We start from the raw sequence: 72,089 nt of genomic DNA on the forward strand, positions 1-72,089 counted from the left end.
TGATGGGGAAGTTTTCTCACCTGAAATATGAAATGAAAGTGCAAGTCCGGTCTTTTTTCTTTTTGTCAGTAGCTTTTGCTTGCATTTTTATCTTTCCAAAAATTAAAATAGATTTATGAATGCTAACCATACAATAATCCCCTAACTATTCTAGACATGTATAAATAAAAAACACCCTCAAATATGGAAGGAAGTAGCTATACTGAATGGATTATTGGATAGGAGGTTTTATGTTCTAAACAAAAGAATCAGCTTACACACCTAATGCAACTTTCCCAAATTTGTACTTGTACTATAGCTAATAATGACAACTAGCATTTACAAAGCACTTTAAGGTTTCCAAATTGCAAATATCTTATTTTACCCTCACAACAACCCTAGGAGGTAGATGATATTATTTATTAATCCCATTTTATAGGTGAGGAAACTGAGGCAAACAGCATTTAAGTAACTACCAGAATAACATAATAAATGTCTGAGACAGGATTAAAAATCAGGTTTTCCTAACTCCAGGTCCAGCCCTATTTCCACCTAAGCTGCCTCTGATGACAAAATAACTCCTCAGAGTGGGCTTTCTATATGTCATCACTAGAAAAGTGTTCTGGAGTAGGAGCTAAGAGAAGCAGGTTTTACAACTCTTTTTACCACTAACTTCCTGGGTAATGTTAGACAAGTCATTTCATCTTTTCCACCCTTAGTTTACTCACTTGTAAAATGGGAAATTTGGATAAGATGAACTATAATATTCCTTCAGCTCTAAATCTTTTTATTTGACTTTCTCATCTATGAAATGAAGAATATGAACAAAACAATCTCTATTATCCTAACTAGCTCTAGGATGTGTGTATGTACTTGTGTGTGGGTATGGGTATGGGTGTGTGTGTGTATATAGATATATATACACATAAATATGTTTACACACATATGTATACATACATATATGTGCAACATGCCTATATGTATGTTTCTATATACATGTGTTGCACACATACAATTTTTTCTGCCATTGTAAATCTGTACTTCTCTGATATTTAGTGAGTTACCTGAGGCATTGTGGATTAGTGCCTTTCCCAGAGTCACCCAGCTATTATATATAGAAAACAAAACTGAGACCAAAGCCTTCTTGAATATAAGACCAGCTTTTTATATACCAAATCAAAAAGAAACAGATTCCATATTGACTTAGAAAACCACAGATTAACATTATCTATGTCGTATTATGTTTTTATTTATTTTGTTAAATATTTCCCAGTTACCTTTTGATCTGATTATGGCCATAATATGCATTTTGCATCCAGCAGGACCATGAGTTTTACACTTCTGCACTGCAACACACTTCCTCTCATGCTTTGATTTTTATAATTGCAAAAATTGAACTATGCTGAAAAAAAATCTTTTCATCTTTGCTATAAAAGCCTGGGGAGTCGATGAAATAGAACCACAGGTAATTTGGCTTAACTTTATTAGATCATTTGGTCTAATGCAAGAGATTTCTCTAAGCAAGAGATGTGAAATATATGTGAAGTCTCTCACATTTCAAATTATCTCCATGGACTTTAGTCAAGAAAATTTTGCTTTATATCACATTCTTTTCTGTAATAGTTAAAAATATTTTTTATTAATTCAGTCTTCTATAGAGATTGTCATCCTTTTAACAGTTTTTGCAAACTTGAGACCAGTTTTAAGTAACCTTCTTCACTTAGTCAAGCACCAGCCCTTTCACCTCCTCCCATTTCTCAACACTTTTTTTAGCACATCTCATCTCATAGACACATTTATCAGGGTTATTTTTCCCCTTCTAGTTGCACCTTTATCTCTGTGCTAATGTCTCAGGGTTTTTTTCATCATAGTTCCCACTCACCTTTGGACATTTGGCTAGTTCTCTATGAGTGGGAACAAACTGAGAAGAACATCTTCTTGATTCTTTTACCTTCAGGAGGGAGAAAATGTACCTAATGGTCTTAGATAGCCAGCCTTGATCATCTTTTAACTGAATTACTGGTTAAACACAATCATTGAGTGATTTCAGAAGGGCAATGGATATTCCCTATGAAGTAAGACTGACTTGGTGGCTTCTGTGCAGCCCCATGACCTGAGGCAAGGAACTCTTCTAGTCTTATGCAACCTAATTTGAGGGATAGTAGTGTGGGAAGAGAAAGTATTAGGCTTCACTTACAGAAGCAGTTTGAATTGCTTGCTAAAATGTTCTAGCAGGAAGTCACCTCAGAATCCACTTAATCTAACCTATATACACTCAGCTTGTTCCTGAAGATTTTCAGTTAGGCAAAATTTACTAACTCCTGGTATAGCCTGTTCCATTTTAGGTAGTTTAATCTTGAGCAAATTTTTCCACATATTAAGATTACTGTAGGCTATGCATAAATTTGATTTAATCCAGAAGGTTCAAAGTTTTTGCCTTGAAGGGAAAAAATGCAACCGGAACTCATGAATCATAAAATCCAACAAAACTTTAAAAGCTAGAGATTAAAAGCATGTAATGCAAAAATAAAATAATATGTGAAATACAACTTCCATTCTTTAGTCATTAAATTGGGAATCACAGAAAGCAATTTACAGGTAGTTAAAAAGTTAGTAGAGTTTGAGGTTTAAAAAAAATCCAATGACATTTCCAATTCTTAAGCTATTTCTTTTGTAGTTCCATCATCAAGTGGATAAAGCACTTAGCATGGGCCAGCCTATGTAAGAGGAAGGCTGAAAGCTAGACTGTGGCTAGACTATGTTACAACAGCAAAAACAACAGCTAAAAATCCAGGATCCCATTCGAAATCCCACGAGTAAATCCAACTCTGCCCTGTGTTTCTAGTTCTGTAATGTACAACCGAGCAGGAAAAGACAAATCGCTCTTATTTATATGCTTGGAATTAGTAGTCATCTTTTCCTGAAATCTTTTTTTCTCCAGGCTAAATATTTTCATTTTTAAGTGACTTCTCAGATATCAAGATCTACTGTCTCTTCACCATTCTGGGTGCCTCAGATGATTCCCAGTTCATCAATACCCTTCCTAAAATATGATGCCCAGAATGGATGACAATATTTCAAATGAGGTCTGATCAGAACAAAAGAGTTTTCTCCTTTCATCTCCATAACCACAGAAACTATATTTTTCCTAACAGCCTCAGTTTGAAATTGCAGCTGCTGTCATACTGTTAATTCCTATTGAGACCTTGTAAGCCTCCTCCATGCCTCCTCCAACTTATCCTTGTAAAGCTGATTTTTTCAATCAACAATCAACCTAAAGACATTTGTTAAATGATTCCACATACTAGTCTGAGAGTTAGGGAAACAAATCTTAATAATAACTAATATTTATATGGTATTTACTACATATCAGATATTGTACTAAGTGCTTTGCAATTATTATCTCATTTGATTCTCATAACAACCCTAGAGGTTTAAGTGCTATCCCCATTTTCCAGATGTGAAAACAAGCAAGCAGAAGTTATGTGACTTTCCCAGAGCCACACAGCTAGTCAGTGTCTGAAGCAGCTTTTGAACTTGTGTCTTTCTGACTCCAAACCTGATGCTCTATCCACTATGCCCCTTAACTACCTCAGCCACATAAATGAAATAGTCTCACCCCTCAAAAACTCAAATTGTCTAGAGGGAAGATTATATATCTGTTTGTATATCTATGCAGCTACACACATGCATACATATATATATATATATACATATATATATATATACACATAGGTATGTATGTTTTATATACTGGGTATCTATATGCATATATGTATTACTATATGTGACTATATAAAATTCAGGGTAATTAGAGTAAGGAGCACTAGAAGCTATAAGGAAATCAGGAACAACCTCAAATATAAAATAGTGTTTATGTTGAACTTTGAAGAAAATTAGGAATTCAAAGAGAAAAAGGTGAGGTCAAAAATGATGCAGACTTGAAGCAAAGCCTGTGTCAAAGTACAAAGGTGGGAGATAAGATGTCATGTGTGAAGAACAGCAAGATCATTTAGTCTGGACGATAAAGCATGTGAAAAAGAAGTTGAAATCAGGTTATAAAGGGCTTTAGATGCTAAACACAAGAGTTTGTATTTGATCTTAAAGGTAATAGGGTACAACTGGCATTTACCAAGCAGACTGGAAACACATTTAGACCTGTGTTTCAGAAATATAAATCAGGTTGGATTGGAAAGGAAAAAGGCAGGGAGACCAATTAGGAGGTTATCACAAACATTCAGGCAAAAGGTGATCTCAGCCTGCACTGTGGTGGTGGTCAAGAGAATGTAGAGAAAGGAAAGGGACTTGACAAGTGATTCAGGATGAAGGGGAGGAAGAGAGAGGAATTGAGAAAGAAGGATGGCATGAGTGTCAACAGAAATGGGTTAAGTTTAGAAGGAAGTTTCCAAGAGAGAGGTGGTGAGGGAGAGGAGGAAGAGGACAAAATAATGAATTCTCTTAAGGACATATACATAGAATTTAAGATGCTTGTGGGAAATATGTGTCTTGAAACTAGATGTTTACATTTTCATTTATCCCAATTACATGTTATCTTATTAGATTCAGCCCTTTTCCCTTGCCTGCCAAGCTTGTTTGGATTCTAATTCTGACATCTAGCATGTTCAGTTTTGTGTCATCTGCAAATCTGACTAGCCTACCGTCTCTGCCTTTATCCAAGTCACGGACAAAAATGTTACACAGCACGGGGGCAAACCCGGATCCCTGGGACATTCCACTAGAAAACTCTCGGAGCAGACATTGAATTGACTGGTAATTACTCCTCATTTTATCCAATCATTCAATCAGCTCTGAGTCCACCAAAATGAAATATAGTATAGTCCGTGGCTTCTTAAACATTTACCACTCATGACCCTCTTTCACCTGAGAAATTTTTATGTGATTTCAGATTTCTAATGTACAAAATAGGCATACAAATCAAAATTTACTCATTATAAATCATAATTTTGTGATCTCCACATTCAATTACAAGACTCTATATGGGGTTGTGAACCACAGTTTAAGAACCTAGGGTCTAGCCCACATTTCTCCATCTTTTCTCACAACAATAGAATGAGATATTTTGTCAATTTTAATTAATTGACTGAATGATATTAGCTGATTTGTATATGATATTTTAAATATTGCAACGTTTATATACATTATCTCATTTGCTAAAATCTAGATAAATTATACCTACAATATTCTCCAATCCATCTAGTAACCCCAACAAAACAGAGATAAAGTTAATCAATTTGACTGTAAATTCCCTGAGAACAGACTGTCTTTTATTTCTTTTTTTCATCTCTGGCTCTTAGCATATAGTAAGTGCTTAATAATTGTTTCTTTATTGATTGATTTGGGAATAAACTTTTCTTGATAAAGCCCTGCTTTTGGGATAATCACTTCCTTTTCTAGATGTTCCTAAGAATTCTTTTAATAATAAATACTAAACATTTTCTAAGAATCAGACAAAATCATTGGCCTAAAATTTGTAAGTTCTAGTATTTTCCCACTTTTTTTAAAATAAAGGTTTACTCTTGTCTTTCCCATTATAATATATCTCTCATTCCCATCTAGGAGGCACCGTAGTGCATAGTGCTGTACTTGAAATCAGGAAGACCTGAGCATAAATTCCAAAAACACTTAAATTGTCTCAGTTTGCTTGTTTCCTCATCTAAAATGGGTATTATAACTAAACCCATTTTCAGGACTGTTATGAAAATCAAATGAGATAATTTTAAAGTGTTTAGCGCAGTGTCTGACACATAGTAAGTACAATATAAATGTTAGTTATTATCATCCTCACCATCATTATTATTATTATAGATAATCCTTCAGAGATCACCAGCTGGGGCACCACACTCACATCTGCCACTTCTTTGAGAACTCCTATAGTATAGCTGATCTAAGAAGAATCAAATTCATCAAGGGCAAACAGCTGGTCCCATGCTACCTCCCTCCTTAGTTTGAATATTGATTCCATATTACCCCTTTTATTCTGTCCTTTTTCCATTTGAAGATTTCAGCAGAGGGGGGATGGGGAAGGATCCAAATAAAAGCTGGGTGATTTTGCCTTCTGATCTTCATTGATGATTATCCTCTCATTCTCCCCAAGCAGGAATCATTTCTTTGATCCTTCTCTTTTCTCAAAATTCTCTTTCTTTTTTTTTTAATTTTTCATTTTCCTCACTATTGTTACAGGATCAGGCCAAGCTACCTCTCCTTTCCTACATCTAGGCTTTTGTAAAATCTAAGTACATCATCAAGTTCCTGGTGTAAGCCTTTTATCAGTCCCTTGAGACACATCTAACCTTTTCCCCACCCTTAGAATTATTTCTCTTTATGTCTCCAGAATTTCTTTCTTGAAAGCTTCCTATTTCTCATGAAATGATTTCTCCAAGAGATATTTAGTCCATGGAATCCTGCCTACATTTTCTTGGAATTCTATGAAATCTTCCTAAAAAAATTAGTACTAATGAGTGATACATATGCATATATAGAGTGATTTAAGGTTTACAAAGCACTTTATACATGGTATTTCATTGGGGCATCTAGATGGCATACTGGATAGAATGATTGGGATCAAGAAAACCTGAGTTCAAATCTTGCCTTAGATATTTACTAGTTAACTAAGCAAATCACTAAGCTTGTCTTTATTATTCTCATTTGTAAAATAAAGATAATAAGAGTATCTACTTCAGGATTGTTGTAAGATAATATATCTAAAGTGCTTTGCAAACTTTAAAGCACTATATAATTATATTATATAATATAGTTATATAATAACTACATAGTTATTATAATTAATCTTAAAACTTCCTTGTGAAGTAGGTGCTATTATTATCCTGACATTACAGATGAGGAAACTGAAACTTGAGAGAAGATTAAGTGACAAGATTATATCTACAGTTGGTAAGTACTTGGGGCCAGATTTTAATTCATTTTTTCCTCCCAGGACATTCATACCTTTTTTCCCAAACTGGATCCTATTGTAGCCACAGAAAACAGCATCAAATTGAAGAGCCAGGTTGTCAAGGTTAGACAAGTGTTTCTGGGCTGACACACAATGCATATGTAAACTTACACCTGCCAAGTGAAAAGAAACCATAAACAATTTGATGGCTTTTCTAATACCTATTACGGACTTGCTTCTGAAAGCATGACGTGGGCTTTTTATTTTCAAATTTGATCAAAAGTGCACATAATTCTGTGGGGGTCAGGAGGTGGATGCTATATTGCTCTATAAAAGCCTATTTTAAGCTTTCCCTTTCATTGTGCTATTATGTTACTAGAATCAACCAAATTGCAAATAGGGCATGGCAAAATATATCTAGAAATAGAAAAATAAAAAATAATCCTGAAGTCCATAGTAAAAACATAAAACTTGAATAAAACATCCATCAAAAAAATTTGCCTTCCGATTGATGATAAATGCCTCACTCATCACTTTTATTGCCAGAGTCAAATGAATACCAGATGGTTTTAGCTATTAATTTGCATTCAGCACTGAAAGATTGAACATTTGACATGCATTCAGTGCAGTTTTCATTGGTACTTTCTCAACAAAATGAATGTGAGTTTAAATAATCCATGTTCTGTTATTCTTCCCAAAGATCATACCATTACAATTCCTCTTTCCATTAAAATCTTTCTATGTTTCCTGTTAATCGTCTGTTGTAATTTTGTTTCCTATGTTTAGGACCAAAGGAAAATCTTTAGCTTGCACATTCAGGTAGTTTGTCCCCCCGATATCATGAATATTATTATTATCATATTATTATTATTATTATGGATAAATGTTTTCAGGTGAAATCAATTAGATAATACATGAAATGTTTTGTAAATCTGCAAGGGAAAGAAGAAAGAAAGAAAGAGAGAAAGAAAGAGAGAAAGAAAGAGAGAAAGAAAGAGAGAAGAAAGAAGAAGAGAGAGAAAGAAAGAGAGAAAGAAAGAGAGAAAGAAAGAGAGAGAGAGAAAGAGAGAGAGAGATAAGAGAGAGAGAGAAAGAGAGAGAAAGAAGAGAGAGAAGAGAAAGAGAGAGAAGAGAAGAAGAGAAGAGGAGAGAAGAGAGAGAGAGAGAAAGAAGAGAGAGAGAGAAGAAAGTAGAGAGAGAAGAGAGAGAGAGAGAGAAGAGAGAGAGAAGAGAAGAAGAGAGAGAGAGAGAAAGAAAGAGAGAAAGAGAGACATTTTTTAGCTTCATGACCTCAAGCACTTCACCTAATCTCTCTGAGCTTCAGTTTGCTCATCTGTGAAATGGGTAAAATAATATCTACATAATTAGGTTGTTGAATCAACTACAATATATGACAACATATATAAAGTTACTTTACAAACCTTAAAGAACTTTTAAAAGTTTAGCTATTATCTTTAATTACAGCTCATTTTATGATCAGAAGAGCATTTGCATAGTTTCAGGTAAGTTTCACTATCTCCCTTTGAGATAGTATTAATATTATTATCTTTATTATATATATGCATATATAATACATATCTTTGAGAAAAAAAGGACAAAAATAACCTCGGTGCCTTATACTTTTAATATAAATTATCATATAACTCTTAGTTATTACTAATCAAAAATATATTTTATGAGTTGCATTAAATGTAAAAGAAATATGAAAAATATGTCAGAGGCAATATGACATAGTGGAGAGGGAGCTGGACCAGGAGTTTAAAAAACCTGGGCTCAAATCTCACTTCAGACATTTATTAATTCTGCAACCTGAGGCAAGGAAAGGAAAAAAGGAAATTAATATTTATTAAACACCTGCTCTATAGCAGGCTCTATGCTAAGCACTTCATAGTTACTAACTCATTTGATCCTCACTACAACCCTGTAAAGAGATGCTATTATTGCCATTTTACAATTGAGGCAGACAGAGGTTAAGTATGACTTGCCTAGCGTTACATAGCTAGTAAATGTCTGAGACCGGATTTTAATTCAGGTCTGCCTGATTCCAGTCTCAGCGCTCTGCCCATTGTACCATTCACTTATTCTGACATTGAACAATTGATCCTTGCCTTTCAGTTCTGGCCATTCTACCAGTTTCAAATCCACCTAACTATACTATGACCTAGCCCATATTGTCCACTAGAAGAGCATGAGAGATTTTGTACTGAGCCATTTTCCAAAATCCTATCTTCTCTAGGAGACTAGGCCAGCAGTTGAGCCTCCAAACCCACACAAATCCATTGACCCTACCCATAAAAGAACCCTATGCTCTAGGACAACTAACAACCTTAAGTGGGTTGTAATGACTCTACTGCTCCTAGCCTGTTGATTTGCACCAAGAGAGAAGGATCAGGTTCTTTGCCCTTGCAGGAGTTGCCCCAGAGAGAAGAGGGTCCTCCAGACCTCTCATTCTCTGCTAAACATCCAGAGATATATCTTCTCAAGCCCAGCAGAATGTAAGCTCCTTGAGAGCAGGTTCTGGTTTAGTTTTGTTTTTTATTGTTGTTGATGTTGTTGTTTTTATTCCTAGCACTTAACACAGTACCTGTCAATTAGAAGACATTTAATAAATGTTTGTGATATTGAAGGGGAGTATGTGCTGACAAATATTAGCACCCTAAGGCACAGAGCATAATCAATAGTAGGTGCCATCCTAATTCCAACTGTTTCCAGGAACAGCAAAATCAGTCAGGGTACTCCTCACACGTGCAGATTCCTCTTGCTGTCCATATTCCTCTTTGTTCCCAGCTTGATTTCTATGGTGATTTGCTGAGTCAGAGCCAGCATAATCCAAAAAAATAAATCCCAGGCTCTGGAGACAGATAATTTATATTCAAATTCTGCCTCTAATATTTATTACCTATTTGACCTGAAAAAAAGTAGATTAAATTCCTGATTTCTGTTTCCTCATCCATATATAAAACCCAGACAGGGGAACATCTCTCCACCCTGGTACACCTCTGATACAAGATAGGTGACCTTGCTCACTCCAATCTGCCCTCCGGTCTAGGTTCCCAGAGAATGTCCAATAGCAGGTTGTTATACTCAAACTCTCTTCAAACTCCTCCCACTCACTACTTTAGCTTATAAGCCCCCACTGATGAATTTCCATTCAGACATCCACTCACAATTATGACACTTGAGACAAACAGGTCTCAGAGACCAAGGTCACAGAGAGAGTAAGTGTCTGAAGTCAGATTTGAATTCAAGAAAATGGGTCTTCCCAAATCCAGGTCCAGTATTCCATCTACTGCACCACCTAGCTGCCCATAGTTTAGGGGTACTATCCATAAAAATCCTTTGATGAACATAAGGTCCTTTGTTGAAGAGAAGCTTCTAGAGATATCCTAAATTAATCCATAAATTCTTGAGTAGCTCTTCACTGAGCACATCAGAGATAAAAAGTGAAGAAACATGAACAGTATTTACAAGAAACATAGCCTCTATTCATTTGCCTTCTAACGACTCATGTGTTTACTGGATCCTACCATTTTGGCTCCCTTTTTTGATTTCACTCTGATTAGGAAAGGCTGTGTTTGTGATAAACATTTCTATTTAAAAACTCCAGGACATTCTTCCAACAAATTCAGGAAGTACCAACAGCTGAAAAATTATTCTCTCCTGCATCCAGAGGCCAAAAACAAGCTTTCAGAACTAGCTTTCCTATCATTGACCAAGAGAAAAAAAACATGATAGAGAATAGGGGGCTTTGCTTCCTGACCCATTGAATCAATTTTCTATACATCATTTGAACATTCAATTGTGCTTCATCCTTATCCTTCCCTCCTTCCTCATTGGATATAGAACCCAATTTCTAAATTTGTAAAAGTAAAATTCCCTAATATGGTACCTAGACAGGTGCAGCTATATGGTACAGAGGACAAATAATTAGCTTTGCCATCAAAATACTCTGGTTCAAATCCTTCCAAGGATAATTATTGCCTGTATGAAATTGGATAAGTAAATTATCTCTATGGACCTTTCCCTCAACCAAAAAATGAGGGAATTGGGCTAGACAGTTCCTGAAATTCCTTCCAGTTCTAGATCTGTAATCATATCCCCTTGCTCTCAGAACTTCCGCTTGTTCTCATAAGTGATTCTAGAGAATCAATGTCGGTGAAGACATTTTCTCCCTCTACTTCTTCCTCACACTTTCCCATTTGCTAGGTAGAGATGCTAGGTGCTAGTGCTAGGATGCTTGACATTGTGATTTGTCAATACATTTCCCTTTGAAACAACGCTCACAAAATTTGGTTTTGTCTGGGGAGCAGATCACTGATTTTGTTCATGTAGGGAACTCGCAGAGAGAAAATTCTCTCTACTAGTGCTGTCATCTACTTGACAATTTATAAAATTGCCTAGATATCTAAGAAGTTGTTATTTGTTAGAACCAAACAGATAGGGTAGATATAAGACAAGACTTAAACCCAATTATTCTTGACTTTGATGCCATCTCTTTCTTAAGAAATTAATCTTATTTTTATTTTATATTTTATTTTTATTTTTATTGAGTAAAGATCTATTATTCTATTGGTGTAGGAAATTCTAGTGTGGGAATTCCCTTCACCAAGGCAAATGAGCAACTGACTAATAGTTAAGGAAAGTTGTCCAAGTAATTAAGAAATTGAGTGATTTCTCCAGTCATCATGTTTCAGAAATCAAGACCAGAATTCTATTTACTCTGACATTCAGCTTCTGCTAATAATTCTACTAATGATTAGTAGTAATAATGTTAACAATATTAGTAGTAGTAATAATAGTATTAGTAGTATTAGCATGCTATTACTATTGCTATTAACAGTACTAATAGGGGCAGCTAGGTGGTGCAGTGGATACAGCACCAGCCCTGAAGTCAGGAGTATCTGAGTTTCTGGTCTCAGATACTTAACACTTCCTAGCTGTGTGACCCTGGGCAAGTCAATCCCAATTGCCTCCAGAAAAAAAAAAAAAAAAAAAACAGTACTAATACTACATTAATTACTACTAGTATGACTAGTATACTACTGATCACAGTAGTATTGCTATAATAAGGTGATTAACAATTATTTATATTCTATAAATAGCTTTATAATATTATTATAGAGCAGATACATGTCATAGTGGAGTCAGGAAGACCTGAGTTCAAATCCAGACTCAAGGATTTACTTGCTGTGTGACCCTGGAAAAATCACTTAATCCTGTTTGTCTCAGGTTCCTCAACTGTAAAAATGTCCTAAAGAAGGAAATAGCAGACCACTCCAGTATCTTTGCCAAGAAAACCTCAAATCAACTCCAAAACAATAACAGTACTATTACATTAATAGTACAATAATTTTCTAGATAATTATAATAATATTAAATATCATTAATAATCAATACATTATACAACTTTCTAATTGTAAGATCCTTCTCCAGTAACCAGTGAGGGTCTGTATTTATTACCAGAGGATCTCAGACAAGAACTGTGCTATTTTTTATCTTTGCCTTTTCATTGTTCAGCCTAATTCTTTACAAAAAATAAGAATTTAGCAAATATGAGTTAAATGAATAAATTTATAATAGCAATGTAGTCAACTCTTGATTTTCTACTTCATAGATTATCTATAGTAAATATTTCACTCTGAGAATGTATTTTTCCACCATCCAACATCCACCTCAGTTGGATCTCACTTGAATTGCCACTGAGTATGTACTCAGGAAAGACAAATTAAATTTTATCTTAGCCAAGGCAAAATGTAATTAGGAAGACAAATATATTCCTTCCCCAAATCGCATAATGTATTCCAAACTGTAGTATGAATTTTTTTTTGGATGATCTGTTGTTTGGATTAGAAATTAAATCCAGCTCAACAAACACTTCTTAAAAGCCTACTATGTGCCAGGTACTTGTCCATATTCCAGTTCTGTCAATACTATGGATAAGCAAAATCTAATTGCATTTAAAAAAAAATGTGCCATCAAAATTCCAGTTACTCTGGATTAAATAGCAAGCCGTGATTCAGTGACAATCTATTGAATTTAAGTAAAATAACAGTATCTCAGAGTTTCAATGCAAGAATCCTCTTCCAATATCCTCAACAAAGGAACATCTAATTACTTCCTAAAGATGTCCAGCAAAAGGAAACCCACTGTTTCCCATAGGTCCATTCTTTTTCAGGACTACTACCTAGAGAGCCATTCCAAGGTAGAAAATAGCTAACTTAGGATTTTTTTTTTCAAAAATAGGTGGGAATACTCAAACACTTAATTTTTTCCAAGATGCTGTGAAACAGGTAGAATGAATCTCATTTTGCAGATTGACCAAAATTTTTATTGAGCAGTTTGCTTAAAGTCACCTGGTGGGCCTCTTTTCCTGCAGCAATTCAATGAAATAAAAAAGACTCTGCATTCTCATCCTCTGGGGGGAAAATGTATTTTAATGCTGTCTTTTAATTTTCTTTAATTTCTTTGCTTCACAGAATAACTACATTCCAGGAGAGCAGGAAAGGTATGTAAATCAAATTTATGCAAATTAAATACATTATTTTCCTACTCACTGGCATCATGTATATTCCCACAGTAAAATAACAGCACCAAAATATAAAAATATGAAATTCCAGAATTCAACAAACTTTGAAAATCATACTTTCAGGTGAAAATGAATAGCTTTCAAAACTCAGATCAATGTGTGATCTTGATTTTAAAGTTCCCTCCAATACTGAAGGGAGGGAAGAAGAAGAAGAAAGAAAGAAAGAAAGAAAGAAAGAAAGAAAGAAAGAAAGAAAGAAAGAAAGAAAGAAAGAAAGAAAGAAAGAAAGAAAGAAAGAAAGAAAGAAAGAAAGAAAGAAAGAAAGAAAGAAAGAAAGAAAGAAAGAAAGAAAGAAAGAAAGAAAGAAAGAAAGAAAGAAGGAAGGAAGGAAGGAAGGAAGGAAGGAAGGAAGGAAGGAAGGAAGGAAGGAAGGAAGGAAGGAAGGAAGGAAGGAAGGAAGGAAGGAAGGAAGGAAGGAAGGAAGGAAGGAAGGAAGGAAGGAAGGAAGGAAGGAAGGAAGGAAAGGAAGAAAGAAAGAGAGAGAAAGAAGGAGGAAAGTAAGGAAGGAGAGAGGGAGGGAGAGGTAGAATAACAGATGAAGGGAGAGATGGAGGAAGGAAAAAGAAAAATGTTCAGAGCTAGTTGCTTTGAACATTTTTTTCCTCTGAATAGTACCCAAAATACATTGCATTTTTTGTTCTCATTCTATATGTCCCTCTGTATTATGCTCAGAAGTAATGTGTTCAGTCTAAAGAAAGAAAATGATAATGTGCAAAGCATCCAGAAGAGTACAACCAGGATGAAGAAGAACCTCAGAATAGTATCATATCCTAGATGAAGGAGCTTGGCAAAGGCATGCTGGCAAATGTTTAACAACTAACTTTCAGGGGATATGATACAAAACACACTTTTATCTCTAATCCACATTATTGGCATTTTTCCCATCATTTTCTAAAGTCTAGTCAATGAACAAAACAATAAATCAAGTCCTAGTTTGTAGAATTTGCTTATTCCTGAGGTGTAAATGTTTATATGGAAAATTTAACAATCAGCTCTCTCAAACTGGTTCAAGCTGCCTCTAGCACACTCCTGGAACTGATTATGTTTAGCCTGGAAAAAGAGAATAAAAAAGGACTTTAATAGTTTTCTTCATGTTCTTGAAGAATTGTTATTTCACAGAAGGATTAAATTTGTTCTGCTTAGTCACAAAGTTCAGCAGAAGGAAAGACCAATGAAGGAGAAAGACAGATTTAGGTTTGATGTAAGAGAGAAACTCAATAGTCATAATGGCTGTTCAAAAGTTGAAGGAAACTCCTTAGGAGATAGTGGAGTTCACTATTTGGAGGTCTTCTAACAAAGATTGGATAGTTATTTGTTAAGTATTTGGTAGACTAGAGGAAATTCTCATTCAGGTAAGGGCTGGACTAGATTACTTCTGAGATCTCTTTTAACTCAGATTCTGTAACTGAAATCTTCAGTACTATAACTTCTGAGGAAACATTTTCAACATGCTTGCATAGGACAACACATCCCTTTATTACATGACAATTAAGTTTATTCTCCCCAGTCTGCACTGTCCCCTCACCCTCAATTCCAACATCCCCATTACAGCTTTTCTTCCTGATTTAAGCATAGGCTTCTTCTCAGCACATCTCTACATAAGCCAACTCTTCACATCCAGAACTGGAAGCTGCCTAGGCTAACTCTATGGAGTAAAATCACTTTGCCAATCCAAATTAGAGTGCTATAATTTTCTATTTGTTAGCAATTCAGGGTTGGCTGGTCTCCATAGTACAAGTGTCATAAAACTAGGACTTAATACCTCAGAATACACAGAGTATAAACTAACAGTTTTCCATGATTTTCTGTGTCAGTATCAAAACTTTTTTGAATTTTTCCTTTACCTTTCATTTAATTTTTTTTAAAAATTTTGAGCTCTTCCAGATATTCCTTTTGGTGCCTAAAATCAATTCATATTTTCTTTGAATCTTTGGCTACAGCAATTTTGACTCAATTGTCTTCTGAATTTGTGTTCTGATCTCACTCTTTCACCATATAATTCTCTATAGTCAAGTTCTTTTCCTGTTGTTTGTCCCCCTTTTCCAGCCCATTTTTTGGTCTTTTGACTTTATAATAAAAGTTTGGCTGCATTCTGAGGTTGGAAGTGACACTGTCCCACATTTTGGGTTTTTTGTGCAGTTGTTTTCAGAGCTAGTTCTAAGGGATTATAAGTTTTCAGTCCTTCCAAGGTGGTATGATTTTAAGAAGAGGTGTGTATACTAGTCTCCTAGCCTATGATCTGATATATGAGTGACTACAAGCACTCTTTTTAGCTCTGGACCTGTGACAAGGATTCTTGCTTCCTTGTGGTCTCAAGTTCTGGTGTGCTATTGCTCCTTTTCACCTTGGAACTGTGATGGAGGACTTCGACCCAGATCAGAATATGGGCAATGCAACAGAATCCGGCACCCAGTGCCACAAAAGGAGTCCCATAATCCCCTTCTTACCAGTTTTCTGCTCCTTATCAGCTGGGGACTGAGAATACTGGAATTCACCACCCCTGCCTCCAGTTCTTGCTGCTGATTTGCTGATGCAGCCTCCATTCTTATCCCAGTGCAATAGAATTTTCCTGCTGATTCTAATGTGTCTTGGCTGGGAAAGTTGTTTCACCCCATTCTTTTGTGGGTTCTGCTGATCCAGAATTCACTTTGAGGTATTCCTTAAAGTTGTTTGGAGAGGTATTTGGAAGAGTTCAAGCAAATCATTGCTTATTCTCCATCATCTTGCTTCTGCCCTCCCTAAGAGTGCATATTAAAGCATGATTTTTTTTCTTTATCCTGGTTGTTTTTTTTCCCCAGAATATTGTTAATGAAGAAACGTTTTACATGACTTCATATTTGCAATGGGTTTTGTATTTCTTGTATTTTAATGGGATGAGAGTAATGAAATAATCTGAAACTGATAATAAAATTAAATGAAAAATAAAACTTTTTAGACAGAATACAAGATTTTAATTTTTCTTAGCATAAAATATAATTTTCCCTGGAACATATCTGAACTGTGCAATAGAAACTGCTTGTCTAAAGAAAAATCAGAAGATGAACCTAAGGGATGATGAAGTACAAAGAATATACTGTTATGGCACCTTCACCAAGCTTATGTTCAGTGCCTCATACACAGTAAGCACTTCAGAAAACATCAGTTAAATTGTACTAATCGACCAGTAAAGATGGAACTGAGCCTTGAAATGGGTGCAACTTTGAATTTTGACTTCTGCAATTCTGAAGTGTTTTTTTCCCTATGGAATTGCCCTCTTTAGCAGAATGCATTACTTGTGGCAGTTGCTTTCACAATAATATCCAGCCTTTGGAAGAAAATATCATGAATTCAAGAGCTGAGGTATATTCTTTTATTGTATATTGAGCTGAGAAGTTGGGGAGGCTGGTTGCCTCACCCAGCAGAGCAACAAGAACAAAAGCCCAGACCAAACAAGAAGAAGGGAAGAGACAAACAAAACAGAATACCAAGAAAACACAAGCGAATCTATTCAAATCAATTTGACCAACATTTACTAGACAGACACTGAGCACAGAGCATAGTGATGGATACTAGAGAAATGGGACAAATCCTTTTCAATCAGTCAGTCAACAAGCACGTATTTAACACTTTTTGTAGATCAGGCACTCTGTTAAGTGCTGTGAATACAAAACAAACAAACAAAAAAAAGACAAAATTATCTCTCTCCTCAAGGAGCTCCCAAGAGACAGCATGTAAACAACAATGGATGTACAATATATATTCAGAGTGGATTTTTTAACATTAGAAGGCTATTGGCATTGCCATACTTGTAGAATATTGCCTAGACTCTCAGATGAGTTCACTATGTGGTTCATTTTACTTTGATACAAAGGTGTTCTCCCAGAATGGGAATGCAGGGCTGGTAGATGGCAGTAACTAATTAGTTCAAGAAATCGGAAAGAAAAAAAGGGAAGAGAAGTTGTATGAGAAAGACTTCCTGCAAAATATAGCATTTGATCTAAATCTTAAAGAAACCCAAAATATCCAATAAGAAGAGATGAGGAAGAGTATTCTAAAAAGAGGAGACAGAGAATGAAAAAAACACTGAATTGAGAGAAATGGATTGACATGCAAGGAATAGCGAATAGATCAGTGTAACTGGGATGTAGAGTGTGTGAAGATTTGAAAGTATGACATTGGAAAATTAGAAAGATATCAGTTCTTTGGACTATTTTAAGTTCTAGATGGAAACAATTAGGAAATACTGGCATTTATAGACTAAGAGAAGAGAGATGGTATGACATAATCAGACCTACATCTTAATAAAATCTTCTTTGGCAACTGAGTGGGGAGAGACAAGACATACAGATCAATTAGAAAGAAAATGAATATCTTACTAGAGTAAATCTTTTATTGTCATTACCCATGGAGAGAGAGAACTATCCAAGAGGTTCTATGAATATAGAAATATGATTGTTGTTATAAAGTGAGCACAACTGAGGAATCAAGTAAGACCCTAAGGTTGCAAGCATTGGAAACCAGAAAGTTAATTTTTCCCCTGAAAATAATAAGGAAGTTTAGAAGAGGATAGTATTTATAGGGAAAAGAGAGAGCTTTGTCTTGGAGACATTGAGTTTGAAACATCTGCAAGACAAATAACAAGAATGCAAAGGTTAATTGATGATTCAGGACAGGTACTTAGGAGAGAGATTAGCATTGGACATATATAAATCTGGTAATTATTTTCAGAAAATGATCATCAAACCCATGGAAGCTGATGAGGTCATCAAGAGAAAGTATAGTGAGAAGGGAAGAGAATCCAGGACAGAGCATTGAGGAATTTTCACAAATAGTGAGCATGATTTTTGAAAGTAGATTCTGCAAATAAGACTGAGAAGGAGTAGTCAAAATGGTTGGAGGCAAACCAGGAAAAGACAGCATCACCAAAATGTAAATGAGAGAATATTTGAGAGGAAAGGTTGATCAATGGTATAAAGCATATAGAGTTCAATAATGATGAAGAGTGAGAAGATGCTACTAAACTTGACAATTAAGAGAACATTGGTAACTTTGCAGAGGAAATTTCAATTGGTTGATGAAATCAGATGAGCTTAGAATCTAAAAGAGAGAAGAGATATATGATACATCTAGAATATTATATCCAATACTAGACACAATTTAGAAAGGACATCAACCAATGGAATAGAAGAGAGTGACTCAATTGGTAAAATTTTCACTGGAGACCTTTTCACATGAGAATCATTTGAAGAAAACATATGTATTTAGATTGAGGAAGAAAAGACTATGTGAGTACAGCATCACTATCAAGTTTTTGAAGACCTAACACATAAATCCAGATATATAAAGAAAGAAGGGGCTATGAAGGAGAAATCACTTTCACTGAATGAGTCAAAAGAAATTTAGTGGGAGGAAGTGGTGTCTAAAGGAAGGGAAATACCTCAAGAGATGGTAGAGGAAATGGTGTAAGCAAAGACATAGGGACAGAAGAAAACAAGATAAGAATGAGAAGAGAATACTACAGTTTGGCTGAAATGTAGAGAACATGAAGGAATGGTAGAAAGTAAGTTTAGAAATTTAAATTGGAAACAGATCGTGGAGGACTTTAAGTAAAATCAGGAGTTTCTCCTCTTTGGTAAATAGAAAGGGAATCACTATAGATTTTTGAATTGGGGAATGTTATAGTAATGAAAAATTACTCAAGAAAATTATTGTAGCCCTCTCTCAAGAATACCTTACCAACTTGGTGCTAACAGGTTTGCAAGTTGAGCTTCCAGGGAAGTGACTACTCCCAGTTACTCCATTTATCCACACTCCTAAAACTATAACTCTGCAGACCCTATCAGTGAGTTTACCTTTAATAATCAACTATAGAAAAAAATGATTTTTGAATCCAGCAAATGTGCTAGGTAAAGTTTCTTGTGCACCTCATCAGAAAAATATTAACTTTTTCCAGAGGAAGAAAAATCTCCTATGGCTAAAGTAATTCCTTTTTTTAAAAAACATGATTTTCTCTTTTTGTTCAAAAAATGTACTTTTATCAAGTGCATTCTGGAACATGATTAGAAGAAAAGTGAACCTGTTAAAAAAAAAAAGCTTTTACAACTTTCCTTTTCATCATCTTATTACAGAGAATAAAATCAGTCCTTATTACATACCAAACTGAAAGCAGTTTTTGCTTCCTGAGTTTGATAGCTTTCAGTCCCTTGTGTTGTTATAAACAATGATACAGCATGTTATTCATGAAAGAAAATTACTTTCCCAAAGAAAATACTAAAGCAGCTTCTCAAAGGTGAAACTTTAGGTTTATGAAGGTCAGTTTGCCGAGGGCAAAGTCATGAGGCAATCTTCTCAAGCATCTGTAGGGCAATACATCACAGGAGTGTCCAGACTCTGCATAAAAAGCAGTGTGAAGGCTTATGTGTTGGAGGAAGATCATCTAATCAAATCCCCATTGGCTAAACAAAATAGATAGAGGAAATTACTGTAGTATGCTCAAAGCCCACCCATTGAAAGACTTCTGTGAATCCCCAGAAAAAAGGTTATGACCCTGTAACCAATGAAAAAGGAGAGAGGAAGAAGTGGTTTCCATTTTAGAAAATCAGACAAAATTGAAGTGCATACATTACAAATTCATGAGAACAAGCAGTTGAGTTCATTTCATCACCATTTTTTAATTTTCTAATATATATCAATAATTATATTAATGAATAAGACTAATCATTTTAAGTATTATCATTGCCATTCAAAATTCAGTTAGTAATAATAGCTTATAAATTGTTTTTCATAAAATAGTAATAGCTTATATTTAAAGGACTGCTTTTAAAAATCTACAAAGGTTTTAAATGCATTATTTCCTTTCAATTTCATAATGACTATAAGATAGACATGATTATTATATCCTCTTCATATAGGAGGAAACCGAATATCAGAAAAGTAAAATAACTTGCCTGGGATCACATATTTGAATTTAAAAGAATTGATGAGAAGATCATAGCCCAAGTATCTCCTGACTCTAAATATAGGACTCTTTCCAGTAGATTGTAAATTGGATAGAAATCATAATTGTACTGTATAGGTGAATTAGATTGAGTAAACTAAAAATGTTATAATTTAATTTTCCATCAATAAAATTTATCTTTAAATGGTATAAAAATAAGGATTTATAGGTATCATCAATATGTGTATATTAGAAAAAAGGTATACTCAAGCTATCTGAGAAGTTATATATTCAAATGGGTGTTCTCAGTTGTAAAATAATAATCTTGGGAGATGAAACACATTTATTATCATGGCCCAAAATATTTTAAGAACTCCTTTAAAGTCACTGTCCATGGTCCTTAAGTGGGACCTCAGATATGAATCTGCTCATAATAGTCTAGGGACAATTCTCTTTGGAATCCATACCACTCTTTTCTGATAATCTGAAGGCCAGTGACCATTCTCTCATCTCCCTATTTCCAACCACAGACATAGACCAATAAGACCCCACCAGAGATCCGTGCTCTTTCAAGGACACTTGTATCTAAATGCAGAAACAGGAGACACTAATATTAATGATGCAAGGACAGAGTTGTATCCAATGTAGATTGGAAATTACAAGAACAGAGTTTTTCAGGGCCCCATGAGTTTTCCTGCAAGAACCAATCTTTAATTCCTTTCATACATACAATACAGTTTACTGGAAAGACCAAAAGATTTTAAACCAGAGGACATAAGTTTGTATCTTGGCTCTACCACTAAACTACCTATAGGTAAATGGGTAATTGTTTCCTCATAGCAAAACCAAGAAGTTAGACCAGATGACATTAAAGATAAATTCTCATTTAAATCCCAAGATCCACATTAGAATCACCAGCCTCAGGAACTCTTATGTGCTGACTTATCATCTGGATACTTTAGAAGGCTGATGATGATGAAAGCAGGTACTGTTTAGGTGTGGCTAGAGCTTCATTAAATGAGAAGTCTATGACTTTCTCATGCAGTCTAATGAGAAAAAAACGTGAATATGCAACAATTTCTCTCTGATTTTGAAAAAATGTCATACAAATATAAAAGTTCTGAGCCTTATAGGTGTTTAACAATTGGTGTTCTCTACATATGTGTGTATTCAAAAACTTTTAAGCTTAATTATATATGCTAATATAACAACTATATATGCTAATACATCATTAGCATTTCTCCATCACTTTCTTAAGTTTATATTATCAATGAAAAAATCATTCAACCCTGATTTGTAGCATTGGACAATTTCTTAGGTGCATATGCTTACAATGAAAATTAAACAAGAAGCTTTCATGAGTCAGTTTGAGCTAATTCCAATATAACATTGTGTAGCTATCACCATTTATCAGCAAGTTCACAAATAAGAAGTGTGATTTTTTCCATCTAAAAGAAGGGATTGAAGGTTCAGACATAAAAACTTTAAGGGACAGGAGAAGCCTAGTTCTCAATGAGGAGCAAAAAAGACAGAGCAAATATGCCCGTATTAAATGTACTCCTTTGAATTGAATATAAGTATGAATGGATGCATCCTTGTCTGGCTTACATAAATAGTAATGTGTCTTCACAAATTTTTTTGTTTCTTTAAATATACCTGTTTTCTACACTGTGGGACATGGTGAAGTTATCCCCTCTCCACTTTCCCCTGATTTAAAACTACCTGACCAACTACAGTTGCTTTCTCTCTCTCTCTCTCTCTCTCTCTCTCTCTCTCTCTCTCTCTCTCTCTCTCTCTCTCTCTCTCTCTCTCTCTCTCTCTCTCTCTTTCTCTCTTTTCTCTCTCTCTTTCTTTTCTCTTTCTCTCTCTCTTTTCTCTCTCTCTTTCTTTTCTCTTTCTCTCTCTCTTTCTCTCTCTTTCTCTTTTTCTTTCTCTCTCTTTCTTTCTGTCTCTGTCTTTCTCTGCTTCTCATTCTATCTGTCTCTGCTGTCTCTCTCTTTTTCCCTCTTTGTCTCTCTTTGTCTCTGACTTTCTGTCTCTCTGTGTGTCTCTTTTCCTCTGTGTCTCTTTGTCTGTTTCTCTCTTTCTTGTTCTTGCTATCTGTGTATCAAAGAAAAAAATTTTGAGATCAATTGCCTTAGATCTACATGAATCTCTCACAATAATTGCATAAAGAAGGGTTTCATTGAGGGGAAGTGACATATCCAGGGTTTCACAGCTTGCAAATAGCAAGCAGAATTTGAACCCCCATACTTCTAACTCCAAATCAAATCCTCTAACCAACACACCAAGCTGCCTCTCTCACCAGAACAAAGAGAGAAATAAATTAACATACCCTTATTCACCATCCAAATCAGCTTAATAAAATTTAAGAGTGTCATTGTGCTTACTCATTGTCTCATCTGCTCCTCTCTGCTAGCTCTGCTCAATAACTTGGAGCATATTCTAACTGATTGAATGGAAAGTTATATTTAATTGGCAAATCAATGAGCAGGAATGGGGCACCAAGGTCACACAGACTGTATCAACCTGACCAATCTAACTCACTTGCCCTTTCCATGGGTTCTTCATCATCATATCAAACTTGCCAATTCCTCAGCAGTCTTAATTACAGACACAGCCATTTGTCTTCAAGTATCACACACAACAGTGAAATCCATGCATCAATAAATGCAGCTCAAAAGCTGTTTTCCACACTGCTGAAGAGTTAATTGCTTCTTGCTAAAGCAAATGTGACCATTTCTTTTCTATTTTTTTCACTTGAGGGAAGTTGTTCAAGGTTGTCCATATGACCTATTCATAAAACCAGAGGAAAGGAAACATGATCCCCAAAAATCTCCCTTAAAGACCAAGCGTCCATGCCTAAAGTAAAAAGCAAAAAAATCTACTTTTACTTTAATTCAACTCAAATTGTGTGGTGACCAGATAAATCACTTTAGTTCTATTTGCTGTTGGCAATGGAAAGCTATCCTTTTGTGACAATAATTAAAATTTACAAAGAAAATATTACAGACATCATATAAATATCCAAGCAACAATATTTTGGCTACTTCTCCTTGCTAGACCAGGTAAAACCAAAATCATCATTATCATCTTCTTCTATTTTTCATAGACATGAAGCTAGAAGAAACTTCAGAGATCATCTGACCCACCCCACCTATTCTGATGAAGATGAAGAAACTGAAGTAATTTGCATAAATAGGAGGAAGGGAATGAAAAAAGCATTAAATTAGGCACTGTGCTGAGTGCTTTGTCAACATTATCTCACTTAAGGCTCACAACAACCCAGTGAATAAAGTGTTATGATCTCCATTTTACAGTTGAGGAAACTGAGACAGACAGAGGTTAAGTAACTTATCCACAATCTCAAAGCTAGTATAAATTTGAGATTAGACTTGAACTCATGCCTTCCTGACTCCAGGCCCAGTACTCTATCTACCCTAGCTGTCTCTAAGATACTCGGGTAGTGAGAAGTCAAAGTAAGATCCTCTGCCACCAAGTCCAGTCACTCTTTAGAATATCACGCTGCTTTCCTCACAATAACCTACTTACTCTACTACTTCCTTGGGTTCTTTCAGTTTATGTAAACCTAGGGAGGTTCAAAAAGGCTTATCAGTTGGAAGTTGCACATCAGGAATAGAAACCATCTCTTTGTTGTTGGGATTAGGTTCCAAGGGAATGGCACAGGACATAGAGAACATTTTGTTTGGGGGCAGCTAGGTGGAACAGTGGATAGAACACCAGCCCTGAATTCAGGAGGACCTGAGTTCAAATCTGGTCTCAGACACTTAACACTTCCTAGCTGTGTGACCCTGAGCAAGTCACTTAACCCCCAGCCTCAAGGGGAAAAAAAAAATAGAGAACATGTTGTTCAATCATGTTTTGACTCTTTATGACACCATTTCGGGTTTTCTTGGCAAACATAATAAAGTATCTTGCCATTTCCTTCTCCAGATTATTTTTTATAAGGAACTGAGGCAAAAAGATTAAGTGACTTGTCACACAGTCACACAGTTAGTAAATTTTTAAAGCTAGATTTGAACTCAGGTCTTCCTGATTCCAGACCCAGTACTCTAACCACTATGTCACCTAGCTGCCCTTAGAGGACCTTAGAAATCATCTAATTTAATCCTCTCATTTTACAGATAAGGAAATAAGTGCAAAGAGATTAAGTGATGTGAATGATCACACACTTGATGTATAAAATAAACTGAATTTCAATCTAACCTTAGGCATGCACCAGCTGCATGACAATACACAGATCACTTAATATCTGTGAGCCTCAGTTTCATCATTTGTAAGATGGAGATAATTAATAGTGTCTATATCTCAGAGTTGTAAAAATCAAACATGATAAGGTATGTAAAATGCTTTATAGATTTTAAAGGACGATATAAATGTGAATGATTATTAAATAAAAGCTGTGGTTCAAACTTGAGTCCTCCAACGTCAAATCCAATGTACTTTCTACTACACTGCACTTGCTCTCTAACCAGGACTTACCCTAATGAAGAGATGAAAGGAAATAATCAACTTCAAATAAAAAGTATTGTGCTGGTTAATTGTGTATCTAAGAGAGAACCAGTTAACCTAGAAATATCAAAATATTATCATCACTATTATTTTCATTTGATTATTGCATAATTTGTGAGCAAATAGTGTTTCAAAAGTCCATTTGAGAGTTTATTGTTTGGAACTTTGAGCAAAGGGAACAAGGTGTCACAGTGGATAGAATGCTGATCCTGGAGTCAGGAATTCTAGAGCTCAAATCTACACTCAAATACTTATTAATTTTGTGGCTCTGGACAAGTCATTTAACCTCTGTTTTCCTCAATTTCTTCTAATAGCGATAATAAGAGTACCTACCTAAATCTAAAGTTTGTTGTGAAGATCAAATGAGATAATATTTTTAAAGTTCTTAATAAATCTCAAAATGCTAAACAAATTCTAGCTATTATTATAACAAGAATGGTAAGATGTATGGAAAACATTCTCACAAATGCTAGTTGAAGGAATGAGAGCATGAAGTATGGAAAAGAGGAGTTGGAGGGAATATGACAGCAGCCTTCAAATAGTTGAAGACCATCATAAGGTAGAGAGTTGAGATGAGGTTTTATTAAAATCTAATTTCCCACCAAATTAGCAACTTTTCTATACTGAATCACTTTGAAGGATTGTCTTGTTTTCCCATTCCAGGGAAGCCCCAACTGTGCTTCATTTCACCTCTTCCTATTTGGCTATAATCTCCAAAGCCTCCTTTCCCCCCCATGCATCCTCTTCCTCCTTCCCACTTTTATTCTAAAGTTATGAACCATAATCAAATCAACCCTGACATTGTTCTGGATAGTGTTTGTCAAAAGGATCCCATTCACTATCCCAGTAAATTTGCAAACCAAATGCCCCTCACTGGCTGCCACTAGCCTAAGTTTGTTGTTTTCCTAATTAAAATATAAATTTTTTTAAGCCATGGACTGTCTTTGCTTTTGTATTTGTATGTCTGGCACCTAAAAGGTCTAGGGCATTCAAAAAGCCCTTAACAAATCGTTTCGTTTCATTCATTCTTAAACAACAATGAAGAACTCCTATTTAATCCCTATTCTCAAGAGAACAAGCTTCACCAAAAGTTTTTATGATTTCCCTTTCTGACCAATAATCTTGAGTCTAATATTTAACACAGAAGTATTTATCTCCCTAAGATCCTTCTGATCATAATCATGCGACCATAACTACCAAGTCCCATGTCTTTAAAGAGCTCCCAGTCTAAGAAAAGAGATAATATGAAAATGACTTTATAATAATAATAATAAAACAATAATAGCATTTTACAGACAGCATTTCAAGGTTTACCAAGCACTTTATGAATATGATCTCATTTTATACCCAAACAAGATACATATAGATAAATTAAAGATCAACTCTGAGAGAAGTCACTAAGATTAAGGAGGAATGGGAAAGGCAGGAAAGGGAATAAATCAAGAGACATAACTGATTTACCTGAGGGAACAAAATGATAGCATGAGAATTCAAACTCAAGTTCTCTGATGAAAATCTTGCATTCATTCTACTGTTTGCTGCCTTTCAGACTGCCTCTCAGATATATGTAAGTATTTAAATTCTCCAAGTTATAAGAAGTTCTACCTATCTTCTATTTCCATCATAATTTTCATGCCAAGCTTCTTGTGATTCATTATTTTCATACAAGGAGCAGTTATCTGAATTGCTCTAACACCTCAAGCATCTCCTGAAAATTATCTCTCCCTTGAATTGCTAAACCACATGTAATCAAATCCCACTCTCATAAATATTTGATTTTACAGAAAACAATTGCTATCCCTCTTGGTTAACAGTGTTTCTTCCAACTTATCTTTAGCTTCCTTCATTATTTGTTAACATGTAGGGATTCCAGTCCTCTCTTCTTTCTGTTATCACATCAGTATTGTATTTTATGAACTGACATCTAGGTATCTATTTTCTGACATCTGAAAGAATCTTAACTTGGTAAACAAATCTCCTGGATTCATTAAAAGTTTTGTACTCATAACAATTCTGGAAAAACTTTATCCATTGTTCCAACATATTTGGGGTTTTGTAAGAGTGTCAGTTTGGTGCAGCTGTTTCTGTCTCTATGCAAGGAAAATTAAAATCATCTAATATCCCCAGACTTTTGCTAAGAGGGGAGATTTCCCAAGGTTTCCATGTATATCTCCGTCATAAGAAATGAGAGTAAAATATCCTGGAAGAGAGATGAGCCAGGCAATCTCACAGGCTTGCAATATTATTCCCAGTATGGACAATCCACTGAGTCTGGTCCACAGAATTCTATTCTTTGCTTTTTTTCACAGAAAAAAAAATTTATATTAATGAGAACAGAATACAAATGACAAATGACAAGTAAGATACTTGACAATGGGAAAAGGAGAAAAGGAAAAAATTATATCATTAAAAAACTGAGAAATTGGCTTCTACAACTCAAGTATAACCATGTCACGTCTTCACTGGTAAACTCCAGAGGCCCCTTAATATCTCTGGGATCAAATATAAAATCCTCTGCTATATCCAGTCCTTCACAACTTGGTCTCATCTTACTTGTGCGTTCTTTATGAATTTTCCAATCCTCTACACATTCTATGATATAACCATATTGGCATACCTGCTGATCCTCAAACACAAAACTACAGCTCCCCTTGTATTCACCATAAGCTAGCCTCAGTATCTAGATGCTGAATCTCTTTACCTCTCCCTCCCACTTTCCTTGACTTCTCTGAAAACTCAGGTCAACTCCCACCTTTCACAGGTTTTTCCCCATCCCCTCTACCTACTGTCCCCCTACCACCACCAAATGACTTCCCTTGGGATGATCTTCCATTAACACTTTCTTTTATACATATATATTTTACATACTTAGTTTACTATATGATATCATAGCTATATAAGACATCTTACCATCTTGGCAACTCACCTCTGAGACACTTTCTAGTTCACACACACACACACACACACACACACACACACACACACACACATTGGGAAGAGAAAGCTGTTTAAGAGATAGTAAGTTCCCCAGTACTAGAAGTCTTCAGTTAGAGGATAATAATGAAAAAATACTGTGCTAAATACCAGAAACACAAATACAAATGGAAATGTAGCATCCTTGCCTTCAAGAAGCTTATAATCTAATGGAAGAATCAACATTCATAAAGGCAGCTGAAAGGCCACTTTTCAGAAACTATAGAAATATCACTGATTAATTACAGATTTTATTAGGTGTCTTTCCACTTCTGAGATTCTATAGGATCCTCTATATAATAATATTACAGGTACATCATAAATACAGCATAATACAATAGAATTATCATCATTTTTATTCTCAAGTTAGACTTGTATTTGTTCAAACATTCATTTCATTAGTTTACTTCATTGCTCTGCTTAGCGCTATTCTATAGACATGATTACTGTTACCACCAGAACCAAAACTTCTCTGAGGAACTCAAGATCTAAAAAAAAAAAAAAAAAAAAAAAGGCAGACCTAGTAAGAATAAGACACTGTAACAAGGGTTCTTTATCTTGTTTGTGTCATGGACCCCTCTATTAGTTTGGTATCAGCTCCTTCACACAATCATGTTTTCAAATGTTTAAAATAAAATTCATAGGATTACCAGAGAAAAAAATACACTGAAGTAATAATTATTCAATATTTTAATGAACTATGTTCATAAATCCCAAGTTACAAATCTTTATACTAAATAATTAGATAGAGAAGCAGGCCATGACTCCCTTCAATTCTCCTTTCCCTTTGACCATCATAAAAATTAGTGTTCTGGGGAGAATCTTAAAGTTGTTTTTAAATAGAATGACCAAATCTGACCATATCCAAAAGTTTCCACTTAATCTGGTTTGTACCTGCCATTTAGACATAGATTGCAAAGCCTAACAGTCTTGAGGATGAGACTGAAAATTGGTAGACCCAACCCTAGAAATATAGATAAACAAGAAAATCAGAACTACAAGTTCTGGATTAAAACATTTAGATTGAGGGATCTATTAAATGTTAGAGCTACAAGAAATCTTAAAGCATAGACTTCCAGAATAAGAAAGGACCTTCAGATAATATATGTTATAGAAAATAGAACATGAAATTTCATCTAAAAAGGGATCTCAAAGGTCATCTAATCCAATCCCCCTCATTTTAGAGATGAAGAAACCCAAAGGAATTCAAGTACTTCCTCAGAATCATTCAGCAAATGAGTCCCATTGCAATACTGTCATTTCATGTAGCCACATCCTTAAAGGCACATCGACATGCAGACCAAGTAGGTTTCTATTGATTAAACTTCCTACATGAAAGAAATTGAAAAGAATGACAGAAATAATTACTGTCAAGTTGGCCTAGAATTTATGCTTATCAACTACCATTTCATGCACTTCTTTGTCCAGACTACAGAACCAGAACATAAATATTAGCCTTAACTTGAAAATAAATCCACTCTATCTGAACTAAAAGGAAAGACACAGAACCCAGCCAAATATACAAAAATAAATCGCTTAAGTGTCAGCAGTCATTTGTTGACTACAGCCTACTGAGCTAGCCAATTTCCAAAAATAACTCAAGATGTCCTTGAATTTAAAAAAAAATAAAATAAAACTCTCTGCTTGAAATATTGCTACATATTCTATTGAAGCAAAAGTAAAATACATTTATGGTACTGTATAATCTGACTCCCTTGGAGCTTCAGAAATAAACTGTGAGAATACCAATTTCTTAGGACTAAAGGTGAAGGCAGATGCAATCTTGAATACTTTGTGGCTATGCAGTGGGACACCATTTCAAGGGCAGGTCTTTTCAGATTTTCCTAAGCAAATATAATGACTGACAATGTTGTTGTATTGTTTGCAGTGTGGAATCACAGAATACAGCTTCCTAATTTACAAAACTAGGAGCTTGAGCAACACAATTACCAGTCCTCTTTCCATCACTGACATTCTACATACTAAGAATTCCCTCCAGTGCTAACATTTTACATTCCATGTTCTTACATTCTACATTTTCAGGTTCCTTTCAGTTCTGTTCTCCTGAGCTCTATGCTCTGAGGTCTTTTCCAGTACCAATGTTCAATTTACACTGCTCCAGCTTAGTATAGGATGATCCTGTGTAACATGGCTAGTATAAATCTGTCACCTCTGCCGAACCACAAATTTTAGCTAATAATTGCTTTAAGTAAACAGATTAAGGCTCAATCAGTCATGAGGCAGGGCAAAGAGAATTTGGTTAACCATCAAGGTGCCAGAAGATAGGAGATCATTATATACAAGGAGGGGGTATGGACCAAGAGCAGAAAGAAATCATGCAGTGGTTAAATTCTGAGCCAACAATCAAACAAAAGAGACAGAGACAGAGAGAAAGAGAGAGACATGGACAGAGACAGAGAGAGACAGACAGAAGAGAAGGAAGAGGAGGAGGAAAACAAGAAGGAGAAAAGGGAAAAAAGAAGAAGAAAAGAAAAAAGAGGAGGAAGAGGAGAAGGAGGGGAAGAAAAGAAGAAGAGGAGGAGGAGGAGGAGGAGGAGGAGGAGGAGGAGAAGAAGAAGAAGAAGAAGAAGAAGAAGAAGAAGAAGAAGAAGAAGAAGAAGAAGAAGAAGAAGAAGAAGAAGAAGAAGAAGAAGAGGAGGAGGAGGAGGAGGAGGAGGAGGAGGAGGAGGAGGAGGAGGAGGAGGAGGAGGAGGAGGAGGAGGAGGAGGAGGAGGAGGAGGAGGAGGAGAGAGAAACCCATCAAGATGACCCTAACAAATGAATGATAATATGCTATATTTCCTACAAATATATATATAGATATATATATTTCATACAAATCTTGTATCCTTCTGATTTTGTCTTACTACTATTGAGTCTTGGCACATCTATTCTTAAAGGGGCAAATCTTTGAGAATTCGGGGTTCTTATAAAATAAAATATACAGATAATTCACAGCCATGAAAATACTGTCTCAATGATGATAGGAACTATCCCAATAGAAAAGCATGCTTGCACTGAAGGCTTCTTTCAACGCCAGGTACAGCTATAATCCTGGGTTCACAGTTCAAAATAATTAAGTGCCTATCTAATAGAAGCAGTGAGACATAATGGATTAAAAAGCTGGCCTCAGAACCAAGAAAACATGGGTATTCAAGTCCCACTTCTGACCTATACCATCTCCATAATTCTGAGCAAATCACTTAATTTCTCAGTACTCTAGACACCAGCTTTAAAAAAAAAAAAAAAAATTAAGGACTTTCCCAGAGAGCTAGCAAGTGTCTGTGGTCACATTTGAATTTAGGTCTTCCTGATCCCACATCCATATCTAATGCTTTATCAATTGCACTCCTAGACGGAACTTCTCTATCAGGAAGTTCCCTCTACTGATGAATCACAGATCCAGTCTATTTCATATTCTATATTATCCACAGGAAGAGGAAAATATTTACTATAAACTCAATGAGAAATTGCCTGCTATCTAAGAATCAATCTATCTAAATGAAGAGATATTTATAACCAAAAAGTTGACTAATAAGTTAGGAATTTTTTTTCCTTCTATCCATGGCAACAACTTTCCACTGGTCCAAGGAAGGGTTGACATCAGTAGAGAGTACCCCTTCCAGTGAAATGGTAGATTTTGAGAAGTACTTTCTATTTCCAAAAATGGAGCAGCTAAATGATTCAGTGGGGAGATCACTAAGCCTGTAGTAAGAAAGAATGAATTCAAACCTAGCTTCCATAACCAACTGCCTAAGTGAAACTGAATAAATCACAATCTATCTACTCAGTTTCCTCATCCCTAAAATGGAGGTAGTAATAACACCTATCTCCCAGAGTTATGATGAGATACTATTTGCAAAGAGCTCTGCAAACCTTAAAGTACGATGTAAATTTTGGCCACTACAACTCAACATTATATTTTTTTTTAAAAGAGGGTACATTCATTCAGTCATTCAAAATATATTTATTAAACATCTGTCCTATAAAAAGAAGTGCCAGAGAGCCCAAGAACCAATGGGAAGCATGATAGATGGGAATATATGCCTCTAGGAAGAGAAAATAAGATTTCAATTTCATTTCACTTCCCATTCCTACTGATACTAACTTCTAGGAGGCAAAACATGTTTCAACAGAATTATCTGTAGGCTGCATCCATTAACAAAAGCTGTCCTATTAAGAGCCCTGATCAGCAAAACTATGACCAAAGGAATTTACAGATGGCTAGGCTTAGACCAATAACTTCACTACTCCCTTTTTTTCTTTAAAGTGTCTCCATCTGTGAAATAAATTTTAACTTTTTGCTGGTATAATAGAATAAAAAAATCTCAGGCCCTGAGGATGAGATTTGAATAACTCAGAAGTAACTTTGAACATCATTTAAGTTCTCTGGACTCCCTCTCTAAAGGAGGGAGATTAGACAACCTCTGAAGCTCCAAATCTATGAATCAATAAGTGAAAAATCTCAAAATGTCTTCCTGTTCCATGATCTATTCTAATACTCTGTGTTCTAAGATTGTCTAACTCTAACAAACTATTCTGTGTTCTATATTCTATCCATAAAAATCATAGAGTCTCAGACTTAGAAAGGCCCCCAGTGGCCACCCAAGCCAATCAGTACCTATCTACAATGTCCCCACAAGAGGTCATCCCAATAAAAAAAAAAAAAAAATCCCACTGTCTTATTAGGGAGTGCATTCAGCATTTGGAAAGCTCTCCTTATTAGCAAGTTTTATTTGATGTCAAGTTTAAAATTGTCTTCTTGTAAACTCTGTTCGTTGTTCCTAGTTTAGCCTTCTGGACCCCAGAAATATATCTAAACCTATTTCCATATAATCCTTCAAAAATGTGAAGACAACTCATTGTTCCTCCAGTCCCAAAACCCTTCTCGGTCAGTCAGTTAGCAAATGTTTAGTAAGTGCTTACTATGTAACTGGCATTGTGCTAAAAGAAGAAGATACAAATAAAGAAACCTCCCTTCAGGGAGCTTATATCTTTCCTATTTTATGTAAAGAGCTACATCCTCTTATATGGTTTCCAATCACCTCACCACTCTTGTCATCCTCTTCTGGATGAGCTAAGTTATCTATCCATAAGGTTGACTGAAATGTTGGTCCCAGAACTGAATGCAATTTTCTTACACGGTCTGGCCAGTGTAGAATGCAATCACCTCCTTCATTTAATGTGCCTATATTAAGATCTATATAAATGATCCTTGCTCGACATGGTATTCTGCCTGCTACTCCAGACATTTTTCTTCTAGTCATATCCATTTATTTACCTGTTTCCTTGTAAACTTTCAAGAATTTGGTTAAATTTTTTCAAGAATTTGGTTAAATTTTCTTCAAATAATAAAATTATAGCTATCATATAGATAGTACTTTATGGTTTATCAAATATTAAATAATATTTATAAATATTATCTTATTTGATCTTCACACTTACCTTGAAAGGGCCCTACTATTATAATTCCCATTTTATAAATGAGGAAACTGAAGCAAACTGAGGTAAGTGATTTGCCCAAAGTAACAGAGCTAGTAAGTCTCTGAGGCTGAATTTTAATTCTAGTCTCAGGTCTAGAGCTTTAATCATTTCAAAAGAAGTTTGTTGACTATCGCTCTGTGACCATGTGTGTGCAATGTGTCCCTCTGCTCCTCATAGAAATATTTCCACTGCCATTAGCCATTTCTTCCACCATTCAGCTTTGACCCTTATTGAGACCATTGATGAGACAGATCACGGATTCTTCAGAACTCAACAAGTCATCTACACACTTAATATCAATAATAATGATGATGATTGTATTTATATAACATTTACTACACGCCAGACAAAGGGCTTTACAAATATTATCTAATTTGATTTCAGAATATTCGTTCAACTAAGCTCAACAGAAAGAAATAAAAAACACAAAAAGACAGAGGCAGCCTTGATCCTCCTTGTGGGGGAGGCAGGGTCATTGCTGCCCTTCTCCTACTGGCTTTTATGTTAGCAGTGCAAAGTAATCTTCCTTTACATAAAGCAACAAAGAAAAGGGACTAATCAGGGGCAGGTTGTCCCCTTTGTACACCCACTGAGACTTGCCTAAGCCACCCCTAAATCATTAGTAGTTTTGACTTCAGCAGATTAGAAAAGTTCTATTCACATCTCTTACTGCAAATCCCTGGTCTTGGCTAGAAGGAGACTTACCCTAGACTTTCACATATTCATTTGGTTTAGAATCAGGCAGAAATTAAGTTCATATACTCCTAAAACAGCTCCCACAAACCATTTCCCCTCCCCATCAATTATGAAAATAAGTGAAAAAAATTAATTATTACCATTTATTTTCTTTTTTTTTTTTTAGCTGAAGCAATTGGGATTAAGTAACTTGCCCAGAGTCACATAATTAGGAAGTGTTAAGTGTCTGAGGTCAAATTTGAACTCAGGTCCTCCTGAATTCAAGGATGGTGCTCTATCCACTGCGCCACCTAGCTTTCTTTCACAATTTATTTTCATTTTGACAAAGAGTATTTGGATGTTTTAAAAGAACAGCACAACTACTTAATGAGTAGCAGATCAACACTGAAATGCCCATCTTCTACCTCCTAAATTAATGCTATTTTGCTAGGAATTTAGGGAGAAGAAAGGACCATTCCTTGTCCTGATTTCTTTGATTTTTTTAAAGTTTTGATAATATGTTAATCAAACATCTAAAGTGCTGAGGTACAGAGGTGCAAAAGAAGAGTCAATAGTTGGATGAGAAGCTCATTTATCTACATTAGCCTGAAACAAAGGAGATGTGTATATGTGGATGTTATTGACTTAACCGACAAGGATTAATGACAAGAACTTTGACACAGTGAGGAGTTGTCAGGTTGGGGAAAAACTGCTGTTTCCCAAAAGGGATTGTCAATGTTATCTTATAGGGAATGTCCTTCACTTTCATATTACCAACTAAAGGAGATGTCGAAGATCAATGGACTATAGGAGAGCAGCCAGAGGAACACAGTTCATGGAATCATAGACTCAGAATTGGAAGGGACCTAAGAAGCCATATAGTTCAACTCTTTTGGTTTAGAAATGAGGATGATAAAAAAAAAAGAAAAAGAAATGAGGATCAAATGCCCAGAGAGATTAAGTTCTTGCCCAAAGTCCCACTAAAATCATTAGTCAAGATTTGAACCTTGGTGTAAATAAAAGATTCTTTCTCCAGACTGGCACAATAGGAGAATCATTTGAAGGAACTGGAGTAATATTTAGGGATCTTTTCCATATGTACATGTTGTCATCCCAGAGAATATAAAGTTGTCTTTTTGTCTCCATCAGCGAGCAGAGTCTTACATACTGGGTCAGATAGTTATTTTATTGACGTGGAGGACTTCTGGTTAGGGAACTCCTATCAAAGCAGATCCCTAATAAACCTAGCACCTCTGGTATGAGAGCTTATCAAGTTGTTCACTCACCTTTGTCCTCCTATCACCCAAGTCTCACCTGCAACTCCAAGAAGCTCTAACACGGTACCAGGTACACCCTGGTAAAACCATCTTGGCAAAGGGACTAAACCAAGTTGGGGTAACCAATGGTCGTGAAACGTGTTGGTGAGCATGTGAAGACTTTGCCCTGGAAGAATGGGTGGCTGGAGATAATTTATTCCAGTGTTCATGAAGGTGGCTTTTAAAGTTGGCTCAAACACTGAAGGTGCTAAGGTCATCCATTGCATCCTGGATCCTCACCAGTCATCTTAACTTTTGTCCTCTGCTGGACTTCTGTGATTCAGGAAACAGAGAATAAGGCTGATAATTGCTTAACTCTGCCTCTCGTAAATCCATTTCACACACACACACACACACACACACACACACACACACACACACACAAATATCAAGATATCACCTGTGATGTTATTGATCAACTTTGAAAACAAAGGACAAACAACAAAATCCCCAAAGCAGACAGAGTCTTAGAGACTGACCTGAGTCACTTGGAGATTAAGTCTCTTGGCTAGGAGCATGTAGACAATATGTGTTTGAGGTTAGTTCTGTGTATACTATGCCAAACTCTAGGTCACTCAGTCAATGAGCTTTTTATAAGTGCCAGGCTCTGTTCTAAATGTTAGAAATGCAAATACAACCAAAAAGGGTCTCTGGCCTCGAAGAACTTACATAAATACATAATATCTATATCAAAATGGGGTGGGAGGTAGGATAGGTATGGAGGGAACTTACCTAGCATGAATGCATGATGGAAAAGTCTAGAGTAAGGCAACCTAGTGGGAAATAAAGAGCTGGCTGACCTAAGCCATATGAGACTGGTTTTCTCATAACAAGCCCTTCATAAATATTTGTTGAATTAAATTGATGGCTATCTTTAAGTATTTAAAGGACTATCAAATAGATAAGGGATAATTAATTCATAATGATGATCATGATGACAATGACAGCTGATATTTAATGAGATTTTTAAGTTTTTACAAAGGGTTTACAAATATCTCGTTTCATGCTCATAGCAATCCTGCAAAATAAGTAGTATCATTACTCCCATTTTATAATTGAATAAACTGAGGCTAAGAACTTGTGCAGTATCACACAGCTAATAAATGTCTGAAATTACATTTGAATTCAGGACTTCTTAACTCCAACTCAATGCTCTATCCAGTACATCACCCAATCCCCTGAGTGATTGTTAGCTCCTTGAAAACAAGAATTGTTCAGCAATATTATACAAGAATCAATTCTGATGGACGTGACTCTGCAACAATGAAATGATTGATGCCAATTCCAAAGATTTTGTGATGGAGAGAGCTGTGAGAAGACTGTGGGCACTGAGTCTAGATCACAACGTAACATTCTCACTTTTTATTGCTTACTTGCATTCTTTTTCTTATTCATTTTCTTTCCTTTTTGATCTGATTTTTCTTATGCAGCAACATAATTGTATAAATATGTTTACATATATTGGATTTAACATATATTTTAACATGTATAACATCTATTGAATTGCTTACCATCTAAGGGAGGGGGTGGAGGGAAAAAGGGGAAAATTTGGAACACAAGGCTATTCAAAAATCAATGTTGAAAAATTATCTGCCTAATGTTTTGAAAATAAAAACTTTTTTAAAAAAGAAAATGAGTTTTTTTAGTTTTTATCTTTAAATACCCAACACCTGTAATAGTGCCTGGCACATAACAGGCCTTCAATAGATTTTTGTTACTGCTTAACCTCTTCCAGAGAGTGAGGTAGAGGTAAATGGGAGAAAGAGAAAGGAGCTAAAAAAATTTTAAAAAAAAATTTAAAGCAATCTCAGCTTGATGTAAGGAAAAAATTCCTAATTCTCAAAGCTCCAAGAGTTGAATTAATGGACTGACTTGAAAATAGTGTGTGCTTCACTAGAGACCTTGAAATAAAGATTAAGGAATCATATTGTCCACAGATTCTAGTTCCCTAGGAGGTAGGTGCTATTATTATCCCCATTTTGCTGTTGAGAAAACTGAGAGCAATAGAGATTATGTAACTTCTCTAGGATCACATGACTATTAAGTGTCTGAAGCTGGATTTGAACTTGGACTTCCATGATTCCAAACCTACTGGTCAATCATCTGACTGCCTCTTACAATCTAATTTCCAAGTATCTTCTTTGATACTAATTATTCTTTGAATATCTAGGAGTAAGTGACTACTGCATCATCATCTTAAATATTCTAGTGAGCACCTGAAATTTCTCTAAAGTGTCCATATCATGGTATAATGTCCTTTAAGTGACATCATCATTATAGTCCATAAATCTCTTCAGCAAGAACTAAGAGTTGCTTTTTGTGGTAGCAAAGAATTAGAAAAAGAATAGCTGCCCTTCATTTGAGGAATGGCTGAACAACAAGTTGTGGTATATGAAGGTAATGGAATATTATTGTTCTATAAAAATGATGAAAAAGCTGAATATAAAAAGGCTTGGAAAGATTTATGTTAACTGATGCTGAGTAAAACAAGCAAAACCAGAAATACATTGTAAACAGTAACAGCAAGAATGTGCGATGATCAACTATGAAAGGTTTGGTTCTTCTCAGTAATTCAGTGATCCAAAGCAATCCCAATAGACTTTGGACAGAAAATACCCTCTGCATCCAGAAAAAGAACCAAGAAGACTAAATGTCAATCAACCACATGCTATGGTCACTTCTTTTTTCTGGTTTTTTTTTTAAATCTCTCCCATGGTTTTTCTGTTTTGCTCTGATTTTTCTCTCACAACATAAATCATAAAGCAATGTGTATTAAATAAATTAAAAGAAAAAAGAAAATTATATGGACAATATGGCCCATGGGATCATGAAGACTTTAATGTAACTGAACAACAACATACAGAAGCAAGTGAATATAGTAAAGCTAGTATTTGATATACAACACACAAAAAGAGAGAACTAAAAATTGCCTCTGAGGCTCATATCTGCAATCACTGAATTCACTCCAGCCCATATTTAACTGTATGATAGCCGTCATGTCCTTCAACCATAATTATGCAGTATACTTAAATTGAGTTATATTTAATTTCAACAAAATTGATGCCATCCAATACACAGTTACATTTCAGCAAGGTATATACTGCCATTTCAACAATAACAAAAAAAAAAAAAGCAATATGAAAGGATACTTCAAAATAAACAATGTCATCTTATCACAATGATTCAGTGATTCTTTGAATCACTGTCCCTAGAATACTGGCAAACCTACTGTGGAAAAAAAGAAATCTACTGCCAAATTAGGTCCTAGACTTTAAATGAAGAAAAAAATTTTAATTGTTTCAGGAAAATCAATTCAACAAGCACTTTTAAGCACCTACTATACTTCAGACACCATGCTAAAAACTGGGAATGCAAAGATAAAAATTAAAATAACCTCTGAATTTAAAAAAATCCCTGTATATATGTATGTATGTGTAGATGTGTAAGCATACATAAATATGTGTTCTGTATATATGTATAGTAGCTATATAAGTATGTATACACACAAAACACATGCATGTATATAATATACACATGCCTATATATGTACACAGACATATACAATAAATGCAAAGTAACTTCAGGGAAGAGGAAATCCCTTATAGTTTGGGGGAAATCACAAAAATCCTCCTATAATAAGAAGCACCTAAGCTATGAATGGAGCTAGGCATTCCAAAAGATAGGGATGATAAGGGCCAGCATTCTAGGCATGGGATTGGCCTGTGCACGGTCAAGGAGGTGGGAAATAGAATTTCCTGTACAGGGAACCAAAGGTAGACCAGTTGGGCAAGAATGTAGAGAGAGAGAAGTATCTTGGCAGACTCTAAGGCCTACCCTACCTACAGAATGGTTCCCAGTCCTTACCACTAGCTGAATATGGTTGGACAATGCAAATATAATTTAAAATGATTATATTACTTAAGTTAATTTATAGACTTAGGGCTATAACAATCAAAATACTAAAGGGTTACTTTATAGAAACAAATAAAATAATAGCAAAATTCTTTGGGGGGGGGGAGTCAATAATCTATAAAAAACTAATAAAAGTAGGTGAGGGTTGAAGGGACTTAATATTACCAGATCTCAAATTGGACTATTAAGTAGTTATCAAAACTATTTTGATAAAGGTCAAAAAAAAAAAAAAAGTTGAAAGATCAAAAGAAGTCAATAAAAGCCACAAATACTCAAACATAATAACACTATATTAGATAGACCTGAGGATAATAACTAGCAGACTAAAAACTCCTTTTGGCTAAAGCTACTTGGAAAATTGGAAAATATTAAAGCCAACTTTAGGTTTAGACTAATATTTTTAACCTTATTTTCTATAGTGAAATCCAAATGGATATATGACCTAACCATAAAAGGTCATTTAGCGTCATTTAATAAATTAGAAAAGAAGGAAAGGAAATAATTTTTACAATATGGATAAGGGGAAAATTCTTACCTAAACAAGGGATATAAATGATCATAAGAAATTAGCTAGTCCCTTTCAATTACATAAAATTAAAAAGCTTTTGCAAAAACGTTAAGTGCAGTTAAAATTAAAAAGGAAACAACTAATTAGGAATAATCTTCACAGCAAATCTAATAAAAGTCTTCCATTTAAAATATGAATTAAATTAACACACACTCTCTCTCTATATATATATATATGAAAATAGCTAACATTTACATAGTTTTTACAATATGTGTGTATGTAAAATAGCTAATATTTATATAGTTCTTACTATGTACCCTATAATAAGTGCTTTTACAAATAGTATCTCATTTGATCCTCAACAATCTCCTTTGATCCACGCATAACAATTCTGGGGAATAGGTTGTATTTATTATTCCTACTTTGCAGATAAGGAAATTGAGATAAACAGAGGTTAAGTGATTTGCTCAATCACAGAGCTAGTAAAGCATCTGAGGCGGAATTTGAACTCAGATCTTCCTGATTCCATATGCAGTACTCTATCCATTTGACCCTCCAGTTGCCTAAGAATAACAGGCAATCTTCAAAAGATAAATGTCAAAGGCCAACAATAGGCAGTTCTCAATTAAAATACAAATGATTAGCAGTCACATAAAAGTTTCCAAAAGAAATAGTTCTGAGATCCTCATCATCATTATTAGATTGTCAATGAAAAGAAGGAGGAGGAAGAGGAGGAGGAGGAGGAGGAGGAAGAAGAAAAGGAGGAGGAGGAGGAGGAGGAGGAGGAGGAGGAGGAGGAGGAGGAGGAGGAAAAAAAGAAAATCAAAGAAAAATAGCAATTTTTGAAAGTTTTTACAAGAACAGTCATACTAGTACATAATTGATGGAATTGTGAATTGTTCAAGAATTCTGGAAATCCAAAACAACCAAAACCAACTAAATTTTATATACTATTTGACCTAGAAATACTACTATTAAGTGTGTATATGTGTGTGTATATATATATGCATATATATGTCTGTATGTATTTGTATGTGTATACACACACACACACACACACACACACACACACACACACACACACACATAAAATTCTAATGAGCCAGGGTTAGGGGAAAGGACACAAATATAAAAGAATTACCCAAGTCTTCTGCCCCTGGATGAAGTGTTCTTTCTAGGTTGTCATTGGAAAACAGGATCAGAAAGGTAAATGTGACTTTGCAGTTGAGTTGTGCGCATCCTCAATATTTGTTCACTGTTTAAACAAATCATCCAAGTTTACCATTTCATACAAAAGTTCTGCCAAATGGCATGAAAACCTTTAGAAGATTCAATCCTGCTTCTCCAAAACTGGCAGCTAACCAAAAGCACACAGGCACTAAAATAAAATGAATTCTAGGTAAGATTCTGCTCCAAATTCTGGCTGTTAACTACAATAGCACCTTATTTTCCTCACCAACCCCGAGGATCTGAGGATGGATTTATCAAATAGACAGCTCAGGGCCTCTCAGAGTGCCATGGAGGTAAGTACCAGGCTGACTTCTAAGCCCAGTTCCGGTCTCACTGATTTAAGAGGCTGCCATCTGGCCATCTCTAAGAGGGAAGGGAGGTCAAGATTTGAGAGCATATTGGAATGAAGCTGGCATCCCAGCATTTGGGCAAAGAGCTCCCAAATGTGACTGCCAACCAGCTCTCCCTGCCAGGAAATAGGGAAAAAACATAGCACAACTGCTGTGGATGGAAGGGTTGAGGCAGAGAAAGGGACATAACAAGAAAGTCCAATACACCCAATTTATGAGGATCCATTCATTCAATGCCAAGTCTAGAGAGACGCCTTTCAATCAAAGGGAAAATCCTACCTTCAGTAACACAAATCTGAATCGAGGTCCATGAGGAAGCATTTTAGGAATAGTTCTTCTCTTTCCTCTTATTTTCCTCTCTTTTCAACTTTCTACCCCAAATTGTACTTTATTAGAAATAGCCCAAAACTAGGATTGGTTAGATCTATGTTCTAATCCAGGCTCTGCCATTAATCAGCCACGTGGCTCTGAAATTGTATTTTTAGTATCACCATACTTTGAAACTTTTCTCTGAAATTTAATTCATTAATTGTGCTAAGCCATCTTCCTTCCATGTCACCTAACCTATTAATCCTCTCTCTCATCCACTTCCAGCCTGGCCCTCGAACTCTAGTCACATTCTTCTGATTGGTGAGATTTACCATATCTGCAAAGTCACTCTAGTCCTCTTCCTTCCTAGTTGCTTCCCTTCATTCTCAGCCTCCAAACTGTCCTCCAGCTCCTACACTGAGCACATATCATCCCTATCCCTGCTAAGATTACTCTTCTCTTGATTAGAGAGTGATATCTTAACTTGCACAGAGGCAAAATGAGGCAAAACTGATAAATAAACTGTTCTCTTACAGCTTAATATTCTGGTCTTCTGGCACCAGGTTTAAGTACACACCATACTAACTCAAAATACAGATTTTACCAAAAAACAGGGCTCTAAAAATCAGGTGTCCTAATCCAGCCAATCATCCAAGGATTAATTTAATATTTATGATGTTCCAAACAATGTTCAACCAAAAAGTGCTTGTGCTATGCGAAGTTCAGAGTATCAAAACTGGAGCTCTGAGTGTAGAAACATGGATGTGGAAGGCTTTCCCAGGGCTATGTCTTATTCGGACCTCAGCTTTGCCTTAACCATAGGATGCTAGTATTTTCGGGTGCTAAAGCTAAACCTATTGGACACTGGGGCTTCAGTGCAGAAAGTAGCAAATGCAGGATAATGAAGAATGAAAGTGTACATACCAAGAGGCAGCACTGTCCCAGACATCAAGCATTCATTTCCTAGTCAAATCATTAGGCCTTTTGCCCCCTAGCTTTCAGTGCTGTGATGATATTGTAGAGATGAGCAAACTCTCACCCACCCAGGACTGGAGACATGAGAGAAAGTAATTTCAGGAAATGGGGATGGAATATATACTGTTCATTTTAATTCCTTGTTATTCAAAAAGACAGAAGATAACAAACTGGGAAAGGGATGGAAAAGATCTGGAAAGATTTAACAAGCCAGTTTTATAATCAAAGACAGTAGATCCACACTTGGATTCTAGTATAATACCAGATGTATTCATGCAGCAGAAAGAAGTAACATTAGAAGTAACAAAGATGGGAAAGGCAGCCAGATACAACCACATATACATAGTCAAGATCCAAACTAGACTGAGGTACCATTTTCATGAGGAAGCTAAGAACTGATTTTCAAGGCATCTGAAGAAAGGGAAGATAGCAAAGGTAGGGGGCAAATCTTGGACTTGTTAATATTGATAAAAGGAAATATGGAGAATATCAATATCAATATCTATTGTCCATCTATACACCATCTATGTAGATTTTTATTAAAATTATTTTTATGCACAGCCAGAGTATTTAAAAATATTTATTAAGCAATAATTATGTGCCAGGCACTTTGCTAAGTTCTGGGGATATGAAAACAAACACTATAGATTCCAATCCATCCAAACCTTCTTATCCTGCTTGATTATTGTTCATGTCCATTCATAAATCCTTTCCAATATCCCTGTTATATAGTTATAGAGCCTCCACTGAAAATCACCATGACCAAAATAGGCACTTCCATTGTGGAACAGGTAACTTACTAAGAGTTAACATTTCTATGGCTTTAAAGTTTTTCAAAGATCTTCACAAATATTATCCTTACAACAACAACCCTGGGATGTAGGTGGTATTATCTTCACTTTACAAATAAGGAGACTGGCAGGCAAAGATTAAGTGACTTCCTCAGTAACACAGCTAGTAAATGTCTGAGCTCAGATTTGAACTTGGGCCTTTCTGTCTCCAGAACCAGAGTTCTCCTCTGGTTACTTCTAATATTACTTCTTTCTGCTCTATGAACACATCTGGTATTATGATACTAGAATCCAAGTGTGGATCTACTGTCTTTGATGATAAAACCGGCTTGTTAAATCTTTCCAGATCTTTTCCATCCCTTCCCCAGTTTGTTCTCTTCTGTTCTAGCTGTTAGAAGATTATTTCCTTTATGTTAATCCCACAACTTCAATTTCCATCCATTTAGTCCTAAATGTGCTCCTGGGACCAAAAAAATGGCAAATAGAATCTTTATCGCATGACAACCTTCCAATTACTTAAATAGAACAATCATACACATACCACTCCTATTAGCAAGTCTCTTTTCCAGATCAAATATCCCCAATTCCTTAATTCAGCAAGTGTCATGGAAATGAATTGAATGAAATGGAAATGAAATGAATTACTTTTGACAGAAAAAAATACAAAGCCAACTGGCTCTTCCTCCCTTTATATCTTCTTCACAATAACTTTTTCATCCAATTTCACCAGAGACTTACTTTTCAATAGTAAACTCCTAGATCAGTTTTATATTATTTTATATTTATATTGTTTACATCCAAAAATGAAATTTCTCTGAAAGTAAAATAAATACATACATACATATGTATGTATGTATGTGTGATATATACAAGTGTATTTTATGTATATACACATATGTATATTGAGTCTTGCATCATCAAGAGTGGTGTTTCAAAGAGTTTCAAGCCATGACTTAACCGATATAAAGTCAATGACAGGAGAGGCTGAGGAGAACAACACAAATAAACATATTCACTGAAAAGGAACAGATGATTGGAGCCATACAGGTTTTGTACAGAGGAATACTGAAGTGGCATTTTTGTGTTTTATTTTTGATGTTTTTTATTTTGATTTTGATCAACTAAAAAAACTATCTCTTAACATGTATAAGCTATTTAAGTATGAAAAGTGTAGCTTATTTTCATTCTGCTAGGGAAACTGCTCCCTCCAGGGATAATCACTAATAAAACTAATAGAGAGATGGGACATCTAGAGGGAGTCATTGAGAGCAAAGGGACTTTTGCCATACAAGAAAGGAAGGAAGCACACCTGGCAGGAGGAAACTGTCATTTTCTGGATGCTAAAATCTTCTTTCTCCCCAGTAAAGAGGAAAGAACCAAGCAAAAGAAAAGTTCAACTCACACAGCCCTTTAAACAAAGAAAAAACAAGTCCACTGCATCTTAACTGGCAAAATTCTAATTATATATAAAGGGACACTCCATCTGCTTGGGTATGCTAAACCTACTACCCCCATCACCTGGTGACTGATTCCATGTTGTGCTCCCTGGTGGTCCACAGAGCAATCAATGCTGCCATCTGCTGTCCGTCTTGCCACAATACAACAGTCCTAATCCAAGTGATGGAACACCTGGTCTTCCTTGGCTTGCTTCCTCCTGGCTGGAAAAGGTCAAGCAAGGTTTTATTTAAAAGCAGGAAACAGCCGTTTACGCTCAGTCCCTGGGGTCTGGCTGAAAGAAAAGGTGGCAGTGTTTAAGGGAAACAAGCTCTGGCACTGAGCGAACAAACACACTCCTGTTTGGGGCTTTCTTCAAATGACAGCTCCCAGGATCACAGACTTTTAGAAATCAAATGAATACTCCAACACCTTAATCTTACCAATAAGGAAACTGAGGATGGCACAACTAACCCTGAGTCACCCCTACAGTGGTATGGCCCCAAGTCTTTCTCTAAGTCCTGAGCCTTTTTCAATACCATTGCCTCTGCTAGCCAGAAGAGAGGAATGTTTTTGTGAAGTAGCTGAAGATGCTCTTTTGTACCTTCCCACTCACTCTCAAGTCTTTTACCTGAGCCAAATAATGATTTTTTGACCTTCATTTCAGAAGCTAAAAACTATGGAGTGGAGGAGCTTTGGAATTTCTATTCTGGCAACAGATTTGTGCTCATTGATGAAGTTAAGTCTGCAAGTATTTATTAAGCACTCTGCTAAGTGCCTAGAAGGAAAAAAGGCAAAAATAATTCCCCCTCTCAAGGAGCTCACTTTCTAATAGAAGGGCTTCACCCTATCTAGTCAGGCCAGACCCAACTAGGATTCCTTTGGATCTGGAAAAATAGAAGCAAGAGCAGAGAAAGAGACTATAAGGGTTAGTGCTAAAACCCTAGGAACATGGCTTTGTGGGCTAAGCTATATGAGGAATATTAGAACAGATGCTAGGTTGCTTTAAAAAAAAAAAAAAAAAAAAAACCTTCCCCTGGGCTATAATTCCCAAGTCACCATCCATTCAGGCTATCTCACCCTGTGCTGTGCTAATTTTCTTGTCTCTGGACCAGCATCTTCCACAAAGGACCTGAGACTTGGTCATCCATGTTTATGTCTCCCTGAATAACATCCTCAGGTTCTAGAGAAATTAATCTACTCATCTTTGAAGCTTCTGTCCTAGATCCCAACACAGTTTATGGTGACTAAACAGTTGCAAACTAGCCTGCTTAGCACCATCTACAGCAACTTACCTGTATCTCTCCACTGGTTGACTGATTCTAGTTACCTAATTATGTTTTAAGTTTCATATCCCAATCATCCACTCAGCCATATCATTTCATCAACTGCTTGCTGTTGTCCAAGAATCCACCTCTCCCTTTCCACTTCCCCAGCATGGAATTCCCTTCCCTCCCTGGTCATTCTGTCCCCAAAGTATTCTTTGGCCCCATTGTCCCAAGGCCAGATCTAGGCCAATCTACTCCCTCTCCCCTCAGGATTCTCAGGTACGGATTCTCTCTTACCTCTACCATCAATCAGCTCAACCTCCCACTGGTTTTGTTCCCCTCATTTTAGGAGAGCAGTGAATAGTGCCTCAGTTCCATTTAACTACCTAACACTACATAATTTTTACAGAGGAACAAATGTTCCAAAATTTTCCCCCATATCTTTAGAGATGTAATTCCTCCTTCTACACCACCTAGAGGATGTGGAGAGAGGGTTAGGCTTAGGCTTACAATCTACCTCATTTCCTACATAGCATGATTCCACCAAGCTTAAATCCAAAGACACTACTGGCTTCTACTGGGCTGAAGTCCTTAAGATAATTCCAGATGACCACTCTAGCTCCTTGAATCCTCAGTACTGGGCTGGCTGAAACATCCAGCCTAAATTCCTAGACTTCCAGAATTCTGGGGCTCAAGATCCTAAACCGAAATCCCCCTAGGAGAGAGATTTCACTCTCTGAACTTAAACAGGAATCAAATCAATGAAAAGACCATTTCTTAGGGGAGCTATCTGGCCTCAAAGGGAGGGAGGAGGATCTTAGGCTCTCTCCTTACTGCATAATGTCTCTGAACACTGTAAGTGAAAGTCGTCTCACTCCTCAGACACAAATGTGGCAAGGAAACAGATGACTCAGATCTTTCTGAAAACATTTATAGTTCTGATTGACCAGACAATGGAACACAAGGATCCAGCTAACCACATGGTAGACCAACCACACAATTTATAGAACGTCTACACATCTTCTTTCCTCACACATCATCACAATTCTCCCAGCATCCTCTACATGCAGAAACTATCTTAGCAAGCTGGTGGCATCCTGATGTTTGCCAGCCCCAATTACAAATGCTCATTCATTTCTCAGGTCTTTACTCAGTCTCCTGCCACCACATGTCCTCCCTCTTATTCTGGGAACTTCATCAAATGAATGCCCATTGTTTCTGGAGAGGGTAGACAGTGGACTGCTCAATTGTTCCAACTCATCATCCCTATTACTTCCCAGAACAAAGCACCTTTCTCTAGTTATCCCACCCCTTATATTGTATTGTGTCCACTTAGAATATGCTATTTTTCTCAAGAGCAGAGACCATCTAAGTTTTGAATTTGTATCCTTACCACTTAGCAGAGGGACTGATAAATAGAAAGCATTTATCACATTTTAATATTTATTCATTCATTAATTTAGGCCTCCTTGACACTTCTAATGTTTCCCTTCCAGAACTCATATTAATATTGTATCTAAGCTTCTTTTCTGCCTGATCCTCACTAGGTAGTTGCCTAATTTTTTTTTTAATTCAAGGCCCAGTGACCAGAATTTATTTCATAGCTATCATTTAGGTCTGGAAAGGGACCTTCAACTCTCTCCCCTTCCCCACCCACAAATTTTAGCTATAATGGTTTAATTAGGCAGATTAAGGGTCAGTCAGTCATAAGGCAGGGCAAAGAGAATTTTGTGTCAGGGTGCCCATATCTGGGGGCAAAAGAGGAAATATACTTCCTCTTTTCAGTAATAAATGACCATCCCCATATTTCATCCCATGGTGCTCTGCTGTTTTATATTGCCCAGCAAAACAAAGGCCCTCAGGACACTTACCCTCCTTCCACCATAGCCCTGTCATCACCAAATCTCTTTCCTAGGACTATCTTCCCTGCTTCAGTCCCCATGGAGTGAGAGCCGGACTGATCTACAGCAATCAGAACTGTACCTAAAGACTATCAGTGTATGTTGTCACTTACAAACACACACACACACACACACACACACACACACACACACACACACACACACTATATTTTCTGAAAACGAAAAAAATTCCTATTGACAGCTCTGGTCTTCACACAAAACACAATCTATTAGAGATAGAACTGTTCAAAAAGGAAACGGATTGTTTTCTAAAGGAAGAAATCTCCTATCACTACAAGTGTTTAGTTTGGATGATCTCTTGTCAGATGTGTTGTCCAGGAGATTCACGCTTTAGGAAGAAGTTAGGATAGATAATATCCTCCTAAATCTGAGATTCATTGATCAAGAACTCCAAGTCTGGTAGGGGATACAATATGCAAATCATTCTGTACAAACAAGGTATATTCGGGAGGAGATGATTAGCAGAAGGAAGGCCCCAGGATTAAGGGGGCTCAGAAAAGGCTTCTGTAAAAGCTAAGATTTTAGCTGGGTCTCAAAGAGAGCCAAGAGGTAAAAAGGAGAGAGAGTATTCCAGGCACTGGAGCTCCATTTTCTCTCTCCTCTATTAAAATGAGGGGAGATGGATGGGATGCTTTCTAAGGTCTCTTTCGGTTCGAAGTTCTCGGGTCTTTGTTATTTTTAGCTGGGTGTCGGTCTGCCCACTGGTGAAGGGAATGCCCATGCCCGTTTCTCCCTTAAAGTGCTGATGAATCATTATTTTCTCCAGTGCTGGAACACAGAGGCTTCTACATAGTAGACAATCCATATGCAAATGTCTGCTGAATAAAAAGGCAATAATGACAATGTCTTTCTTATAGCTTTAAAGGCTGCACTGGGCTCTCACAGACATTATCTCACTTTATTCTCACAATAGCTTTATAAGAAAAGCAAGATAGCCAGCCCCTCACTGCCGCTGCGGAGGCTCGCACTTCCTCAAGAACAGCTTCTTTTTCACTGATTTTCTTATCTATTTCTATTTTTTTCCCTTTCTGACAATTTCCCTTTCTGAAAAAGTAACGCCCTAGTTTCTCCTCCTCTTTCAGAATGAATGAGCCCCCTGGGTTCCCTATGTGACATTTAGCACTTAGGCTACAGCTCCATCTGCTGGTTAAAGAATATATATAATATATGAGAAAAGAGGGAGAGAAAGGGAGAGAGGGAAAGACAGAGACAGAGAGACAAAGAGAGACAGAGAGAGAGAGAGAGAGAAAGAGAGAGAGAGAGAGAGAGAGAGAGAGACAGAGAGAGAGAGAGAGAGAGAGAGAGAGAGAGAGAGAGAGAGAGAAGAGAGAGAGAGAGAGAGAGAGAGACAGAGAGAGAGAGAGAGAGAGAGAGAGAGAGAGAGAGAGAGAGAGAGAGAGACAGAGAGAGAGACAGAGAGAGAGGGAGAGAGAGGGAGAGAGAGACAGAGACAGAGACAGAGAGAGACAGAGAGAGCCGGAGAGAGAAAGACAGAGAGACAGAGAGAGAGACAGAGAGAGAGAAACAGAGAGAGAAAGACAGAGAGAGAGAGAGAGAGAGAGAGAGAAACACAGAGAGAGAGAGAGAAACAGAGAGAAAAAGACAGAGAGAGAGAGAGAAACAGACACAGAGAGAGAAACAGACAGAGACAGAGAGGGAGACAGAGAGAGAGAGAAATAGAGAGAGAGAGACAGAGAGACAGAGACAGAGACAGAGACAGAGACAGAGAGACAGAGACAAAGAGAGAAACAGACAGAGAAGCAGACAGAGAGAGAAAAGACAGAGAGACTGAGATAAACAGAGACAGAGACTGAGACAAATAGAGAGACAGACAGAGAAACAGAGAGAGATAAGGGGGAGGAGGAGGAGGAGGGAGGGAGGGAGGAGGAGGAGGAGGAGGAGGAGGAGGAGGAGGAGGAGGAGGAGGAGGAGGAGGAGGAGGAGGAGGAGGAGGAGAGGAGGAGGAGGAGGAGGAGGAGGAAGAGAGAGGAGGAGGAGGAGGAGGAGGAGGAGGAGGAGGAGGAGGAGGAGGAGGAGGAAGAAGAGGAGGAGGAGGAGGAGGAGGAGGAGGAGGAGGAGGAGGAGGAGGAGGAGGAGGAGGAGGAGGAGGAGGAGGAGTAGGAGGGAGAGGAAGAAAGTTCCCTGCTGCCCAAATCCTTGGCATTGTTGAAGAGTTCAATATAAGAAACAGATCATTTTATCACTAGAAATGACACTAAACCATCATATTAGCAACTATTTTGCTGATACAGTTTAAGGACCGTGGGACTCACAGCCGAAATCTTCCATACCGGTTGTTGTCCCCATGAGTGGGAGCTCCTGGGGAGGAGGGCCTGTCTTCTCTTTCTATTAGTATTCCCAGCCTATATCACAGTGGTTTGTATATAATCAGCACTTACTAAATAAATGCTTTTTCAATCCTTCATTCTAATTATCCTGTGAAGTAAGTGGTAATTATCCCCACTTTATAAATGAGAAAACTGAAGTTAGAACAGTTAGAACATACCTGAAGGATCTTTAAGTCAGTTCAAAGGTTTTAGAGTTCTACCAAATTACATTATATGCTTTATTTGTATTTGTACACACACACATACACACACACATATATATACACACATACTTAGACCTGTAATTTCATCACTATAAAGAACTTCCATTGTGAAAAGTTTATTCACTTATTACATATATAATACACATACATATGTGTATACATATATAAAATATGTATACAATATATAGTATTAGAGAGTTATTTAGAATATTTAAAAGCTAAATGACTTTCATAGAGCACATTTTTGTTATTTTTTTAGTTGTGTCCCTTTATGACCCCATTTGGAATTTTCTTGACAAAAATAGTGAAGTGGTTCGCCATTTCCTTCTTCAATTCATTTTTCAGGTAAAGAAACTGAGGCAAACAGGTGACTTGTCCAGGGTCACACAGATAGTATCTAAGCCCAAAGCTGAACTCAGGTCTTCTTGACCCCGGACCCTGCATTCTGTCTACCATGCTACCTAGCTACTAGAATCAAAGAGTGTCAAAGGCAAGATTTGAACTCAGATTTTCTAGACCCCAAATCTGGTTCACTAATCCATTAAACCAAGGTGCTTCTCAACTTAAAAAGAGCAAATGTTTTAAAAAATTGTTCGATGGACAAATGAATGTTAGACAATGTTTAAGACAAGGCTGACAAATCTGGACTTAATGAAATAGGATCTAATACAGAGAAGAATCATATATATAATAATTTTATAACTCTACTGGGCAATTTTATGGCCACGAAGGTTGGTGACATTCAGTACAAATCTTATACATTCAGCTAAAATATTTTGCAAAAATTAACAGAAATAATAATGTCACAGAAATTGTCACAGGAAGAATCATCTTCTCCCCCTATATATATGGCTGCAATCAAGATGATTTCACTTAACTGAGCTTCCAGTCCTAGCAGAGCAATAGTTTCTGCATAACAACAGTGGGTCTGGGTCAATATGTGTAAGAATTGGATTCCTGTTATACCCAAATCCTTCATACATAGGTAAGCAGCCATTTGATATAATAGAAAGACCACTTGCCATAGGAGAGCTATCACATTAGTAGGAAATGAAGTTATCCATTAACCATGGTTATTTGATGGAAAATGAAAGCTTATGGAAATGGAATGAATGATTAGTTCAATATCTAATCAATATTTATAAGGACCTACTGTGTTCATGGTACTATCTATACTTGGTACTGACATAAATACTAAGCTTTTTAAAGACAAGCACCTAACCCTCTTGGAACTTATTGTCTAGCAGGTGAATGAATAAATTTTGATACAAGAGAAAGGGGGGAAAATGTTTGGAGTATAGAGTGCAATGTGAAGGATTATTTTGGAAGAATCCTGAGAAATCAGAGAGAAGACTGAAAGTCCTGGACAATGTGAAAAAGAAATTCCTAGAAATTTAGGAACCTTATAAAAGGAACCTTATAGATCATTTTACAAATGAAATTGCTGTCAAAATAGATGAGGTGAACTGACCTCAACCCCAAGTTTTCTATCTGCCCAAAGGAGGAAGTATTAGAAGGAGAAACAGTGAAGAAAAATAGCACCCCCCTTCTCCCAAATTTAGCTTTTCATCCCTCCTCAGACAAATTTCTGCTCTTAAACCAGAGCAAATAATTCCTCTTATTCACATTCCCAAAGTCAGCTTGGTGGACTTGCCATCCCCAGAATCACAGAATATTGGAACTTATACATCTTCTGTCCCAATGGCTTAATTTTATATTTGAAGAAACCAAGGCAAGGAGGGCAAGAAGTTTGTCTTAGTAATAAAGAGGGCAAGAAGTTTGTTGTAGTGGTTGGGGAGAAACCTAGGTTCTGAGGGAGCTCCTCTGTGACAAGATAGCTTCCTGGGCTCTCTGTAAGCTACCTCTTCCTTCCTGTAATCTTATCTCCTTTTTGTGGAATATTTCAAATGAGAATATTCTATCTTGGAAACTTCCTTGCCCATACCATAGTCTGCCCTCCATTTCTGCAACATCAAAAATAGGTAATCAGAAGCAGGTGCTTTTTAAGTCTCCACACCTCCCTATAAAATTTAGGCCCATTTAAGGGTACTAAGTTCCTTGAATGTATGGAGCACAGATCCCAGGCTTCCTTGCTTTAATGAAAGCCTAATATGACTTACAAACCAGCTCCAGAGGATGGTTTCTTGCAGGATTCCCAACCCCCTTCTTTTAACTGCTTGGATCCTACAATTATTGCCTCCAAGAAGGTGTATACTCAAATATATGTGTATCCTTTCAAAAGCTGTCACAGTATCATTCTCCTCTTCTCTGTGATTGAGATCTCACTGTTCATCCATTGACCTGAACCCCTTTCTTTCCCCAGTTTCCTACACAGGACTCTGGGTGTTTCATTTGGGGCTTCATTCCCTCCCTTGGCACATAAAAAAAGTCCTATAACAAAGTCCTATTGCTTTCAATTCCAAAAAGGAATTATAGAAACTTGTCCACAAGGTAGCGGAACTCAAATTTAATTCTAGGACTTCAAATCCTTAGACAGCCAGGTGTCATGGTAGTTAAAATGCTAAACTTAAAATCAGGAAGGCCCAAATTCAAATCCTCTCTCAAGGTATTTACTTAGCTATATAATCCTGAGCAAGTAATATTACTTCTCTCAATATTTTCCTCATCTAGAAAGGACTTCTTTTTTTATTAAAGCTTTTTATTTTCAAAAAATATGCATGGATAATTTTCAACATTCCTCTTTCCCCCATCCTCTCCCCTAGATGACAAGTAGTCCAATATATGTTAAATATGTGCAATTCTAGAAAGGACTTCTTAAAATTTTCCATTCACAATCCCTTTTTACCTGAGAAATTTTTACATGACCCATATAGTTATATAGGTATATAAATTAGGTATACAAATCAAACATTAGCTGATAATAAATCATAGTTTCACGACCCTCACATTCAATTGCACAATTATATGGGGTCCCACCCCACCATTTAAGAAACTTTTATCTAGAAAATGGGGATTATAACAGCTCTTATTTTGTGTTGTGAAGATCAAATAAGGTGACTTGTTAAGCTCCTACTAAACCTTAAAGTTTTTACTAGCTATTCTCTCCCTTCTCTCTTAGATTTTATTTTAAGGTTAGTTCTTTTGACCCCAATGGAAAGACCAAATAAAAGATGTTATGAATATTTATTGATTTGATTTTAATTCCTCCATGAAGGCTGCACCACTTACCCCTAATTGGAGGGTTCACACACAATTCCCATAGTATTCTTTTTGCCTATCTTATGGCACTTTTCCTGCATTTTTATAAGTGGAGATGGCAAATCTTGCACTCTGGAAATGAAAGTTATTATTATCATTATTTTATTCACTTCATATTAGCCTCCTCTGGCATATAAATTCTTTGTGGTTAAGGGCCATGAATATTTGTCTTACAGAATTGTATATGTGGGAGATACTTTTGAAATCAATTCCTATATTTTACAGAGAAGCAATCAGAAGCCCAGAGAGGTTGTGTCCTTTCCTGAGATATGTATGTGTATGTGTTATGTATATATGTATGTTTGTGTACTTGACCAATGCTCAGCAAAAAGATTTGTTGAACAGAATAAATAATAATATCTTCATATTTATGTTGTGATTTCCAAAGAAATTTCACTTCCCTTGTGTCTTTAGATTATCACTATAATCCTATGAGTTAAGTAAGATGGAAGCAATTGTACTCTTTTTTACGGTTTCTAAACCTTTTATCAAGACAGCATCACAACATCTCATTATCAGATCTAAGCTGGGTACCAGTTGTCAGCTCAGCCCTCTGCCATGGACTGCCCCTTCTTCAACCTGTTTGTTTAGTCTTTGGGATTTTTTAATTTTCTTTTCATTCCTCTGCAGTTAATTCTATCTTTGGAGGTGAGAACACTTAACTCTGAGATTTGGGCCTAAGATCAAGTAGTCCCAGGGGAAGCTGGAACTAAAGCCTTTCATCTCTCTGCTAGGGCCTGAATTCTTATGAACTACAGATCTGTCTGACCCAAGACTAAATTATCCCAACAAAATGAAATCAAACTAGAGGAACAGCAAGGAAGGGATTTGACAGCTAATCACCACAGCAAGTGAAAGTACCAATTAGTCACTCCTTTCTAGTGTCACTGAAAGCTCTAACAGGAACAGCAGGCTTCTTTCTGAGGAAGAGAACTCTAATGTTCCAATGGAGACCATGCTCCTAGATAAATGTATGAAACAATAAAAAGTATGGAAATCTTTACCAATTAGTGCATTGCAATTTGGGCGGGGGAACAACAATAAAAAACAAAACTCTGTTCTCATAACTACTCTGTAAGGAAGTTAGAGTAGTCCTGATTTACAAACAAGGAAACTGAGTCTCTGAAAAGCAGAATATAGGGGCTCTTCTCACTTCCCATATCTTGGAATTAGGGCTGTGGAGGCAGAAAATTTGAAAACAAGTCTTCTGACACATCTATGCACTACACCATAGATCTTTCAAAGTAACAAACCATTTCTGGGTTAGGAGAGAGCCATGCTTTTAGATCTTCCTCCTATGTATTTGTCTCCTTTCTCTCTATATCTTTTTAAGTCCCATTAAATTAGAAGTCAAATTTACATTCATCTCCAACATAATTAAAAACATAATAAAGAAGGTTCCAGGATATTGGGGGAGGATTTATGCAGGAATTTGGGGGTGCAAGATCCCAGAAATAATTGTGTGAAGAAATAGAACAATATAGTCAGAAAACCTAGCTCTGATTTGGTGACCTTTATTGCTATGGTGATAGAGCCAACACAGACTGGTGATTGAAAGGTATTAACCTATCCAATGGGAGAGACTCTCCTAAAAGGGGTCCAACCAATGAGAAAAGAATACAGCCAAAATTCTGAGATCTTGTTAATTAATTTGCTGTTAGGCGAAGTAATCACATTGGGAAAGAAGGAAGAAGGTAGAGGGGAAAGAATGAGCCAGAGAATACTGTGAAGAAAATAGTCAAAGGAACTAGTGGATAATAGCATCCTTTTAGAAAGGCAGCATATTAGTCACATTTCTTCCTTGATGCTGATGCCATTATAGATCTTCCTACAGAGTTCTCAATTCTAACTTCTGAGCCTGAATTTTCTCATCTGTAAAATGGGAGTAGTAATTGTTGCACTACCCACTGATGCGGTTATAAAGCAAATACTTTATTGAGTGCTATATAAACGTCAACTAGAAAAATAAATTAGCAAACTGGAATTTGCCATAGTTGAAAGAAGCAACTAACTGTCTCTCCCTCTTTCTGCCAATATCAATAATTCAATCAACATCAAGCCTAGCCAGTAAGTGATCAAAAATGTAAGAATATTGCAAGATGTTTTCACTCCCCTCCTCTTCTTCTTCTTCTATGTTTCAGTACAAGAAGAAGGATGTTATTTCTTAGTAGGCTAAGAAAGCAAACTGTGTGCTTCTCCTCTGGAAGGAGACAGAGAAAGACAAGACAGATAGTGAGGATATGGAAGCAGATGTTAATGGAGACTTGGGGGCTTCAAAGTTTTATCACCTGTTATCTGCTATTATGCAATTAAGACATGCAATTAAGTGATGAGCTATCGTTTGTAGCTCTTTACCTACTCTAATTCTTCAGGCTCCAGAAGTGCCAGGCTGAACGGTACACAACAGATTGCTCTTAATATCTCTCCCCTGATACCTCACAAGTTGGGAAGAAGGAATAAAAGGAAGAGAGAAGGTTTCAGCTAATTTCTTCCCAGGAGTCCCCAAAAGAGTAAAATAATAGGAAAAAGAAAAAGTTCTTTATGAACTTTGGGAAAGTTCTTTAGGAAAAGATCTAATAAAGTGAAGGAAGGAAAGGAGAAACACAGACATGAGGAGAAGAAGTACATTTTGGAGGGGTGGAGGGGAGTCAAGGTGTGTTTATCCTGGGTGACTAGAACATGTAAACAGATAAAAAGTTGATAAAAAGTTTGGGGATCCTTCTCACTTCCCACATCTTGGAACTAAGACTGTACCCCATAGAACATATGGCAATTCATGCACATTCAAGATTTTGTTGATAATTAAACGAGTGACAAGCATGAAGATGACCTAAAAGCCAGGAAGCTGTGTGACCCTGAGCAAGTCAGTTAACCTCTGTATGCTTCAGTTTCCTCATCTATAAAATGGGAATAGGCATCTATCTCCCAAGGTTTTTGTAAGGATTAAATAATAAGAAAGTTTGTGAAATACTTGGCAAACCTTAATACACTATATAAATGCTAGCAACTCAGGCATTTTTCAATAATGTACAAATCTTCATGTCTCCATTTGGAGTTTTCTTGGCAAAGATACTAAAGTAGTTTGCCCTTTCCTTCTCATTTACAGATGAAAAACAGAGGCAAATAGGGTTAAGTGACTTACCTAGGATCACACAGCTAGGAACTCTCTCAGGCCAAATTTGAACTCATGAAGATGAATCTTCCTGACTCTAAGCCCAGCACAACATCCACTGTGCCACCTAACTGACTCAACAATATAACACCTCATATTTAAATTATAGCTATTATTATACCATATGATAATAATGATGATGGTAATGACAGTTTCTGAGAAAGAAAAATGTTTTTTCCTCTTGAAGTCACAGACCCAATCAAAAAAATTAATAAAGAATTAAAATAAAAGAGCAAATGAAATAACAGTATACTATTATTCAAAATGACAGTTTCTAAGAAGGAAAAACATTTTTCTCCTGAAACCATTGACCCAATCAAAAAAATTAATAAAGAGATGAAATAAGAGCAAATGAAATAACAGTATATTAACTGTTATTCAAGCGTCTTCACCTCATCTAATCCTTAAGCCTGATAACTCCACTTGGTATCAACCATAGTAGTCATAACAGTGGCAATTGCTACACAGACTACAGCAAGATAGACAAGAGCTTGTCACCCCTCAGGCAGTTTTAAATCAAGACAAAGGCCATTTCTCAGTCTCTGACTCCTCCAAATATTTATTATCTACACTACTCATTTTAAATCCTCATTCCATATTGTCTTGAATTACTATTTAACAACTTCCCGTTTACATGTCTTGTCTTCCAAAAAAAGATTACTGAAGCCTTCCTTGAAGGTAGGGGCCAGTTCTTATATTTCCTTAGAGACTTTGATGAGCTGTGATCTCTCACCAGGATCACATTTCATACACTCCTTCTCACCTTGTAGAATTTGTACCCAGGCTTTTCTGTAAATCTTCCAAAGAGTAACTTCCCAACATTCTAGTTCTTTTGATACCTTGGGGATATCAATGTACCCCCAAATATTGTCCATTTTTTTGTTCCTCGGGTTATTTCTCACTCCTAGAATGCTCTCCCTCCTTACCTCTATCTCTTTGAGTTAATTATCCCTTAATGTACTTAAAGATTCATTTCAAATATCATCTCCTGTAGAACTTTTTCAGTAATCTCCCCTTTCCCCTTCCCCAAAGTATTATGCTCTAAAACGATCTTCCAGGTACACTGCTTGTAGCTTATAGATCATATCTATTTATTGACATGTGGTCTATCCTATTAGAATGAAATCTCTCTGAGGTCAGGGCAGTGTTTTTGCCTTTCTTTGTATTGCTAGCACTTGTCTAGTTAATAGTACCTGGCACAAAGCATTCATAAACAAATTATTAAAAACAAAGCTTGTTTATTATCAGCAGAATGCTTCCTTTTCCATTACTTTCATGTTTTACTCTCCCTCTCTGAGGCAACAATATTGTCACTTTTGACAATACACTGCTCCCTGTTAGGTCCAATGACAGACAGAGAAAATGTCAGATGAGTCCTGTTCTTAGGAAATTAATAACGTCACCCAGTGATGCATTCAAATCCATCAGTAAAAGACCACTGATGTGCAATGAATATGCAATACACAGGATGCCCGTCCTCATCCAGATCATCTCTCAGGGAAGAATTAATTCCAAGAATCACTTGTACCTCAACATGACTGTGAATTGTATCCTGACTCTTGGATAAATTAATCCTCTTTCTCTCTTCCTTTGCTTTAGCCAAAGGGCTTTTAGGTAGTCCATTTTCCTCATACCCTTCAACTCCTGTTATTGATCTGTGTCTGCTTAAGTGATCTGTTCTCCTGTCACTACTTGGATGGTCTTAAAGGTCTAGTCATGTGGCATCCTGAAAGTCAGTAAGTCGTTACCCAGCTTCCTGTCTGTCATCTTCTTTCCCAAAATTAGAATGATGTGGTATGGCTAGAACAAAGGGCTATACTCTGCTGGGCTAGCTTGGACTGAGGTATTGAAGGTATCCTTTTTCTGACTTTTTTTTGTAAACATAAAACTGGCCCAGAACAGTGGAAAGTCCAGTGGCCCAGGTTCCACTGGCTTTTTTTTTAATATGGGATTACATGGAGTCTAGCAAGCTAAGTTCTCTGATATCTAATTTCCTCATAGTATAATAATAACATTTGCAATTGTTATGAGCTAGCACTTTACAATGATGATGATGATGATGATGATGATGATGATGATGATGATAACAGGCATTTATGTAGCACTTACTATATGCCAGGTCCTAGATTAAGCAATTTGATTCTCACAACAATCCTGGGAGGTGCTATTATTAGCATGAGGAAACTGAGGCAAACAGAGGTTAAATGACCTGTTCAACATCACATAGATGATAAGTATCTGAGGCAGGATTTGAACTTTGGTCTTCCTAACTCTAAGCACCAGCACTCTTTTCACTGTGACACTTAGGTGTCCCCCAAAAATGGAGATAATATAGATCCTGCCTCCCATCCAGGGTTACTGTGAGGGTTTATTAAGAAAATGAAAGTGAAAATCATTGAAAATGTGGAAATGGTAAATAGATGTGGGTAGAAGCAGGTTGGCCAGGGCCACTTGTTAGGGATGTTGTAAAACTTGGACCTTGAGCTTCAAGTAGGGATCAGCCTAATGACCTGTGTCTCCCCTTCTAGGATTCTCTTGCCCCCACAAATGCTCCTCAGACAAGCTAATGAAAACTGTAGAACAGCCCCAGAGGATTTCATAGGATTTAGAACTGAAAAGGAACTGTGACAACATCTAATTTTACCCTCTACCCATTTTGCAGATGAGAACACTGAGTCCCAGAGAGCCCAAGATCAAAATCATAAATTAGTAGCAGAGCCAGGATTTTTTTTGTTTGTTTGTTTATTTCACGTCACTCAGAGATTAACTTGGAGTCAATGAACTCTTTTTACAAAAATATTTTGCTAACTATTTTTCAATATGAATATAAAGTTTCCTTTGTAATTTCTTTTATTTCACTCATTTATAAACATGCGGCACACCAGTGGCTAATATGTGGGCACTAAATAAACATTTGTTATTTTGTTACTCAAGATTACATAGCTAATAAGTGGTTGAGCTGGAATGCTTCAGACTCATAAAGCACCTTCCAAGATGAGAAATGGGTCGTCCATTGGTTAGCAGCTGTAGTTACTAATGAAAGAGATTGGGAGTAAGTTGGTCCAAGAATTATCTTCCTTGCTTGCTCCAGCAATCAGCTACCATGCTGCTAAAGGCTTCGAAATAATCCAGGGTCTTCCATAGGATCATCAGTTTAAAACTGAAAAAAGGTACATAGAAGACATCTATTCTAGCCCCCTATTTTATAGACAAATCCCAAAAATGGAAAATAACTTGTCTATGGTCACTTATTAAGTATACACCAGAATCAGGACTTGAACATATATCCTGCCTCCAAATCCAGGGCTTTTTCCATTATATCTCTAATTTTATCTGACTTTATTACAAATGACCACACAAAAGCTCTCTATCACACATACTTTAGGGAAACATGTTATCTGTCCAAGCTAATAGTTAGTGAACTGGGGGAAAGAAATAAAGGAATAAAACTAACTTCTACAAGCTACTAACAAAGAGTGAAAAGGGTTTTGTTTGTTAGTTGTATTTTTGTCTTGATATGGCAAGAACTTAGTACAGAGTCTGACTCGTGGCAGGACAGGTGTAATATATTTGTTAAATTGAATTGAATCATAGTTTATAGCCTTACAGAGTTGTCTTTGAGCACTGAGACATTAAGAGACTTGAACAATGTCACACAGCAAGAAAGAGGGGAAGGACGTGAACACAGATCTTCAAAGTGACCTGTTCCATCATGGAAGCTACAAAATTGAAAATAACATACATATACACACTCTTCCCTTTGAACCAGGTAATAACCTTCCAAGGAGGGATTTAAATTTCTTGTTGTAGGTGCTTGTTTTTATTCCACGAGAGTTACACATGCCCCTCGGAAGATGGCCCAGCCACCATCTGGCACCGTGAGTAAAACCTGCCAAAAAACCAGAGAAAGTAGCCATTAACAAAGTGAGGACAATTCACCATCAGCAGTTGGCTTGGGCCTCCTGGTGCACTACACACCAATTAAGGGAACTAATTAAGCTTCAGTGGAATCCCAGTGGGATTTATTAAAGGAAAACCTTGTAAAACATTTCATTCCAGCACATGTATTTTGATTATCCAGAAGAATGTTTTAATTAAAGGATAAAAAGCCAATTGAAATGCAGTCCATAATGGAATTGTTTTCATCAAAGCTGCATGGAAATGGCCGTCCCAACGCTTCTACTTCAGAGATAGATACAAAGAAAAGGGCCAGGACTTCCTTGTACTCAGACATCCTCTCCCTTTTTTTTCCCCCTTTAATGGAATGATGACTGAAGCAATAGTCATTTCCCAGCCATTGATGTTCATGCCCAGGAAAGTAACTTTATTAAATCTTTCTTGTCCTTTGTTAAACAAAGCCCATAAGTATAAATTTGGACTTTTCTGCCTAGAGTTGCCTCAAACAGGTTCCTCTCTTTTATAGGAGTAGATAGGCTGCCTTGCGCAAAACTATTAAGTAGACAAAGTTTGTTTTTGTCACACTTCCAAAGGGATGACAAAATCAACTTCAGAGCAGGGTCCTCAGAGGCCTCTTAGATCCTAGTAATGATCATTTCTTATGCCCTTCAGACATCTTAGAGTGCCAAAGTAGGGATGGGTAAGATGACAGAGGACAGAGGCACATCCCATCCTCAAGGAGTTTCCAAACAAATCAGGACTCTTCTTTATCCATTTTCTCCAGCTATCATTTCCTATCTCTCTAAGAAGCCTGAGAAGCTAAGTGATTTGTCCAACTACTCAGGTAATTTGTCCAGGGTCACAATGCTGCCAGGGCTGGTACTTGAACCCAGGCTTTTCTAATGCTGAAACTAGTTCTCTCTCCATTAGCTCAGCAGTTCTCAAACTTTTTTCTCTGATCCCTGAAAATTCTTTAAAAATTATTGAGAACCCTTCCAAAATAGATTTTGTTTATACAAATTATATCCATCGATATTTACCATATTAGAAATTTAAATGCATTATATTATTAGGGAAATAATTTTGATATCACAGCAGACCCCCTTATGTTCTCCGAGACAACATTGAAAATCACAGCATTATCTATTTATATATTGAACTTTAATATTAGTCTCTAAGTGTCTCTAAGAGAGGTATTTTTTTCCTTTCTATGTATTCCCAAAACTTAACACAGTATCTGGCACATAGCAGGTGCTTAATAAATGTCTATTGACTAGCTGGATGCCCTGGCTTAAAACCTTTTCATTGGGTCTTATACTTTCCCTTCTCACTGCTCCCATTTGGCTTTCTATGACTGGCACCTTCTTCCCTCCTACCATATGCAGAAGTGATGTAGGGACTCTCCCCCTGTGATGTTCCATCCATTGTAATTAAGTCTATTGATCAGCCTGGGGAGGCATTTGTACTGCTATCTGTTCTCCAGTTATGACAACCTGACAGATTCCTGATCCTCTTGCCCAAAACTCTGAAAACTCTCCTAGGCCAAGAATTTTTCATTGATCCACCTCCTTCTCCCAGATGACATTAAAAATTATATTCTGTTCTCTTTCAAGCTTAGCATAGAATGAAAAAAATGTACCCTGGACTCCATGTCCAAAGTTCTGGGTATAATTCCCTGCACTGTGATGAATGCATGACACTGGGCAAAGTTCTTCCCCTCCTCTAGATACAAATTCCTAATCTATGAAGTAGGAAAGAAGGAAGAAGGGAGGGAAGAAAGGAAGGAAAGAAAGAAGGAAAAAAGGAAAAGAGGGAAGGAAGGAAGGGAGAAAATGAGGGAGGGATTCAGGGAGGAAAGGAGTAAAAAGAAGGAAGGAAGGAAGGAAGGAAGGAAGGAAGGAAGGAAGGAAGGAAGGAAGGAAGGAAGGAAGGAAGGAAGGAAGGAAGGAAGGAAGGAAGGAAGGAAGGAAGGAAGGAAGGAAGGAAGGAAGGAAGGAAGGAAGGGGGCACAGAGTACTAACCCTAGGGTCAGGAAGATCTGAGTTCAAATTGCCTCAGATACTTTCCTATCTGTGAGACTCTAGGCAAGTCACTTGGCCTCTATCTGTGTTGGTTTCCTCATCCTTGAAGTGGGAAAAGAACACCTACTGAGAAACAAATTCTCTATAAACCTTAAAATGCTATTATATATGCTGGCTATTGTTTTTACATAAAATCAAATTTTGGAGTTCTAAGAAAATATAGCCTTCTTTTTCAATAATTAACTGCTATGATGTTGGATGAAAGAAAAATTATACCTTGTCCAAATAAAAAAGCTTGAAATAGGTACAGCTGAGAGTCACATGTTTCCTTGTGCAGGATATTGGAGAGTGGGAAGGTAGTGAGGATCATCCCACTCTCCTTATTGTCTTGAATAAGGAAACAGAGGTATCAACATAAGGGTGAAAATTTTACAATCCCTAAAATGATTGTGATTTTTATTTATATTTAGAAAAGGAGTAGATTTACAAAGGTGAGTGATTAATTGTACTAAGGCACCCCTGCTCTGAGAGTTACATCCCATGTAGTTTGATATCCAAGTTCCAAGAAAATTCTATAACCCCAACAGCATCTTAGAATTTTGCTGATTAGAATTTTGCTGATTATTGTTATGAGCAGTGAAGGTTTTTTTCTGCTATAAAAGAAAAGGGAGAGGGAGAACTTCAAATCTTATTAAACAAAAGGATGTAAAATAATATTTTGGGACTGTCTCTGAAACATTATTTTTAAGGAATGGATTTTCTTGTGATAAGGGGTAGTGAAAGTAATAATTCTAGAGCAGGGCAATGATTGACTGTAGGAGTATTGGAGGAGTATTCATAGAATCTGGATTTAATTTCTCTCGCCCATTTCATCTGACAGTCAAGTCATTTTTCAGAAATCCTATGGTAATTTTTAATCCCATTTAATTTTAAAAGGCATGACTAAAAAAAAAGTCACAATTATCTTTATTTCAAAGATCACAATTGTGCATCTATTGAATGTTAACAAAATCTAATATTAAAATTATATTTAATTGATATGTCAAATTACTTTTAAGAATCTTCTAAATATCTTTTTATCAGAATGTATCTTTTTTCTCTTTCCTTCATTTTCCAAGCAGCCAGGCAATAATTATTATTAATAGTAATTAATATTTAGTATATAACAATATTTATAATTTTATATTTATAAAGTATTTTAAAGTTAGAAAACTACTTTACAGATATATCTTTTTTGATTCTCAAAACAACCATATAAAACAGATGCTATTATTAACCCCATTTTACTGATGAAGAAAGGAAAACTGAGGCTCACACAGCAAGAAAGCATGTGAGACAGGATTCAAACTCCAATTTTCTTGATTCCATGTAAAAGACTCTTAACTACCATGTTACCCAGCTACCTCAAAGATGCTTTGTGACTAAAAACTAACTCTTGTCAAGAAACCTCCTTTTTCTTTCTATCTCCCTTTCTATCTACCCATCTCTCTATCTACCAGAGAAGATAGGAGAAAGGACCCTGCCCTTTTTTAATGAGCTTTCCTCTCATTGCCTATGTTTTCTTTTCTTTAAACTCCCAGTAAAGTGACAAGGATGGAATTCTTCTCTTTTCTCCCATCTCTAACAAAAATGGCAGCTTACAGCATAAGCATATAGTTATGGAAGCCATCTACTTAGTGAGGTCTGAAATGATATCTCACATTCTTGGCTGTTTTCTTTTGGTTTTAGGTTTCTTTATCTGAGTGCAGGAAGGCAACTAGTCATCATGAGAAATAGACCAATCTTGGCAGTTACTTCACAAAATTAACCAGAAAATAACAATTAACCAGAAAGAGAAAGATTTCTTTAACATCACACTTCTCAGAGGAGATGACAGCTGCCAGATAATTCTAATGCCTTAAGAAAAGCCACATCTTGATTCTAATGCATTGTTGATGAATTTGTAAAGTGATCCAACCATTCTGAAGAGAAATTTGAAACTATGCACAAACAGCTACAAAACTTCACATATTTTGACCCAGTAATACCACTTTTAGGTGTGCATCCCAAAGAAATCAAAGAAAAGGGGGAAATCCTCCTATTTATACTAAAAAAAATTTATAATAGCTCTTTTTTGCAGTAGCAAGGATTGGAAATTGATTGGATGCCCATCAAGTGGAGAAAGGCTGAACAAGTTGTAGTATATGATTGTGACGGAATACTATTAGCTATAAGAAATTACAAGCAGAATGCTTTCAGAAAAACCTGGAAAGATTTACAAGAACTGAGGAAATGAGGTGAGCAGAACTAGGAGAACATTGTACCCAGAAACAGAAATATGATGATCAACTGCAAATGATTTAGCTATTCCCAACAATACAATGATCCAAGAGAATCCCAAAGGACTTATGTTGAAAAAATGCTACCTACCTCCACAGAAAGAACTGATGAAGTCTGAATGCAAATTGAAGAGTACTTTTTTTAAACTTCATTTTTTCCATGAGTTGTTTTTGTCTGTGTTTTCTTTCACAACATGACTAATATGGAAATATGTTTTACATGACTGCCCATGCATAACCTATGTCAAATTGCTTTTTGTTTCAGGCAGAGAAGAGGGGAGATAAGGAATTTTTCTTAAAAAGCAAATGTGATTTTAAATACACATACACAAATTTGCATTTAATGGTAGCCCTCTCTAGGGAGGGGAGGGGGAAGAGAGGGAAGACAGTTACATGATAACTTTATTATATATTTAAAATGAATAGTAAGTTGTAATTAGTAGATTTGCTGTTTTATGTTCAATCATTTTTCCTATTCTAGTATGTTATGGAAATGCTTATTTTATTTTGAAAGTTCAGAATCAAATAAATATTTTTTAAAATAAAATAAAATTCTACCTAACACCAGAAAAATAAATAAATACCATATGTTATCCTCTCTGGCAATAAAAAAATTTGCATATAATTGGACAAATAAGATATTACTATTAAACATGAAAAAAATTCAATATATATGTTGTTGGTTGACCAAGAGACTTAGACATTATGAATTGTTCAGACAGTGCAGGTACAAAATGAATGTAAAATATCTATTCAGGAGTCCCACAAATTGTCCTTAATATCCAGGAAGAATATAATGAACAGGCTTTTTTGTTTTTGTTTTTTGTTTCCCTGAGGCTGGGGTTTAGTGACTTGCCCAGGGTCACACAGCCAGGAAGTGTTAAGTGTCTGAGACCAGATTTGAACTCTGGTCCTCCTGAATTCAAGGCTGGTGCTCTATCCACTGTACCACCTAGCTGCCCCCAAAATGAACAGGTTATAATGAATACAGGATAGCTTGGTGGTGCAGTAGATAAAGAGCTGGCCCTAAAGTCAGGAAAACTCATCTTCCTATGTCCGAATCTGACTTCAGATTCTTACTATGTGACCCTAAACAAGTCAGTTAACCTGTTTGCTTCAGTTTCCTCATCTGTAAAATAAGCTAAAGAAGAAAACAGTAAATCACTCCTGTAAGTAAAATCCCAAATGTGGTCACACAAAGAATCAGAAACAACTGAAGCACAATGTAATATTTAAGTTATTTGAATAATTTATATGTGGTTTAGCATTTTATGCATTTTTCTGTGAAATGAAATAAAGGCTACCCCACACTGAATTTGCAGATTGTACATTGAATACCTTTATGAAAATCCTCATGGTCCTATTTTGATCCTAAAGCTCTGGTTGGTGGCAAACTTCAAGGGTAAAGAATAATTTAAGATTGTCCTTACCTTCCCAAAATCTAAGATTTCTTATTTACTGAGGTGCTTTTCCCTTCTCCCATGATGATGACAATCATTACTCCTTGCCTCACACTAAAATCCAGAATGTCCTAATTTTATTATCATTCATTTATTTTTCCAAAGTCCTGTATAGGCTTGATTCTAGCTTTGAGGAAGTAATTCTTTTGTCAGGCTGGTTACAATCTGTTTTAAACTAGAGGCTTGTGAAGCACCTCCATGACACAGTGGATAGAGCACTGGCTGTGCAGTTGGGAGGATCTAAGTTCAAGTCCATGCTCAGACTCTTAACATTTAGCTGTGTGACCCAGGCAAGTCACTTAACCCCAACTCAAAAACAAACAAAAAAGGAAACAGAAAACAAAAGTAAACTAGATACCAGATGGCATCTAGTTATTTAATGGTATCTAGATTATTTAATCAATATTAATATTGATATTTAATCAATATTATTTAATCAACAAAACAAATATAAAAAATTTTACTTAATGTAAAAACTAAGCAAAGATATACAAATATAAATAATAGAAACTAGTATTTGGCAAGATTTGGAGATGTATAGTGGAAAGTGAAAAAAGATAAATAAGAATTATTTCATATGTTCCCACACACTCCCCATCTTGGGAATGTGAAACTTGTTCTTGATCCCGGTTCCTGCTCCAGAAGCTTTCCTAAAATGCTTGACAGTCTAACCCACCTAGGCTGCTCACTAATGATTTCCTTTGTGCAGGAATGCATAATCTGAAATCCAACATATTTAGGAACTTATAGTAATCAATGATATCAAAAGCATAAGATTCTCACATCAATTGTCTCAGCCCTCAGGTAGGGAAAGAAAATCCCAATATTGTGGACAGAGATATAAACATACGATATCTTTGATACTGTATATGTAAAACTGGTTATTGGCTTCCCCCATTTTGCTTCTCTGAATACAATTAATAGCTATATGTTACAATTTAAATATGTGGTTATTTAGTTTTTTCAATCATGGATGATTTTTCATGCCCCCATTTAGGATTTTCTTGACAAAGAAATGGATGTGGTTGGCCTACCATGTTCCAGGCACAGTATTAAACACTTTACAAATATTATTTCATTGAATCCTCACAACAACTCATCTGCCTTCATTCTTTCTTTCCTTTTCTTCTTATAAGTATTTTGATTAAAATGGGATCTTTTTTTATTTGATTTCCTTGGCTATATATTTTGCAAAGGATATGTAGAGCAAAGGAGAGGAATAGTGAAGTCTTTTTTTTTACATAATTCCATATTATTTTCTAAAATGAATGGACTAATTTGCATCTTCAACAGCTGTATATTAATATAATCATAGTCTCATCTTCCCTCCAACTTAAACTATTTCCACCTTTTGTCATTTTTACCAAATCGCTGGATAGGAGATAAAATTTCAAAGGTGTTTTTCTGTTTAAATTTACAATTCACTTATTAGCACTTTGGAACAATATTTTATGTAGTTTAATTGTTGTCAATTTCTTTAAGAATAATTTAATTTTTTTTCTGAGGTAATTGGGGTTAAGTGAGTTGTCCAGGATCACACAGCTAGAAAGTGTTAAGTGTCTGAGAACAGATTTGAACTCAGGCCCTCCTGACTTCAGCGCTGGTGCTCTATCCACTGCACTACTTAGCTGTCCAAGAATACTTTAATTATTGTGAAATGGCTCTTAGTTTTGCATTTATGTGTTTATTCCTTTCATATCTTCAATATCACACTTTTTGTCTAAGATTCACTTGGTATATTTTTCCCAGATGACAATGTTCCTTCTTATCCCAGCTACATTAGTTTTATTTTTAATCAATGCTTTTCTTCTTCATACAATTAACATTACATATTTTATAATCATCGCTATCCTTTGGATTAATAATCAATTCTTCCCTTCCCCCCATCAGCTATAGTTATTAAAGGTACTTCTATCCATTTTCTTTCAAATTTTTATGATGTGTCCTTTTATGGTAAAGTCATTTATATATTTGAAATATATCATGGTATATGATTCTGTACCTTTTAGTCGATTGAGTGATTACAATTCACTGTGATCTTTTTTAAAAATGTTTTTATAAGCCTCATGATTGTTTCTTTTCTTTCAACAAAGATGTCATGAATGTGAATGAATGAATATAAATCATTCTGAGATGAGAAAATCTGAATATGTCTCAGTAGGTTACTGTTATCTAATTCTTTTTCTTAAATAATTAATTTCATAAATAATTCTTTCAATTAGATATTTTCCCTTCTTTCAGATATCTTGAAAATAAATACTTCAGTGACTTCATAGAGAGGTCACCTCTCATACAGATTTCTTCACTGTATATGAGCTGTCATCCAACTGCCCAACTCATCTTTATTTTCTGAATTGCCATTTCAATTTCCTCCTCTAGCATGTATTAGGCTTCAAATGTTTATAATGCTATTGTTGTGGATGAAAAGATTAGGAGACTGTGGAAATAATGGGATTTTTTTCTATTTTTCACCCATTTGTTGTCCTCCCATTTTCATCTAAAAATGATTTTGGGATAATCTGACTCAGATGCATTTTATAGCAAGCTACCCCCAGCCTCCATTTCACTTCCATCTCTTCCCTCCCAACTTAAGGGATCCATAAAACTTAAACTAAAAACAAATCCTATTCCTATTTTCACTGCCTGCACCAGCTGTGAACAATTCCCAACACCCAAAAAAAAAAAACCCAATGATATTTTCATTCATTTATTCATTCAACTAACATGTATTGAACAAGTAGAAAAATGCTATTCTGAACAGAAAAGTACAGGTTTTCTTTTTCCTGTTGACTTGCATCTTCCCACTCAGGAAACTTGAGATAATGAATGATCTAATACATTATACTGAGACCAAGTCTCCATTTAGCTGGCACACATTTGACAATATGTTAACAGAAAGATTTGTTTAAGAATCATTCCACAAGTTATTTATTAAGCATCAATTATATACCAAGGATTGTGAGATGTGGAGGAAAAGAAAATAAGCAAATCAGAAATGCTAGAATGAATAAACCATCTCCAATGTAAATCCTAAACTCAGAGTCCCAAATATAAATATCTCTCCTATCACAAGCCTTAGGTTCATACAAAGTGATCAAAAAGCTTCATTTTCCCCCTTTGACTCGAAGAATGGATGGCTCTTCTCTTTTTTAAAAAAGTTTTTTTGTTTTCAAAACATATGCACAGATAATTTTTCAACATTGACCCTTGCATAACCTTGTGTTTCAGATTTCCTTCTCCTTCCCTCCACCCCCTCCCCTAGAGGCAAGCAATCCAATATATAATATACTATAAATATATAATGTATGTATTATAATATATATATTATAAATGTTAAAATATGTGTAAACATTTATACAATTCTTTTGTTGCACAAGAAAAATCATATCAAAAAGTAAAGTAAATGAGTAAGTAAACAAAATGTAAACAACATCAAAAAGAGTGAGAATGTTATGCTGTGATTTACATTCAGTTCCCACAGTCCTCTCTCTGGATATAGATGGCTCTCTTCATGACAAAATCATTGGAACTGGCATCAATCATCTCTTTGCTAGGAAGAGTCACCTCCATCAGAATTGATCATTGTATAATATTAATGTTGGATGGCTCTTCTCTTAGCAAGGTGTCCCCAGTTCTTTCAAGTAATCTTCATATTGCATGAACACAAATCTCTTTCTTTACAGTTGCTTCCCTCTGGAAGATCTCCTATTTACCACTGGCCATTCCTGGATACTGTCTCCCTTCATGCAACTTAAATTTCCATTAGTTTATATGTGTATTTTTGTGTTTTTGTTTGCTACTGTATCACTCTCTAAATTCATCTTGCACATTGTTGTATTTTTTAGTTGTAGTTGACTCTTCATGATCCCATTTTGGTTTTCTTTGCAAAGACACTGGAGTGATTTGCCATTTCTTCTCTAGTTTATTTTCAGATAAGGGTTAAATAGGGTTTAGTGACTTACTAAAGATCACACAGTTAGTAATTGTATGAGGCTAGATTTGAATTCAGGTTTTTCTGACTCCAGGCCAGGAACTCTATCTACTGCATCAACCAACACCCTTAGATCTTTTTCTTTTGCCTCCCCTTCATTTCTCTTTTCTCCCACATTTATTTATATCAAGGTGGCCTCCAAATGTCCCTGATCACTTTGAATTCACATTTTGCTGATTTTATAACTGGTAGTACCCAGAATTGGTTTCTCTCCTTCCATATGAGATCCATTGTTCTTCAATTCTCTAAAAATCGATTACCTCTACTGATATGGGGGACTAGATGGCACAGGTGGATACAATACCAAGTCTGGAGTCAAAAAAGTCATCTTCACGAGTTTAAATCTGGCCTCAGATACCTACTAGCTGTGTGACACTGGGAAAGTCAACCCTGTTTGCCTCAGCTTCCTCATCTGCAAAATGAGCTACAGAAAGAAATGGTAAACCACTCCAGTATCTTTGTCAAGAAAACATCAAATAGAGTTAAGAAGAGTTGGATACAATTTTAAAAACTGAATAACAACAACATATATACATATATAAGCATACATATGCACATATACAATGCTACTAAAGTTTTTAAATGCATTAAAACAATTGAAGCATGCTGTATGCATATACATTATATATGTGTAAACATATATAATGTGTATATATCTATTTGTATATGTATGTATATGTGTATAGTTTGCATATGTATAGAAATCTTTATTTGACTTTCACAGACCTCGAAGGAAATACAAAAAAGTATTATCTCTTATCTTACTTTAATGAAACTGAATCTTAGAGAGGCTGTGTGTGTGATTTGTCTATGGCCATACAATTAATAACTGTCTAAGGTAAGATTTCAACTCAACTTTCCCTGACTCTAGGTCCAGCATTCTTAATTAACTATACAACCATAACCATCATGGATAGGAAATTTGACCAAGCCTTCAGTTGTCTGTAAAAGGACAAGAAAGCAGGCTATAATGGAAAGAAAAGTGAAAAGGACATCACAAGTCTCGAATTCTGGTCCAAATTGTCGCCAGTTAGCTGCATGACTATGAGCAGTTATTTCCCATATCTTGTGCTATAACAATACAGAATGACCAAAAAAAAAGCCCAGTATTATCTATAAGTACCATACCATCAGTAGCCAACCAGTTTCTCAATCAGCATCAACCAGAATAATATAGCAAGCAAGAACTGACCTACTGGTCAGTGAGTCAAGCAATAACTATTTATTAAGTACCAGATATATACTAAGCATCTTACAAGGCATAGGGAGACAAAGAAAAGAAAAAGACAGTCCCTACTCTCAAGGAGCTCTAATTAGGAGAAACAACATGAAAATAAATATGTATTAAAAAGCTACATATAGGATAAATTGGACATAATCAACAAA

The sequence above is a fragment of the Sminthopsis crassicaudata genome, chromosome 3 (assembly GCF_048593235.1).
Source record: "Sminthopsis crassicaudata isolate SCR6 chromosome 3, ASM4859323v1, whole genome shotgun sequence".
Taxonomy (NCBI): Eukaryota; Metazoa; Chordata; class Mammalia; order Dasyuromorphia; family Dasyuridae; genus Sminthopsis; species Sminthopsis crassicaudata.